Genomic DNA, 70,865 nt, shown 5'->3' with positions numbered 1-70,865 from the left:
GTTATTCACTCCAAAGCTGAAGCACTTACATATTCTCAAACAAAAGGGTTAAGATTGAAACTGCATTACAACTAAGTCCAGTAGCATCCAAAACTTGTATACTTTCCCTACAAAACTTCTACATCTAAAAATACCAACCACAAATGATAGAAAACCAGGAAATGAACAGTGAAAGGAATCCAGCTAGTTCCTCAGTTCTTTACAATACTGGAGTGCTCATTGGCACATACTACTTTTTCCACAGGATAGCTGCCTCATTTAATGCACATGATTGTCAGTGCTCGGGAGATGAATCAGACAGATTATGTAGTGAAGGCAGCTGTAGTCTGTAGGGCCCCTGCCTCATTTGTTGCAGAATTTGGAAGGAGGCAAGGCAGGAAGAGAAGGGATGGCCTTGTGGTTAGGCAGTTGCACGACATCCTGGAGAATTGGATTCTGTCGCTGCCTCTGCCATGGAGTTCCTGTGTAATGCTGGAGAGGTCACTTAAATTAAAATGTTCACTGTTGCCATGAACAGTGTGCTCCTCGTTCTCTGGATACCTAACTTGAGGCACCGGGAACCAGATTTGTGAAAGGGTTGAGCAATGGGAGCTAGGTTTGAAACATACTGTTGCCCCTTTTTGACCCGAGAGAACAGAATTGATGCAGAATTATGATTATTAGGCCTATACATTTACCCTAACTGTAGTCTTAAATGTAAAAGTATCTAAACATTCGTAAGATGTAACAATAACCTATAAGTTTTTACTTGCTTGGGAATTAACCAAGGAAAATAGGTCAATTTGTTTTCAATAATGAATATTATGAAAAAGTGCAAGAAAACGAGACAGAGAGACCAAATTCAAACAAAAAAGGGCCTATGGATATGATTCAAGTACTGTGCTGAGGTTGGACTTATTAAACAAGAAGATACGGGTCCGGAAATTAATGGGCCAGAATCAGTGTTGTGGATATTAGGCCTAATTGGTGGACAAAATAATAAGGGTGTGAACTATGCTGCCCACTTTCCCCCTTTTTTGGAATTCTTAAAAAGAGGCTCAGCCCAATGAATCCCAGCTCATGTCAACTCATCTCATTTTCCCTGACCCCAAGACAGAAGGAGAAAATCAGATTAAAGGATTTTCTTCCTGAGAGGAAGGGCATCAGGCCTGGCTCTTGTTTAAATATCTGGGGCCACACACTGAATGAAGATTAAGAGAAATATTTAATAACTACCTATTAAGTGAGCACTTTCCACTCTGTGTATTGAATGAGGCAGGGATCCTGTGGAAAAAATAGTATGTGATCACAAAATTAAAAACTGTTTCATAATACATACCATACGTTCTGCACATTTCATGACAGCAGCTGGATTGGTCATTCCCATTTTATTCATAAAAATATTCTTCCACTCTGCCATGCCATTCCACTCTGAGAAAACTTCTTCTGCTACTGCTCTAACATAACTTAGTGCACCCTGGGAACACAATTCTTTCAAAAGCTTTACTACACATTGTGGCCAGATGTTTGACTTCACATGTGTTCTTTCAGCGTGCTCATCTCAGCTCTATGCAGAGAACAGAGATAGCAGACTTTGACTGAACTGCCCAATAAACACAGACTCGGTTCGTAGCGAAGGAACTTGGTCAGGTTTATTGTTGATGAAGCATAGGTATTGGTGCACAAGGTATGGAAAAAGTCCTATCCCCAGAGATGATGCATGTCCAGCCAGAGATGCACAATGTAATAAATGCACAACATATGGACATTTTGAAACTGTTTGCCTCATCAAAGCAGTCAGATAATTGACTCATAAATTGCAGACAATCAAGAGCCATTGTTTCTGGGATCTATCACATGTGATGACAGAGCCTGCCTGGAGAGTGAAACTTAATATTTATGGAATGACTATGGACTTTAAAATTGACTCAGGAGCAGATGTCACAGTCATCTCAGAAGGGACTTCCAATCACCTTTAACCCCGCCCAGAGCTGAAGTCACTTGACAGAACTTTGACTAGCCCTGGAGGTATTCTGAACTGCAGGGGCCAGTTCAGCACAGAAACAACTTACAAAGACAAGAGCTTTGCATTCAGAGTGCATGTGATCAAAGCCCAACAACATGGCAGCCGGGATGGGTCCAGTGAGAAAGGTGGAAGAACTTGGCAGAGGATTTGATGAAAGGAGATCCTGGCCCCGCACCATTCTCGGAAGTGGCTGGCACGTCCCTGCAGCCTCGGGGGTGTGGGGGGTGTGGCAGGGGTCTCTGTGTGCTGCCCATGCCCCAAGCGCTGATTCCACAGCTCCCATTGGCTGGGAACTGCAGCCAATGGGAGCTATGGGGGCGGTGCCTGCAGACAGGAGCAGTGCGCGGAGCTCCCTGACCCCCCCAGGGGCTGCAGGGACTCAAAGACTCATAGACTTTAAGGTCAGAAGGGACCATTATGATCATCTAGTCTGACCTCTTGCACAACGCAGGCCACAGAATCCCACCCACCCACGCCTGTAACAAACCCCTAACCTATGTCTGAGTTATTGAAGTCCTCAAATCGTGGTTTAAAGACCTCAAGGTGCAGAGAATCCTCCAGCAAGTGACCTGTGCCCCATGCTGCAGAGGAAGGTGAAAATCCTCCAGGGCCTCTGCCAATCTGCCCCGGAGGAAAATTCCTTCCCGACCCCAAATATGGCGATCAGTTAAACTCTGAGCATGTGGGCAAGACTCACCAGCCAGCACCCAGGAAAGAATTCGCTGTAGTAACTCAGATCCCACCCCATCTAACACCCCATCACAGACCACTGGGCATGCTTACCTGCTAATAATCAAAGATCAATTGCCAAATTAATTGCCAAAGTTAGGTTATCCCATCATACCATCCCCTCCATAAACTTATCAAGCTTAGTCTTGAAGCCAGATTTTTTTTTCCCCACTACTCCCCTTGGAAGGCTGTTCCAGAACTTCACTCCTCTAATGGTTAGAAACCTTCGTCTAATTTCAAGTCTAAACTTCCTAGCGTCCAGTTTATATCCATTTGTTCTTGTGTCCACATTAGTACTGAGCTTAAATAATTCATCTCCCTCCCCGATATTTATCCCTTGGATATATTTATAGAGAGCAATCATATCTCCCCTCAGCCTTCTTTTGGTTAGGCCAAACAAGCCAAGCTCTTTGAGTCTCCTTTCATAAGACAGGTTTTCCGTTCCTCGGATCATCCTAGTAGCCCTTCTCTGTATCTGTTCCAGTTTGAATTAATCCTTCTTAAACATGGGAGTCCAGAACTGCACACAGTATTCCAGATGAGGTCTCACAGTTCCTTGTATAATGGTACTAACACCTCCTTATCTTTACTGGAAATACCTCGCCTGATGGATCCTAAAACTGCATTCACTTTTTTAACGGCCATATCACATTGGCGGCTCATAGTCATCCTGTGATCAATCAATATTCCAAGGTCCTTCTCCTCCTCTGTTACTTCCAACTGATGCATCCCCAATTTATAACCAAAATTATTGTTATTAATGACCTTGCACTTTTCACTATTAGGGCATGGCTACACTTACAGATGTGCAGCGCTGGGAGTTAAAGCTGTCTTTGTACAGCTGTGTAGGGAAAGTGCTGGTGTGTGGCCACACTCACAGCTACCAGCGCTGGTGTGTGGCCACATTTGCAGCATTTGCAGCGCTGTTGTGAGTGGTGCATTATGGGCAGCTATCCCAGCATTCAAGTGGCAGCAACGTGCTTTTCAAAAGAAGGGGGTGGGGTGGAATGTGACAGAGAGCGGGGGAGAGAGAGAGAGTGGATTTTTGGAGCCGACACTGTGTGTCAGCTCCCTGCCTTGCAAAATCTGAACATTTCCTCAACCCCTCATTCACTCTTAACTGCAAATAGCCTGCAGACCAGATAAGCAGCTGCTCCAACGGACTCCCTTTCTCCCCCTTCCCCCACCCCCTGTTTCTCTCCTCAAGCAAACAGCATTCATCCCCCTGCCTGCCTCATTCACAGCAAGGTACTGGGTTATCTCAATTGGTTGTTTACAGTCAGTTACAGATTGATCACAGCAAACAAGAGCTGTGTTTGTTTTTTAGATAAGCAGCTCCCGGAGCCCCGAGTTCACAACAAAACAAAGAGATTAATTTAGTTAAAAGCATTCTGGGATATCTCCTAATACCCTGGAGGCCAATAACAGTGCTGGTGTGTGGCCACACTTGACGAGCAGTGCTGCATCACCAGAGCTGCACTCGTTGTACCCCAAGCAGGCCATCCTATTACTATTACTCCAGTTTACAAGGTCATCCAGATCTTCCTGTATGATATCCTGGTCCTTCTCTGTGTTAGCGATACCTCCCAGCTTTGTGTCATCCGCAAACTTTATTAGCACATTCCCACTTTTTGTGCCAAGGTCAGTAATAAAAAGATTAAATAAGATTGGTCCCAAAACCGATCCCTCAGGAACTCCACTAGTAACCTTCTTCCAGCCTGACAGTTCACCTTTCAGTATGACCCGTTGTAGTCTCCCCTTTAACCAGTTCCTTATCCATCTTTCAATTTTCATATTGATCCCCATCTTTTCCAATTTAACTAATAATTCCCTATGTGGAACTGTATCAAATGCCTTACTGAAATCGAGGTAAATTAGATCCACTGTGTTTCCTTTGTATAAAAAATCTGTTACCTTCTCAAAGAAGGAGATCAGGTTGGTTTGGCACGATCTACCTTTTGTAAAACCATGTTGTATTTTGTCCCAATTACCATTGACCTCAATGTCCTTAACTACTTTCTCCTTCAAAATTTTTTTCCAAGACCTTGCATACTACAGATGTCAAACTAACAGGCCTATAGTTACTCGGATCACCTTTTTCCCTTTCTTAAAAATAGGAACTATGTTAGCAATTCTCCAGTCGTATGGTACAACCCCCGAGTTTACTGATTCATTAAAAATTCTTGCTAATGGGCTTGCAATTTCATGTGCCAGTTCCTTTAATATTCTTGTATGAAGATTATCTGGGCCCCCCGATTTTGTCCCATTAAGTTGTTTGAGTTTGGCTTCTACCTTGGATGTGGTAATATCTACCGCCATATCCTCATTCCCATTTGTCATCCTACCATTATCCCTAGCTCCTCATTAGCCTAATTAAAGACTGAGGCAAAGTATTTGTTTAGATATTGGGCCATGCCTAGATTATCCTTAACCTCCACTCCAGCCTCAGTGTTTAGCAGTCCCACTTTTTCTTTCTTTGTTTTCTTCTTATTTATATGGCTATAGAACCTTTTACTATTGGTTTTAATTCCCTTTGCAAGGTCCAACTCTACATGGCTTTTGGCCTTTCTCACTTTATCCCTAAATGTTCTGACCTCAATGAGGCAGCTTTCCTTTCTGATCTCTCCCATCTTCCACTCCTTGTAGGCTTTCTGGTTTTTCTTAATCACCTCTCTGAGATGCTTGCTCATCCAGCTTGGTCTACAATTCCTATGAATTTTTTCTCCTTTCTTGGGATGCAGGCTTCTGATAGTTTCTGCAACTTTGACTTGAAGTAATTCCAGGCCTCCTCCACCTTTAGATCCACAAGTTCTCCAGTCCAATCCACTTCCCTAACTAATTTCCTTAATTCTTTAAAGTTAGCCCTTTTGAAATCAAAAAGCCTAGTCACAGATCTATTTTTGTTTATCCTTCCATCTAGTTTAAACTGAATTAGCTCATGATCGCTCGAACCAGGGTTGTCCCCTACAACCATTTCTTCTATGAGGTCCTCACTACTCACCAAAACCAAATCTAAAATGGCATCTCCTCTTGTTGGTTCTTCAACTACTTGGTGAAGGAATCCATCAGCTATCGCATCCAGAAAAATCTGAGCCCTATTATTATTACGCCCATGATCACACAATTCCCATTAGTATTTACTTCATTAAAAACATTAAAGAGGTCTCTATCCATATCCAAATCAGATCCCGGCGGTCTGTAGCACACCCCAAGCACTATCTCAGGGGAGGCTCTAGCAGCTTTCTTCCCCAATGTGATTTTTGCCCAGACAGACTCTGTCTTATCCATTCCATCCCTTCTTATTTCTTTACAGTTAACCTCATCATTGATATACAGTGCTACTCCACCACCTTTGCCTTTATTTCTGTCTTTCCCAAACAGCACATACCCTTCATTACCTGTACTCCAGTCATGACTACTATTCCACCAAGTTTCTGTTATCCCCAGGGCTGGCTCTAGGTTTTTTGCCGCCCCAAGCAAAAATTTTGTTGGCTGCCCCCAACCCCAGCCCTGGGCTCTCCCCCACCCACCCGCACCCCCTACTGCCCCAGCCCTGGGCTCTCCCCCCCTCACCAGTGCCCTCCCCAACCCGTACTCCCTGCTGTCCCAGCCCTGGGCTCTCTCTTCCCCACCCCTGCACTCCTGCCGCCCCAGCCCTGGGCTCTCCCCCCACACCAGTGCCCTCCTCGACCCCTGCACCCCTGCTGCCTCAGCCCTTGGCTCTCTCTTCCCCGACCGCACTCCCTGCCACCCCAGCCCTGGGCTCTCTCCACCACACCTGCACCCACTGCTGCCCCAGCCCTGGGCTCTCTCCACCACACCTGCACCCCCTGCTGCCCCAGCCCTGGGCTCTCTCCACCACACCTGCACCCCCTGCTGCCCCAGCCCTGGGCTCTCTCCACCACACCTGCACCCCCTGCTGCCCCAGCCCTGGGCTCCCCCCTGCAAAGTGACCTCCTTGTTCACCACAGCAATCCCCGTTTACACTTGCAGTGTGGATCAAACCGTCTCTCCTATTTTTATTTCACTTTAGTATAAATCTCGCCCCCCCATCCCCTGCAACCCCGTCTTTAGTGCTCCAAATGCACATGGAAAGCATAGGGACTAACCCTCAAACCTTGAAAGGGATGGGGATCTAGGAAAGAGGGTTCGGGCAGAGAAGCGGGTGTGGGGGTGCTTGGGGGCTCTACACTGGCAGAGAAGCAGGGTGTGATGTGCTCACGGGGGAGGATGGAGGAGGAGAGGGGGGATCAGGAGAAGAGGGGCAGGGGAAGGGGGAGGTGCAGGAGCAGAGGACTGGGGGAGGGTACGAGGGGAGAGGTGCAGGGGAAGGGGGTGGTGCGGGAGCAGAGGGCTGGGGGAGGGTACGAGGGGAGAGGTGCAGGGAAGGGGAGGTGCGGGAGCAGAGGGCTGGGGAGGGTACGAGGGGAGAGGTGCGGGGAAGGGGGAGGTGTGGGAGGAGAGGGCTGGGGAGGGTACAAGGGGAGAGGTGCGGGGAAGGGGAGGTGCGGGAGCAGAGGGCTGGGGAGGGTACAAGGGAGAGGTGCGGGGAAGGGGAGGTGCGGGAGCAGAGGGCTGGGGAGGGTACAAGGAGAGGTGCGGGGGAAGGGAGGGTACAAGGGGAGAGGTGCGGGGGAAGGGAGGGTACAAGGGGAAGGGGTGTGGGGGACGGGAGAGTACAAGGGGAAGGGGTGCAGTGAAGGAGCGATGGGGGGAGGTACAAATGAAGAGGCTGCGAGCAGGATGGGGGGGTGCAAGTGCTGAGAGGGGCAGGTGCTGACAGCTGCTTCCCCAGCCCTGTGCAGGCAGAGCCGGGAGGATGGACACTGACCCCCAGGTGCCCGAGCCGCGGGGGTTCCCCGGCGGGGCAGTATCCCCAGCTGCCCTGCTCAGAGCCGGGCTCTGCCTCTCCCCACCCCTGGTGCTGTGGGGGCCTGGGGCAAGCAGCGTGGGGCTGAGGTGGGGGAGGTGCGCAGCAGGCTGGGTCTGGGGGCAGGAGGGGGCAGCTCCCTGGCAGCTTGGACTGCCCAGCCACTTGCCCTGTCAGTGCGCGAGCCGGGATCCGTGCCCCCTGCACAGCCCGGCAGCGCCCTGCACAGCCCACTCGGGTGGGGAAACGCTGTGCCGCCCTGGGGAGACAGCTGTGGTGGCAGCAGGACCCCTCCTCCGTCCCTGCATCCCAGGTCCTGCTTCCCTCCCTCTCAGGCTCCTCCCACACTCCGGGAGCCCCTCTTGCCGCCGCAGAATGCCTCCCAGTGGCCATACATACCAAAGCCCTCCTTATAGCACCACTGCCTGAGCCATCTGTTGATTGTCATAATCTTGTCACACCTTTGTTGCCCTTCTCTAGGAAGAGGCAGAATCCCACTAAAGATCACCTGAGCCTCGATTTCCTTAAGCATCTTCCCCAGCCTGGCATAGTCTCCCTTGATAGGTTCCAGCGAGAGTCTAGCCGTATCATTTGTTCCTACATGAAGAACAATCAGCAGATTCCTTCCCTCTCCTGTTAGGATCTTCTTCAGTCTCAGGTCCACATCCTGTATCTTAGCACCTGGCAGACAGCTCACCCTTCTGTTCTCTGGATCAGCTCTGGTTACAGGCCTGTCTGTTCTTCTCAGTAAGGAGTCCCCAGTCACGTAGACCTGCCTTTTCCTGGTGATGGTGCGATTCTCTGGTCTATCCTCTGTTCCCTCTGGCTGCAAGTCCTCTCGATTCCTATTCTCCCTTGCAATCCTCCACAACCCATCCTGTATCCTCCTGGGGCTCATATTTGGTGTTATCTCCATTGACTCTTCCTCTCTTCCTATAGGACTAGCAGCTCTTCTCTTTTTCCTTGCCCTCTCACCTTCAGCGACCACCTGCTGTGCCCCTTCTTCATTTTCCAACTCTGCAAACCTGTTCCTGAGCTCTATTTCTCCTTCACTGGCCCGTCTTTTCCTCTGCCTGGTTCTCTTAGGCCTGGTCTACACTAAAAAGGGGGTTCGAATTAGGGTACGTAAATTCAGCTACGTGAATAGCGTAGCTGAATTCGAAGTACCCTAATTCGAACTACTCACCCGTCCAGACGCGGCGGGGTCGAACTCCGCGGCTCTTCCGTCGACTCCACCACCACCGTTTGCAGTGGTGGAGTATCGGAGTCGAACGCGGTGCTTCCGGAGTTTGAACTATCGCGTCTAGATCAGACGCGATAGTTCGAACTCCAAGAAGTCGAACTCACCGCGTCGACCGAGACGGTAAGTGTAGACTAGCCCTTAGTCACATGCCTCCACCGTCCACTTTCCTCACCCAGCAGTCTCCCCTCAGAATTCTTTGGTCCTGCTTCCATCTGCAAGTCTGAGCTTTTCCCTTCAGACTCCTCATGTCTTTGCTCCATCAACCACTGGAACCCCCTTCTAAACTCGACCAGAGTTTCCACCTGCATCTCCAATCCTCGGATCTTTTCTTCCATCAGCTCTATCAGGCGGCACTTCATGCAGATGAAACTCTTTTCAGGTACCCCCTCCAGGATCATGTACATGCCGCAGCTTCCACATCCAGTCATCCTCATTGTGTCTTCCACTGCTTGGGTCACTACCACTGCTGCCTCTGTATCTGTCATAGGCTCCCCACCTAAATCCTGTAAATCTGGGAAACACAAACCAAACCACACCACCACCCCCCACAGCAAAAGAAACCCCCAACAAGCACCAAAACACTGACAGAACACCACACACTCCCTTCAGTAGCCTGTCTGTTCCTCTGCCTACCTCTTAGTCTTCCCCCCAAACGCCCCTTGCAAACTCCCTGTTTACAGCTCTGTTTGCTGGCTCCTGTGCCGCTGCAGCTGTCTGTGCCGCTGCCTGACTGGCTGGCTACCACAGGAGTCTGTAAATCACTTGTATTATGGGAAGCCAGTTGCACATTTAATTATGGAGCAGCTAATGATGTTCCATGATACTTTAAAACATGTCAGTACATTAGCACATTTGAGCAGAGCACTTTTGGTGCATTACATTGGCTTTGCAGGCCACAAACTCCATGGGCTTTTTCTTTGACAAGTTCCTGCAGCACTTCATAAGTAGGCTACAGGTTCATCTTGTGTCAGAACACATGTGCTCCCATCTATGTATATGTGTGTGTGTCTGTGGGGGTGCTTTCATGCTCTATGGCAATGGTTCTCAACCTATTTACCATTGTGGGCAGCATACCTGTATGGCCCCAAGAATGTCACACGGGCCACAGCTGTGTGCTGATTGGGCCGCAAGCGCAGGTTGAGAACCACTGCTCTGTGGGATACTCTGCAATCTCTGTTTATGTGTCCAGTAGTAAAGAGAACTGGAGTCCCAGCAGTTTCATGGCTTCAGAGCTAAGCTAGTGACCCACTATTCTCAGGACACTCAGTCACTTCACAGTTTTATGGTTGAGAGGCTCATCTTTGACCAGCCGTGTGCTTTTGCTACATTTCTTCTCAAACAGAACTATCTCCGCCCTCTCAGGAGAGAGCACTACACAGCAAGTCTGGCACATCCGTGATGGTGCCAGTTCAGTGCTTTCCACTCAACAGATGTGCTATTTGTACACGCGTGAAATCTGCTGACTTTTATGACAACATGAATTTGTACAGCTATTAGCCCTGCAGAGCCACCTCAGGTAAGAAGGAAGGATCTGGGTTCTATTGCTTCTTGTGCATCATCAGTACAGTTGTTTCCTAAATTCTAGTCACACGCTGGGGTTACACAGGTGTCACTGAGGGCATAATCTAAACGCTGGGGTTGCACAGGTGTCACTAAGAGCCTGATTTGACCAACTGAACTCTTATTCTTGGCTATGATGCATGGAGAAAAAGGGACCAAACTTGACTCTCAGATCTGAAGGGCAGTTGGCAGGCCAGGCAGTTAGAGAAAATGAGTGATATCCTCACCCCATTTCCAGCCCTTTTACACCACGTAATAGGCCAGAGATGCATAAAGGATCCTTAAAAGACCTGTTCCAGTTGCGAGAGGATTCCCTTGCTACAGGAACTGCAGAGATAGACAGAGGTGGCCCCCACTGCAAGTCCTAGTCTAGGGCTTGTGTCAGGGACAGTTGATATGGAGCTGCAGCATGTAGCAGTGCTGAGATTTGGGATTGTGCTGGAACTGGACAATCTAGGTGGGCTACCATAACTTAGGGTGCAGAAGTGGTTTAAAGTCTCCCTAGCCATGGGCTGTAGTGTGGCCTCCACACTGAATCTCATCCAACATCATTTTAGCTCTGAACTCAGCACAGTTGATCTGAAGTAATTGCCAAATGATAGTCATGGGACTCCACAATGCCATGTTTGCAGATCCACCTTTAAACAACTATCAGTTATGTACTTTGGCTTTGTGGTGTTGCCTCGAATTTTGCTAGCAGGATACTCCCTTGGAGCCTTCTCCACCACTTCTTTAAACTAGAGCCAGTTTTTATCTACGGGCCAAATACAGGCCTGGAGTAAGCTGGTGCAACTCTGTTGATGTCCGTGGCTTTGTGCATTCTTACACCATTCTGAGTCTGGGTGTGTGTTTGCTATCACATGCTATCTACACCTATCTGTTTTCCACCAGTGGGACAGAGGTTTGGCAACTCTCTGGAGAAGGGCGTAGGCAAGCTTTAAAGCTGCAATAGAACTCAAGAGCAATTTGATGCTGTTAACCCAGTGTCAGATTATCCAGTTCAGTAATAACTCTGGTCCTAATCAAGCCATACGTGACTAAGGCCTGGTCTACACTAGGACTTTAATTCGAATTTATCAGCGTTAATTCGAACTAACCGCTCAACCGTCCACACCAGGAAGCCATTTAATTCGAACTAGAGGGCTCTTTAGTTCGAATTTGGTACTCCACCCCGGCAGGTGGAGTAACGCTAAATTCGACATGGCTAGCTCGAATTAGGCTTGGTGTGGATGCTAATCGAACTTAGCAGCTCCGGGAGCTATCCCACAGTGCACCACTCTGTTGACGCTCTGGACAGCAGTCCGAGCTTGGATTCTCTGGCCAGCCACACAGGAAATGACCCGCGAAAATTTGAATTCATTTTCCTGTCTGGGTGGTTTGAATCTGACGTTCTGGTTGCACATCGGGGCGAGCTCCGCAGCACCTGCAACGATGCAGAGCTCTCCAGCAGAGGAGTCCGGGCAATCCCAGAATAGAAAGAGGTCCCCAGCATGGACTGACAGGGAAGTCATGGATCTGATCGCTGTGTGGGGCGAGGAGTCTGTGCTCTCGGAGCTGCGCTCCAGCAAGCGGAACGCGAAGACCTTCGAGAAGGTCTCTAAAGCCATGAAAGAGAAAGGATACAGCCGGGATGCGATGCAGTGCCGCGTGAAAGTCAAGGACCTAAGACAAGGGTATCAAAAAGTCAGAGCGGCAAACGGACGCTCCGGAGCCCAGCCCCAGACATGCCGCTTCTACGAGGCACTGCATGCCATTCTAGGTGGGTCTGCCACCACTGCCCCACCAGTGACGGTGGACTCCGAGGACGGAATAGTGTACCGGGACAGTTCCTCCTCCATGTTCGCCGATGGGGAAGATGAGGAAGGGTCTTTTGAGGACAGCGCAGGCGACATCGAACCCACTCCCTCTTTCCCTGACAGCCAGGATCTCTTCATCACCCTCACAGAGTTCCCCTACCAACCGTCCCCGCCCGTTAACCCGGACTCGGAATCAGGGGAAGGATCAGGCGGTAAGTGCTACAAACAGGGAAACATTTATTTTTTAAGAAACAGGTATATATATAAAACAGGTATAAAACAGGTATATATATAAAAAATAGAAATACTATATAAATAGAAATACTATATAAACATTTTTAAATATCAAACTATACAAAAAGTAGGTCTACACATATAGGAATCGAGCAATAATCCTCTGGGGACAGTTCAAAAAAGCTCTCAGAGAGCAGCTGGAAAAGCCTCAGCAGGAGGTTCCTTGGGAGAGGTGCCTTATTGGGTGCTCCGTGGAAGCACACTCTTCCGCGCCAGGCCATCCTAAGGTAAAGGGGAAGCATCGCCTCTACGAGCATGGCAGCGTATGGTCCTGGTCTGTGCAGGGCTTCTGTTAGCATCCGCTCTCTCTGAGTCCGCCTGACACGCCTCAGGGTAATGTCGTTCTGGAAGTGCTGCATCTAATTAGGGGAATTAGTGTACTGTTACTATTGTGAATGGTAGACTTTTACTTTGCATAAGAATGACCCTCGCTTAACAGACTTTTACTTTGCATAAGAATGACCCTCGCTTAACAGACTTTTACTTTGCATAAGAATGACCCTCGCTTAACAGACTTTTACTTTGCATAAGAATGACCCTCGCTTAACAGCCACGTGTTGGAGGCCACAGAGGAAAAGCATACAGTGATCTTTCCCGTGCACTGGCGGGAGGGGCTGCAAAAGGGTCATCTTTTCTGCTTTGCACATTGCCTTTAGCAGGAGAGCACAGCTAACCACTAACTGATAAGCAGTATGTACTGTAAGGCTTACCAGGACTTTGTGCAAGAGGGATGCAGCTGTCTCTCCTCGCTTGTGCGCTATCCAGTGCAATGGCGCCGCCAATGAGCGTATTCCGAAATCTCGGACTAGTTCTGAGATCTCCTGAGACTTGGTTCCCTCTTTGGTCTTGTTAACTGAAACTGACTAGACTGTGTTTACTGTTGGCAAACATGTATGTGTTCAAGGAAATCACCTACTTTTTCGCATCACACAGCTTCGGCTCCTTCCCGGACTGCCCCGGCATCCCCCTCGCAGAGGCTGGCTCAGATTAGACGCCGAAAGAAAAAGACTAGGGACGACATGTTCCAGGAACTGATGGCCTGCTCCAGAGCGGAGGCGGCAGAGCAGAGACAGTGGAGGGAGACCCTGTGTCAGCAGCATCGCACACACCTGGAACGGGAGGATAGGTGGCGGCAGGAAGACCAGCAGGCGACTCAAACGCTGCTTGGTCTAATGAGGGAGCAAACGGACACGCTCCGGCGCCTTGTAGATGTTCTGCAAGACCGCAGGCAGGAGGAGAGAGCCCCCCTGCAGTGCATCTGCAACCGCCCTCCAACGCCAAGAAGTCCTGTCCCCCCCTCACCCAAAGTTACAAGAAGGAGGGGCGGTAGGGGCCGTGAGAACTGTCCCTGCACCGCAGCAGACCGATAATGTTCGAGACAACTCTCGCGCTGTAAATTTGTACAAGCTCTTTCCTTACAGCATCAACCAGTCCCAACTCCAAGTTTAAACCCCCCACTGTGTACTACATTATTAAAAGCGGTTTGGTGTTACTCACTGTTTCCGTCACGTTTCTGGTGTCAGAAGACTTTCTGTGGGTGTGTGTGTGGGGGGGGAATTGTAATTTCAGTGCATAGCCCACAGTGCCATGGTACAGACTTGGGTGCAGGGTCAACTGCAGGGCACACACAGACTGCAGTCACTAGGCACCAGGGACAGTCTGTGTGGTGTATGCTGCCCCGGGTCTTTCCTTGATGTGTATGCTTGTCCAGGGTCCTGGTGCCTGCCATCCCCGAATGTAAAGGCAGGCTTCCCTTCACATGCACTTGGACCGTAGCCACGATCCTCCCCGGTGCCCTGAGCCCCAAAGAGCCCTCATCCAGGGGCAGATACTCACCCTTTCCCCACACCCTTCACCCCTTCCAACGCCCAAACCCACAGCCGTCATGTTAACCCCTATCCAAAGACAGCACCCCTCGCCCCTTCCTGCAAACCCACCCATTCCTGCAACCCTCCCCCTACATGCACAACCACCGTAAACCGTCCCCCACCCCGCAGACCTATGTAGGAGCAGGAGGCTGTCCGTCCTCTTTTGGACAAGCGGTCTGTACATCAGTGCACACCTTACCCAGCACAGAATGCTTCCATGTTTCAACCAAGAAACAGAAATGCAAAGTCAACGAAAGATTTATTATTAATTACTGAAACATGTCCTTAGTTTTAAAACGTCCTTTGGAAGTGGGGGAAACTTGGTTTGTGATCAGGCTCTCTTAAAATCAAGTGGACAGTCACAGGTTACCCTGCTCTGCGAGGAAACTCGCTTTCAAAGCCTCCCTGATGCACATCGCTTCCACTGGGATATTCTCTCGGCACGGGTGTCTGGCTGATCGTAAACAGCAGCCAGGCGATTTGCCTCAACCTCCCAAGCGGCCAAAAAGGTCTCGCCCTTGCTCTCACAGAGATTGTGGAGCACACAGCAAGCAGCAATAACTACGGGGATATTCTTTTCGCTGATGTCCGAGCAAGTCAGTAAGCTCCGCCATCTCCCCTTGAGACGTCCGAAAGCACACTCCACCACCATTCTGCACTTGCTCAGCCGGTAGTTGAAGAGTTCCTTCTCACTGTCCAAGGCGCCTGTATAGGGCTTCATGAGCCAGGGCATTAGCGGGTAGGCCGGGTCCCCGAGGATCACTGTAGGCATCTGCACATCCCCAACCGTTATTTTGTGGTCCGGGAAGAAAGTACCTGCCTGGAGGCGTCTAAACAGACCAGAGTTCCTGAACACACGCGCGTCATGAACCTTGCCCACCCACCCGACGTTGATGTTGGTAAAACGTCCCCTATGGTCCACCACAGCTTGCAGCACCATTTAAAAGTAGCCCTTTCGGTTAATGTACTCGCTGGCCTGGTGGGCTGGTGCCAGGATAGGGATGTGAGTCCCATCTATAGCCCCACCGCAGTTTGGGAATCCCATCGCGGCGAAGCCATCTATGATGACCTGGACATTTCCGAGAGTCACTACCTTTGAGAGCAGTTGCTCAACGATTGCGTGGGCTACTTGAATGACAGCAATCCCCACGGTAGATTTGCCCACGCCAAAGTGGTTCGCTACTGACCGGTAGCTGTCTGGCGTGGCAAGTTTCCAGAGGGCTATGGCCACTCGCTTCTGCACACTCAGGGCTGCTCGCATCCTTGTGTCCTGGCGCTTCAGGGCAGGGGACAGCAAGTCACACAGTTCAAGGAAAGTGCCCTTACGCATCCTGAAGTTTCGCAGCCACTCTGTGTCATCCCAGACCTGCAGCACTATGCAGTCCCACCAGTCTGTGCTTGTTTCCCGGGCCCAGAATCGCCGTTCCACACCATGAACGTGACCCATTGCCACCATGATCTCCACTGCCCGGCGTACCCTGGTTTCTGAGAGGTCTGTGCCACTCTCCTCACCGCACTGCCGGAGCCTCCTCGCCCGGTTTCTCAGTAGCTGACTGTGGAAGAGGTGGACGATAAGATGCGAGGAGTTGACAACGGCCATAAGTGCAGCGATGATCGCAGCGGGCTCCATGCTCGCAGTGCTGTGGCGTCCGCGCTGTAACCGACCAGACAAGGGCGCAAACAGATTTCCCGCCGGCGCTTTCAAGGAAGAGAGGGAGGCCGTGATTGACGGTTCAATGACGACACTAACCCAAAACCACCCTCGACACATTTTTTCCCCCCAGCATGCATTGGAAATTCCAATGGGCAGCGGGGAGTGCGGGAACTGTGATAGCTTCCCACAGTGCACCGCTTCCAAAGTCGAAGCTGGCCCCGTGAATGTGGACTCAGAAGTTCGAATTTGTGTATTTAGTATGGATACACAAATTCGACTTATTAAGGTCGAATCCACAAATTCGACTTAAGTAGATTCGAAATAGTCCTGTAGTGTAGACAAGGCCTAAGGCAAAAATCCTGTGTCTCTTTTACCAGAACTGTCCACTAGATGGTAGCGTTGATCAGTAAAAGAGCAATGGGGAGTGGAAAAAGCTAAAGCAACAAGCAGGTCACCATGTGATAGTGCCATCTAGGCAGATCTTTCTGATTGGTTTCCAGCAAGGAGAAGTGCCGTGACACACCCCCTACAAATGTTAGATGGGATTTGCAGATAGTGCCCTTCTAAATGTGGATCTGATATTGCACAGTAGAGACCATCAGAGGTTTCCATCTGTATTGTAGAGGCTGTGAAGCTGTGACCCTTCCTTGCAGGTCCTGTTCCTTTCAGTGGGATCTCTTCATCTGCAAGGCTCCTCCTACCTATTTTTTTTCTTTCTCCATGGAGAGAAAGAATCTGCTCTCTCTCGTTGCTGGTGCAGTCAAGAAGGAGGCAGGGAATGAGGCTGCCAGAGAGTGCCAGAGAGACCAAAAGTGGTAGCAGATAGGAGGTAGGAGAACATCTATAACCCGATGGGAGGGTAAGATGAGGGGGCTGGGAACAGAGCAGAGTAGTACAATACAAAGGGAGGGATAGGAGGAAAAATTGCTGTTATAGTTCTGAAGGCAGCATGGGCCAGTGACTAGTCCTCAGGAGGGCTGGGTTCTAGACCTAGACAAATTAGAGGACTGGGCCAAAAGAAATCTGATGAGGTTCAACAAGGACAAGTGCAAAGTCTTGCACTTAGGACGGAAGAATCCCATGCACCACTACAGGCTGGGGACTGACTGGCTAAGCAGCAGTTCTGCAGAAAAGGACCTGGGGATTACAGTGGATGAGAACCTGGATATGAGTCAGCAGTGTGCCCTAGTTGCCAAGAAGGCTAACAGCATACTGGGCTACATTAGTCAGAGCATTGCCAGCAGATCGAGGGATGTGATGCAAAGGAAAGATAGGAACAATAGTAAAGGCCAATATGGCTCCATCAAGAGCTCTTTAATGATCTGCAAATAAAAAATGGAACCCTACAAAAAGTGGAGAAAAAGGACAGATTGTTAAAGATGAATAGCACAAGCAGGCAGGGACAAAATCAGAAAGGCTGAGGGATAAAATGAGTTACACCTAGCAAGGGATAGAAAAAGGCAATATGAAGAGGCTTTATAAATGCATAAGGAGCAAGAGAAAGACAAAGGCAAGTGTAGGTCCACTGCTTAGTGGTCAAGGAGAGCTAATAATGGACCACATCTAGAAGGCTGAGGTGTTTAATGTCTATTTTGTGTACAACTTCACTCAAATGGTAAATGGTGAGCAGACACCTAACACAATTAATGTTAACAAAAAGGGGGGAAGGAGCACCAGCCAAAATAGGGTTAAAGAATATTTAGATAAATTAGAGAGATGAGGTGGGGGAAGGAATATCTTTTATTGGACCAACTTCTGTTGGTGAGAGAGGCAAGCTTTCGGCCACACACATCTCTTCATCAGGTCTGGGAAAGGAACTCCCAGCTTCAGAGCAAAATGCAATGTGGGACAGATTGTTTAGCAATCTCTCACCAACAGAAGTTGGTCCAATAAAAGATATTACCTCACCCACCTTGTCTCTCTAATATCCTAGGACCAACACGGCTACAACTGCACTGCATGGATAACTTGGACATATTCAAGTCAATAAGGCTAGGGTATTTAAGGAACTAGCTGAAGCAATCTCAGAACCATTAGTGATTATCTTTGAGAATTCATGGAGGACGGTGAGGTCCCAAAGAACTGGAGAAGGGCAAACATAGTATCTATCATTAAAAGGGGGAACAAAGAGGACCCAGGAACTATAGACCAGTTAGCCTAACTTTGCTTTCTGGAAAGATACTGGAACAAATTATTAAACAATCAATTTGTAAGCACCTAGAGGATAACAGGCTTATTAGGAATAGCTGACATGGATTTTTCAAGAACAAATCATGCCAAATCAACCTAATTTCCTTTTTTGACAGGGTTACTGGCCTAATGAATAGGAGGGAAGCAATAGATGTGATAGATGTTGATTTTAGTAAGGCTCTTGACACAGTCCTACATGACATTCTCATAAGCAAACTAGGGAAATGTGATCTAAATGAAATTACAATAAAGTGGGTACAAAATTGGTTGAAAGACCGTACTGATAGAGTAGTTATCAATGGTTCACTGTCAGACTGGGAGGGCACATCTAGTGGTTTCCCACAAGCATATGGCCTGGGTCTAGTACCATTCAATATTTTCATTAATGATTTGGATAATGGAGTGCTTATAAAAGCACATCAGTCTTCTTGATGTCGTCCATTATTAGCTTTCTTTCCCCACATATGCTTATAAAATGTGTGGGTGACACCAAGCTGGGAGGGGTTGCAGGCACTTTGCAGGACAGGATTAACATTGAAAATGCCCTTCACAAATTGGAGAAATGGTCTGAACTCAACAAGATGAAATTCAATAAAGACAAGCACAAAGTACTACACTTATGAAGGCAAAATCAAATGCACAATTACAAAATGGGAAATAACTGGCTAGGTGTTAGTAGTGCTGAAAAGGATCTGGGGGTTATAGTGGATCACAAATATGAGTCCAAAAAGTGAGGAGTTACAAAAAAGGCTGATATTCAGGGGTGTATTAACAGGAGTGCCCTATGAAAGACACCGGAGGCAATTGTCCCACTCTACTTGACAACGCCAAGGCCTCATAGAATCATAGAATCTAAGGGTTGGAAGGGACCTCAGGAGGTCATCTAGTCCAACCCCCTGCTCAAAGCAGGACCAATTCCCAACTAAATCATCCCAGCCAGGGCTATGTCAAGCTGGGCCTTAAAAACCTCTAAGGATGGAGATTCCACCACCTCCCTAGGTAACCCATTCCAGTGCTTCACCACCCTACTAGTGAAAAAGTTTTTCCTAAACCTCCCCCTAAACCTCCCCCTCTGCAACTTGAGACCATTACTCCTTGTTCTGTCATCTTCTACCACTGAGAACAGTCTAGATCCATCCTCTTTGGAACCCCCTTTCAGGTAGTTGAAAGCAGCTATCAAATCCCCACTCATTCTTCTCTTCTCTTCTTCAGGCTAAACAATCTCAGTTGTAGTATTGTGCCCAGTCAGGGTGACAGACTCTAAGGAAGATGCGAACAAATTGGAAAAAGTCCACAGATAATCTACAAAAATTAGAAAGGGTTTAGAAAAGCTGACTTCTGAGGAAAGTTTTAAAAAACTGGGCAGGTTTAGTCTTGAGAAAATTTGCCTGGGATGGACAGATAAGATGTCTCCAGATATGTTAAGGGCTCTTATAAAGAGAATGGTGATCAATTGTTCTCCATTTCCACTAAAGGGAGCACAAGAAGTAATGGGCTTAATCTGAAGCGAGGGAGATTTAGGTTAGAGATTAGAAAAGACTTTCTGATGTAAGGGTAGTCAAAATCTGGAACAGGCTTCCAAGGGGGGTTGTGGAATCCCCATCACTGGACATTTTTAAGAACAGGTTGGACAAATGCCTGCCAGGGATGGTCTAGGTTTACTAGAGCCTGCCTCAGTGCAGGGGGTTGGACTAGGTGACCTCTCGAGGTCCCTTCCAGCCCCACATTTCTATGACGTACAGACAAAAAGTGTTATAGAAGAGCTAGATATTGTTGTTATGATTAGTGGCTCTGCCACCATCTCGTGTGTAACCTCCAGCAAGTAACCTCATCTCTTTGTGCTCTTGTTTCCTCAGCAGTACAGTGAGGATAATAACACTTACCTTTCAGTGAACCGCTTCGAGATCTACAGCTAGAATGCGCTCTGTAAGAGTCGGCCATTGCTATTGAGTGTGATTTCCTGACCACTGACTGTGCGGCATGGTGCAGGTCATTGAGGAGGATCTGGTCCTTTCCCCAAAGTGCTTACGGTCTGTGCAACACAGCTCGGGCACATCTAACAACCACGAGACGTGCCAAGGGCAGACAACATGCTGGTCTCTTCCCTCTTTTAACGAAACATCATTTCCTTCATTGGTGGGTCACTGCTGAGGGGCTTAGCAAGGGACATGTGATTTGAGACACTGGAAAGAAGGTTGGATGTTTTAGGGGAGGCTACAGCCCACCCCTCCCTGTTCCCTTTCAGGCAATGTGTTTCTCATGGGAAGCGGGGGGTGAGCTGGCTCTGCACCCCAAAGGTGAAGCGACTGCTCTCGGGAGGCCCTAGCACAGTTGTGCAAGGGGAGAAAGAAGGCTTTGTGTGCCCCTCCCTGTCTGGATGACTGTGTGAGATCCACCACAGTCTGACCCAGCCAGGGTAGCATGGTCCAATTAGTGTTTGTATGAGAACCATTAGGATTTCATTCCCTATGAACATAGAGTTCCAGAGTGGATAAGCCCAGCGTCCCTCCACCCCAGGAAGCTGACTCTGACAGACAATAGCCAGTACCATCTGCTCCATGGGAAGGTGCAAGAACGCTGTAGTGAGCAATTCTGAAACAACCAACCTGTGGGGTAAGCACCTTCCTAAGCTCAGGTAATAAGTGGCTGGCTTTTGCCCTGAATTGTAAGTAGGGTGACCAGATGTCCGATTTTATAGGGACAGTCCCGATTTTTGGGTCTTTTTCTTATATAGGCTCCTATTACCCCCCACCCCTGTCCTGATTTTTCACACTTGCTGTCTCATCACCCTAATTGTAAGGTCCCTTATATTTTATCCTATCCTATTGAGGAATGCCATCATTTGGAACATTTATATTGGTCTCTTTAATGCTGTCTATTGATCATAGGCATTTCTCTGGTGCCTGGCAGTCAGGTGTCTAAGCACCGTTAAACTAGCATACGTTTTTGTGTTTTTATGTTTAACTTAAATTTTCCCTACTGTTGGGCAAAGTCCATTAACTTCTTCTCTTCTCATTGACCAATGAGAATAATTGCTCCCTGTCCTCTTTATTGTAATGAAATGCAATCATTGTAAAAATATCTCATAGAACGGCTTAGCAGATACTACGGATGCCACCACTGATTTTTGAATGGGGCTTGGTTCACAGAGGACAAAGGGCAAGGTGAATAGCTGTGTAGGTGACATAGCATGAGGATTTCACCCTGGGCATATTAGCAGGTTCTGCCAGCAAACACCAACCATCTGTCATTATCTGTCTGTAATGTGTTGGTTGGTGTTATTATGTATTTGTATTGCAGTAGCAGCCGGAGACCCAATCCAGATCAAGGCCCACTGAGCTAGTTGCCAGGTGTCTGGTTTTCGACCAGAAAATCCGGTTCAAAAGGGAATCTGGCAGCATCCGGTCAGATCTACTGACTGGACACTAAAAGTCTGGTTACTGTGGGCAGAGGGGGAAGTGGCAGCCTATTGCCCAGCCCTGATGCAGCGGCGCCCGTGGAAGCATGCATGCACCGCTGTGGGCCACCCCTTTGAGGAGCACGGTTTGCAAGGCTGCAGTGGAGGGCAGCGTGTGAGGGACCATGGCGAGTGGGGTAAGGGGCTCCCAGCGGGCATGGGATGTTCCCTGGGGAAGGAACGCAAGCTGCCCTGCCAGCCAGCACTTCGCCCTGCTGCGCTCTCAGGCAGTGCCACTTCTGGGGCAGGGAGTTCTCAAGTGGACAGAGAATGGGGCTGCTGGCAGACAGCTCAGAGGGAGATGGGAGGCTGCTGTGCAGGAGGGCTGCATCCTAGCTCACCAGCAGGGCTGCCTCGCTGCTCCCGTGCAGCCGCAGCGCTCTTCTGACCTGCACTGCCAGGCAGCCTGCTGGAGCTGGGGTTTGCAAGTCCCTTAGGGCTGCTCGGGCTGGAGTTGAGTGGGGAGAGCAGCGAACGACAGGGGGTGGAGGGGAGAGGAGTGAGTTAGGGGCAGGGCCTTGAGGGAAGAGGCAGGGCAGGAGGGGTCCATTTTACAGACATTAGAAAGTTCACCACCCTTTGGCCACAGGAGTAAGGACAGTCCCTGCCCAAACCAGCTTATGTTCTAAACAGACAAGACAGACAAAGGCTGGGAGAAACAGAGACTTCTTACCCCATTTTACGGATGGGGACTGAGTCACAGAGATACAAGTAATTCGCCAAAGGTTGTTGCACAAGAACTGTGGCAGAGGCAGAAAGTGAATTCAGATCTCCTGAGTCCTTGTGAGTGGCATAAACCACACATAAGAGCATCATTGCTCTGCCAAGAACAGGTGCCTCCATGTATCAGGCTCCCCAGAGGCCCCTGTCCCCAGGTGTCTTCTGATTTTAAAAAAATGTAACATTCCTTTCTGCACTGCAGAAACTAAGCATGTGCCTCAATCAGCCAGCAGCATGCACAGCAGTGAGAACCCTGGACTGCAGGTGCACTTGGCTAAGGAATGAAGGGCATAGCATGGCACTGGTAAGAGGAGCTTGGCACAGACATATACAGATCTCACTGACAATGCAGAGTGGGTGAGTGTGACGGGTTGAATCACAGAAACCCCCTTGGGGCTGCCAACTGATGTGCCAAGACTACTTCTGCCCCTGCTTTCCCTGCCAGCTTGCAACCCCTGCACCCTGTCTTGCTGGGCCAGACACTCCTGTCTGCTCCAACAAAGACCCAGGATCTGAACCACGAGCCCCAAAGCTGCAGACTTAACTGAAAGCAGCTTAAGAAGTGTTCCTGTCTTTAACACTCATATGCCCAACTCCCAATGGGGTCCAAACCCCAAATAAATCCGTTTTACCCTGTATAAAGCTTATGCAGGGTAAACTCATAAAGTGTCCGCCCTCTATAACACTGATAGAGAGATATGCACAGCTGTTTGACCCCCCCAGGTATTAATACACACTCTGGGTTAATTAATAAGTAAAAAGTGATTTTATTACATACAGAATGTAGGATTTAAGTGGTTCCAAGTAGTAATAGACAGAACAAAGTGAATTACCAAGTAAAATAAAATAAAACATGCAAGTCTAAGCCTAATACAGTAATAAAACTGAATACAGATAAAATCTCACCATCAGAGATGTTTCAATAAGCTTCTATGATAGACTGGACGCTTTCCTAGTCTGGGCACAATCCTCTCCCCTGGTCCAGCCCTTGTTCCAGCTCAGGTGGTAGCTTGGGGATTTCTCATGACTGCAGCCTCCTTTGTTCTGTTCCACCCCCTTATATAGCTTTGGCACAAGGCGGGAATCTTTTGTCTCTCTGGGTCCCCTCCCCCTTTCTCAATGGAAAGACATCAGGTTAAAGATGGATTCCAGTTCAGGTGACATGATCACTTGTCACTGCAGGACTTCATTGCCCACTTGCCTGCACACACGTATACAGGAAGACTTACAGGTAAAACAGACCTAACTGCAGACAATTGTCCTGGTTAATGGGAGCCATCAAGATTCCAAACCACCATTAATGGCCCACACTTTGCACAATAACAATAGGCCCTCAGAGTTATATTTCATATTTCTAGTTTCAGATACAAGAATGATACATTCATACAAATAGGGTGAACACACTCAGTAGATTATAAGTTTTGTCCTTCACTCTCTCCGGGTCTTTGGCGGCACTTCGGCAACAGGACCTTCAGTGCCAGCGAAGACCCGGAGCAAGTGAAGGACCCACCGCCGAAGTGCTGCCGAAGACTCAGAGCGCCGCCCGGTGAGTACAAGCCCCATGTGGTTTTTTACGTGTTTTTTTTTTAGTCATCCCTGCCAGGGCCCCGTCAAAACTGTTCGAATTGGGCCCCGCACTTCCGAAAGCCGGCCCTGCCTGTACCATCACTCCCTGCAGCTCCACTGGTGCTGTATCTGGCCGTGGCAAGCAGTACAGCTCACTGGACATGTACCCCACGATTCGTAGCACCACCACTCGCTGCGTTGCTCAGTGCTTGGTAGCAGAGATTGTTCTGCTGCTTCAAACCCTACAGGTGGGTGAAGTGGGCGAAACTGCAATCGGGACACTGAGCAGACTCCTTAGTGGGCCATCAAGCAGGCTAGGCAGAACTGACACCAACTTGTCTGGGGTGTTCCCCGGTAGCATAACACAAGTTTGAAATACAGACAGTATAAAGCCAATATTCATAACATCAATGACAAAAATGATACACATAGCGTAATTATAATCAGCTAATCATAACCTCTCCATAGACCCCTTCCACAACAACCTTTCTACAATATTGGCTGCAAATATAGAATAGTGGTCACAACGGTGATCTATACAGTTACAGTTTATGTCAATAACGTCAGAGGAGGTAACACGGCATCAGTGAGACTGATATTGGAATACAGCCTCCAGTTTTAGTGTCCTCGTTTGAAAAAGATGTTGTGAAATTGGAGCTGGGGCAGCAAAGAGCCACCAAATGTTCTGAGGGCTGGAGAAAAATGCCTTCTAGTGAGTTATTGAAAGAGCTCAACTTGTTTAACTTATCAAAAGAAGATTGAAAGGTGACTTCATTGAAGTGTTGAAGTGCTTTAATGGAGAGAAAATATTGGGTATTAAAGGGCTCTTTAATCTAGCAGAGAAAGGCATAACAAGACTCAATGGCTGGAAGGTGAAAAGAGAAAAATTCATATTACAAATAAGGCACAAATATTCAACAGCGAGGATGATTCACCACAGGAACAAGCTACCAAGGAAAGTGGTGGATTCGCCATCTCCTGATGTTATTTCATGAAGACTAGATGCCTTTCTGGAATGTGTTTGCCCCAAAAGAAGCTATTGTGTCATACAGGAGGCCTGTGATATGCAGGGGGTCAGATTAGATGCTCTAATGGTCTCTTCTGGCCATCAAGTTGACTAATTTCTGAAAAACTGAGTGGAGCATTGGGAGCAGCGTCTGATGTTTTCCTGTCTAGCCGGCTTGCTGCCTAGAATGAACACTCCTTGAGTGGGGTGATCCACAGGGAGTAGCTCAAACCTCCAAAGTGCCTGGCCAGGGGCAGGACATTAGCACAGCAAGGGAGGGGTGTGGCAGTGACATCACAAAGGCCTTTGCAGGACCTCGGGCTATTGGTCAAAGGTGGTGGGGAGGTGGTGACCTCACAGAGAGATGCTGACATCAGCCAGGCAGGACAGGGGCGAGGGGCCAGGGAAACCTCAGAGACTCCCGTGGCTTTGTTTCAGCGAGTCTCCTTCTCCAGGTCTCTCTTTGAGGACTGAAAGAGCATTCGGGTTCACGTACAGGAGCGCCAGGAGGAACCTCTTTCGAGTTTTCTCCTTCCCCGTAGTGATTTTACTAGAAAACAGACGTCCCTGTTTAGAAGGTAAGAGCCTCCTTGAGGTCTGAAACCTGTTCAGTCTGATCCATCTGGTGACAGTTGAATTCTAGGCAAGGAAAACACGAGCTTAAGGAGGCAGAATTTTATTCCGCACCTGAGATTTTGTCCCTTAGAATCACTGGGGACATTAGGGTTTGTCCTTTTTGTTTCACCTTTTCCTCTGTCCATCCCTCCCTCCCTCCTTTCTCTTTGTCTCTTGCTTCGTTTGTCCTTTCTCCTGTTCCCCTCCCAACACCAGGAGAGTGGTGTGCGTGTGTGTGTGTGTGTTGCGGGGGAGTGCCCTGCAGCTCCCACTGTGGGAGGTCCACCCAAAAATGTGGGGCTGAAATTGTGCTCGGGCAATGATCCCACCAGTGACCTGGGCCATCCTTTGGGCTCTCTGGGGAGAACCCTCAGCCCCCCGTCCTCAGTCTCTACCCTGATTGGCTGAGCAGGGGGTTATTGACAGGGAGGAGACTCAGATCCTTGTTGTTCTCTTTTAAGACCAAGTAAATAAGTCATAACCAGTCATATGTTTGACAAATTTTGCTGCTTTGCTGCATTAATGGTCTCTGAGCAGTTCATGATTCTCTCTAATGTTGCAATTCTCCTAAAATACTTGCTGAATAATTACTGTGCACTGTTGTTGGTCTGGAGCTCATCCGAGAGCACTTTATTCAGGTCATTCAATGTATGAAATTCAAGATCCAATGATTACTTTGAAAATCAGGGCTCTTGGGTCCTCTTCCCAACTCTGCCACTGACTGGCAGTGTGACCTAAGACAAGTCAATTCTCCTTTCTCAGCCTTAACTTCTCCCTCTTTCAAGTAGAGATAATAATGATCCGCTCCTACCTACCTCACGGTGGGTGGAGGATGGGAATCCATTGGAGAGTGTCACTAGGAGCAGTGCATAACATGAGGTGTCCTATCACATTTACTCAGAGCAGATTATGACATAATAGAATAGCTGAAATAGTCTATTTTCTTTGTATTTTTTTATTTTGAAATTAAGAGCAGCAACTACTTAGCTCAGACTGAAGCATCTTATCTAATTTTTGAGATCTAAGTGTCTCCTCTTTGTGTGCAACGAGACAATTTAACACAATGTGACAAATTTGGTTCTTAGGACTAGTGAGCATGGATTTGTCAAGAACAAATCATTCCAAACCAATCCTCTTTCCTTCTTTGGCAGGGTTCTGGGCCTAGTGCAGGTGGGTAAACAGTAGATGGGATCTATCTTGGGGTTGCTAAGGCTTTTGACACAGCCCCATAGGACATTCTCACAAGCAAACGAGGGAAATGCGGGCTAGATGCAATCAGTGTGATGTGGGTGCAGAGCTGGTTGAAAGCCCAGACTCCAAGAGCCCTTCTCCATGTCTGGCTGTCCAATGGAGAAGGTGCACCTGGTGTGTCCGGCAGGGATCAGTCCGGGGTCTGGTGTATTCAATATTTTCATGAATGATTTGGAAGATGGAGTGGAGAGCATGCTGCTAAAATGTGCAAATGACACCAAGCACTCTGGAGCACAGGACTGGAATTCAAAACGCCCTTAACGAATTGGAGGTGGTCTTCTTGAGCCACACTCCATGGCTGGGCCCCTCTCTCTAGACTGGGCTGAAGTGAAACCCCAGAGCCAAACACTCCTCCTGGGCAGTGCGCCCCGACCTCGAATGCTCAGATGCTGCTTAGCACTGTCAGAGCAGCTTTTGCTGGGGGATTCTCCCAGCACTTTCCAATAGCAGGAAAGTATTAAATCCCCCTTTGACTGCTGGGGACAGAGCCCTAGAGGGGGGAGCAACTTGCCCAGAGTCCCCAGGAAAAGGAAAACAACCAGCTGTGGAACCAATAGGAAACCCAGCAATGGAACTCAGGAGTCCTGACTCCCAATCCCCTGGCCCGGTCACTCCAGCGGAGCACACTCCCTCTCAAAGGCAGGGGGAGCAGCCATGAGGGCTGCTTGTAACTGCCAGCTGTGGGAGGGAGTGTGCAGCAGTGGTTAGCGAAGGGGCCTGGAGAGAAGGACTGCTGGGTCCCATCCCTACTTCTGACCCTTGGTGTGACCCTGAGCCAGTAGCTTCCCCTCCCCAGGCCTGTTTCTCATCAGTAAGGTTGGGGGCGCAGTCCCGACAGCCCAGGGGGGTTGGGAGGCTTCAGGAAGGTGTGTAAAGTGCTGGGATGTCAGGATCCCGGAGCGCTGTCACCCCCGCACTAGGGTGATGTTCTGCACCCCCTGCTGCTGGCCGAGTTTCTCCGTCCCTTGGCAATAAGACAGACTCTTGTTTTCACAGCCAGCCGATCGCCCAGTGCCATCACCCTGCCTGCTGGCTGGGCAGGGTAACTCCTCAGGTCACCACCCCCGTCATCCAGCCTGCCTTGGGCTTGGGGAGTGAGGAGAAGGGCGAGGGACGACCCTGAACATCCTCCATCCATCGCTCCGTCACCAGAGCAAGTGAGTGGCATTAGGGTTCTCTGGTGGTGTCCCCTGTCTGTCTGGGGAGAGGCAGAAAGAGGGGGAGAGAATCTCTCCCAAAGGAGATTGGATTTGCAAACATCCCCCAGGAGCCCCTCGCTCTCAGACTGGGGAGGGGCTTCTCCAGAGCCGTCTCCACTGTGCTTGGAAAGGTCCCAGCAATGGGGCTCCCAGCCCTTCCCTTGTGGGAGACTGTTGCCCAGGCTGAGAGTCTCTGAGCTGGGCCAGACCCGGTGAGCTGCTGAGCATGGAAATCAATGGGAACCGAGGGGGCCCTGGCCTTGCTATGCCGAGGGACTTTGAAGGGGGGGGATTGTTTCCCAGGAGAAGTCCGGACTCCTGGGTTCTCTTCCTTCTCTAGCCTGGGCGGGGGAGTGTGGCCTGGGCTGGCAGGAGGAAGCTGCTTGTCCAAAGTGACTGATGGTCTTTGTGACTGACCCCAGTGCTCGAAAAGGACGAGACTCCCCGGTTCTTGCAGCCCCAGGGATGAGGAGGGGGAGCGTTGAGGGGGAGCAGATCATGCAATGAACTCCTGCCAGTGTGTGTAGCCTGCACTCCCTGCACCCCCGTGGGGGAAGGAGGAGCTGCTCTGGCTGGGGCAGGGATGGAGAGGGACCAAACAGGCTGGTTAGTGAGAGGCTGCCCTGACCCCAGACTCACGCCTGCTCCCCGCTTGGTTCCAGGATGGCTGGGCTCCTGAGGATGTTCAGGAAGAAGGCTCTGAAGGTGGCCCCAGAGCCTGAGGGGAGCAGCTGCCATCTTCCCCAGGAGCAGAGCGGCCCCTCTGTCCCTGCTGGCGGGGAAGGAGCTCCCGGCCGGACCAGAAGGTGGAAGTTCCCAGCCTTCTGGAAGAGGAAACCTGTTCCCGGCGCAGGCGCCGAGGTGGGAGAGGCACCGGCCAGGCCGAAATGGAACTGGGCCAGGATGCGGCAGGGCAGGCGGGACCCAGCCCAGGAGCGCAACCGGGCAGGGTGGCTCCGGGGCTTGTTATGTGGGCAGCAGCGGCCCCAGGAGCCCAGCCCCGATTTCCATCAGGAGGCATCGCCCTGCCTGGTCAGTGGGGACCTTCCAGCCTTCCCAGGGCAGGAGGTGGAGGATCCCTCTCCCAGCCCCAGCAGCTCGGCCCGCTCCCCATGGGACAGCAGCAGCAGCGCCTGCGACTCGGACAGCAGCTTGGCCCGCTCCCGATGGGACAGCAGCAGCGCCTGCGACTCGGACAGCAGCTCGGCCCGCTCCCCATGGGACAGCAGCAGCGCCTGCGACTCGGACGGCAGCTTGGCCGATGGACGCTTCTGCTTCGTTCAAGGTGAGGAGCCAGGCTGGGCTCAGGGAGGGGCGAGGAGGGGGCTGTGAACACCCTGGGCCCAGGCCCTCGAGCAATGCTCTGGGGGCGGGTCCCCAGCCCAGGGGTCTGGCCTGAGCCACGTGAACCCCACTGACACTAGATGCTGCCACATTGGTCCTTGGTGCCATTGGGTGGGGGGGAGGCACCTCCCAGGGAGTCCAGGACTGAGGGGGTGTCGCTTTGCTCTGGGCTCCTGCAGGAGTCGCGGGCTGATGCCCTCACTGCGGGGGGGAGTGTGGGGCCTGAGCTGCCCTATGTCCCGGAGGTGGGAAGGGGGCACATTGTCCCGCCATGCCCCTGTCCTTCCCCCGAGTGGCAGCAGGAGTCACCCTGTCCCCTTCTCTCCCTGGTGCAGGGTCCGCCAGGGCCTCTGAGGATGAGCAGGAGCAGGAGGAGGAGGAGGAGGAGGAGGAATGGGTCGACGTGGTAACAGAGGAGGCTGCTCTCAAAAACATCCGAGAGCAGCTCCAGGGCCGAGAAAAGGTACAAACATTCCCCAGCTGTGCTGGAACCGAGATTGTCCTGCTCCTTCCCAGCATCCCGACCCGCTGCAGAGGGTCTTGGCCCTCATGAGCCACCACCCATAATGGGGACCTTTCTCCTCCATGATCCGGGACCCCCAAGCTGGGGGTGTTTGTCACACACCGGCCGGGGTCTCCTCCCCCCACAGGCACTGTCCTAGTTCCTGACCCTGCTTGTGTAGGAGTCGTGGGTGATTTGGACACTAGGCGGGTCCCCGCTATCCCCCATTCGGGCCTATCCTGCAGCTGGTGTGGCTGGGGCAGGGAGGTCCCTGGCTAACTGGCTCTCTCTCCCCTAACCCCACTCCTGGTGGGCGCAGGACGAGGCGCAGCAGCTCGTGTTCCTGCACGCCATCCACCCCGCGTGTCTCGCTGCACAGCAGAGAGGGCAGGACACATTGGAGCCGCACTGCTTCAAGGCAGCCGTGGTGGAGAGGATTGTGGTGAGCGAGACACGGTGCCCGGCAGCTGGAGGGTGGACAGAGACACGGGAGGGGCAGGGGTCTCCCCAGGCCGATGGTTGGGGAATGGCTGGTGGTGGAGGGGCAGCTGAGGGCAGGGATTGCTGGGGCTGCAGATTGGGGAGAAGAGACGGGAGAACTAGTGGGCAGGAATCGGAAGAGCGGGAGGCAGCTGGGGGGATCCTGCTGGTTGTGTGGGGCCCTGGCTGTGTAATCTCCTCCTTGGGAAGTGTCAGTGAGGCCCAAATCTCACCTGCTCCTTTGTCTCCTTTGTCTCTCCCAGGAGCTCATTGAGGAGCTTCCTGATGACTCTCCGCCCGGCGCCGTCCTGGCCAACTGCCTGATCGCTGTGGCCAACCTGAGGTACCGAGACCCTCTTGCCCGGTTCCCCTAACCCTGGTGCTGCTCAGGCCCATGGCTGGGAGTCACTGCCCCTCCCACTCCCAGGTCACCTCCCAAGGGTGGCTCCTCTGGCAGAGGTGGCAGGAAGGGTCACTCCCTCTCCTGGCTGCTCTGTTCTTTTCACTCCAGTAACATTGCAATGGCTTTGGGGAGAGGCTGACTCCCAGGATCAGATACAGGAGGGGCAGCAGGGTTCAGGGAACAGGCACCATTCCTGCCTTGCCATTGCCTGTCTGGGAAACCTTGGCCTTATCGTTCCCTGGTTCGGTGCCTCAGTTTCCGTTCTCGCCAGCCTCTGCCTATTTCCCTGAAGTTTCACGTCCATGTCGGTGCCAGTCCCACCCCCGCACTGCACAGTCTAATACCGGCTCCTCTCTCTTGCCAGCACCATGACACCTGCCTTGGAGCCGGAGCTGGAGACCCACCTCCTCCGAGCTGCCCTGCATGCCGTTTTCACCCTGGACACGCGGACGGACACCACCCAAGTCCAGGTAGATCAGCTAAATCATGGATTGAGGAGCCAGCTCTTATCCTGCCACGAATCCTTGCTAATTGCCTGCAGTGGGATGAGAATGAGAGAGGCCAGGATATGTGTTTGGGGGTCTCACCAGTGCTTCCCAGAGACCCCTCTTCCCATCCTGCATCATGTGTAGCCCCACTTTCCCTAAGTCTGACCCATGGCTCTCCCTTGCTTTGCAGGATCTGCATAGGGTCATGCCAGACCTCCTGGACGCCATGCTGGGGAACCTGCTGGCAAAGTCCCCAGATACCAACAAGCTCCACTACATCTTGGAGGTGAGCCTGATGAGAGGGGTGGGGGCAATTTTACCTTAACTCTTCCATCCATTTTGCAGTCTGTCCTCCTAGCTGCGCCCCCAGTGGGGCGTCTTTGCTCAAAAATGTGTGTGTTCATAGCATGGTGCAAACAAACAATGCCAGGTTCAGCACACTACAGCAACACACATTACTGCAGGGCAGTCAGTGCAGTGCGGTGTCAGGCCCTTCCTCCTTGAAGGACAGAGGAAGGAGCTGGGACTTCAAGCCAGAGCTCTGCCTGGCTCTGTTGAGCACTAACCAGGGGGCCCCTGGCTGGCTTGGGGAGTGAGAGTCTGAACCCCTCCTGTGAGATCCAGAAGATGGTCCTCAGAGAAGAGTCACAGGCTCGTTCCTAGAGAAACAGGAGGGCCCCAGAGAATCAGCCCTTGTCTCTGTCTGACAGGCCCCGAGATTCCTGGGGGGATTGTGCTCCCACTCAGTCCCTTCACCCAACCAAGGACTTGAGAGCCAGGGAGGGGTGAGGGGTCTGTCTCCTTCCTGGTGAGCTGTTCAGGAATCAGGAGTTCAGGGAGGATGGGACCAGCCCCGCCACTGAGCATTGTCCCAATCTAGAGAGACAATGACAAGTTGTGACCTGCAGGATACAAGCATCGTCCTGAGGGCAACAATCCCCTTCTAAAGCTCTGCGATCAATGAATCAGATATTCCACCCGCATACAATGTCTCAGCCCCCGGGGATGGGGAGGGGCTCATTAGCACAACACATGCACCCGCCCATTCATGCTGAGCTGCCTCCTTTCCCCACAGCACATTAACTACTGGATGGTGTCCAGGGTGTCGCGCGAGAGAGCCAGGGCCATTAGGAGCAGCGCAACCCTGCTCACCTCCATCATCACCCTCCCTGACTTCGACGTAAGTGGCCTCTGACCCCAGCTTCCTGACTCCAGGCGGGGGTGGGCTGGCTCCAAGGGGCTGTAGGATCTGCTGCTGCAGGGGCTGTGGGTTAGGAGTGATCCTCTTGGGGAGGCAGAGTCAGAGCAGAGAATGAGCCTGGCTTGAGTCAAGTTCTGGTCACCCTATGGCGAAGTGGCGACTCTCGCTTTTAAGGGGAGCCTGCTTCAGGTTCATGCCTTCCTGTCATCCTGGAGCAGCTGGGGAAGCAAATCCTCATGGAGGGCCCTGCCCACATCCCTGTGCTCCAGGCTTGCTTGCAGGCAGAGAAAATTAAGAGTCTAGCTCTAGCTCCTATCCTCTAGCATCTCCTGCCGAGGGGCTGAGGGGAAGGAGTCCTGGCCCAGGCGGGGACTGGGAGCTGACAGGAAAATGCTGATGGAGTCCCCTCTCTCTCTTCTGTCCATTAGAACTCAGCCGAATTCCCCGAGATGGGTCACCACGTGGCACAGCTGGCTCTGTCCATCGGTGACCCAGACAAGGACATCAGCCGGCAGGCCAGGGAGGTTTTCCGGCTCTACCAACTGTTGCTGCACCAGAGGGGTAAGGAACCCAGCTGGGAAATGGCCCCCGCTAGATGAGTGAGACCCCCGCAGTCAATTTGTCTCCAAGTGACCCCGGCTGGAGGACGAGTCTCTCTCTCTCTTTCTGTGTTCTACACCAGCCCCTGCAATTCTGTTGGGCCGGGCACACAGCGAGGACTCTGCCCACTGTGCAGCCACCAATGGGATTGGAAGGACACAAGCCCTGCAACCAGAATGACAAATGTGTGTGTGTCTCTTTCCCAGACCTGACCATCCACGAGGCCGAAGAGCTGTGGCTCCGAGACTGGCATGAGGACAGCAGGCTCCTCGGCTATAAAAACACAGCCAGGGTCGGGGAGGTAAGGCTGCTGTGCCAGGGCATGGCACAGCTCGGGCAGTGCGGGTGGCTGCCTCCTGGAGCCACTAGACCGAGTTGCCGTTCTAGTCCAGGATTTGGAGCCTGCTTCTGGGCAATTTGCTGAAGCCTCACGTCCGTTTGGTTTCAGGTCTTTGGAAAGTTATTCTCGGAGGGCAGAGGCGCTTCTTCCTGCGGACGGCAGTGCTGGCCATGCACAACCCCCGGCTGCGTGTCAGCCAGGCTGGGCTGCTCCTCACTTACTCCCTGCTGGGGCAAGCCCAGCAGCTGCTGGGGGACAAGGTGAGCAGCTGCATTAGTCTCCGGAGATTGGGGCGGGGCCCAGGCCTCATTCCCATCCTCCGGCCATTGGCCGGCATGGCAGCAAGGCGACTGGTGGGGAATGAAAGCGAGCAGGTGCTACTGGGAAGGGAGATGAATTCACCTCTATGGGCAGGAGGAGCAAGCTTGTCCCCGGAGCAGCTCCAGCCCAGCTCGTTACCAAGTATTGCCTCATCATGGACTTATGTTCTTGGGAAGGGCAGCAGAGTCCTCTAAGTGCCCTCTGCCAGCCTCTCCTGTCACCCGAGCCACCACCTGCGGCTTCAGCATTAGTGGCTGGGATGACTTGGGGAATGATCTCAACCTCCCCACATCCCACTTCACTGCTGCCAGAATCCCTCCTCCCGGCCGCGCTAGAGCCCTTCCCTGCCCAACCGGGGTGGGAGTGGAGGAGAGGGGTCTGAGAACTTGAGCCGTGGATTGGAGGTGGAACAGCTGTCAGGGGCACTGGGGGGAAGGTGGCAGGAGCTCATCCTACAAGCAGGGGAGTTGGCACTGGAGGTCACTAGAAAGGACAACAAGACTCCATTCTGGGGGTCAGGAGTGGGACTCCATCCCTCAGAGGTGGGCGGGTGCTGGGTGGAAATGCTGCTGGTCCCAGATGCCCTTAATCCCCGGATTCCGCAGCGGTGTCTGAGTCTCTGACGGGTCCTCGTTCCCTTGCAGCAGGAGGAGGTCACCTATAAGGTGACGCAACAACTGCACATCATCCACAACTTGCACCAAGTGCCTGAGGCGGTGCAGGAGCTCTGCCTTCGAGGCCACCAGCTACTCCCACTCCCTGTAAACGGGGAGTGTAGTGAGACTGAGTGGTCTCCCTCCGACTGGGAGAGCGAGAGACCCCCTACACGCCTCTTGGAGGCTGGGGCCTATATTGCCCCGCCCCCCTCGCCCTAAGAACTGGAGCGTGGCCGGAAGTATAAAAGGCCTGCCGTGCTGCACAGTTGGGGGAGAGCCTGCAAGAGAGGAGGACGCTCGGCCTGTTCTCCAGAGGCCCAGAGAGGATCCCGCTCCTGGCTGTTCCCGATCCCCAGGCGTGGACGAGGACTGGCCCGGAGTCCCCGCTGCGGTTTACCCCAAGGAGCCGGAAGAGGCCTGGAGGCCGCAGGTACCAAACCCTGGGGAGGCAGGAAGTAGCCCAGGGGCAGCCCTGGAGCAGCCGGCTGCAGAGCCCAGCACAGCTCAGTCGGCATGTTGCGGCCGGATCCCCGCCGACGCAGGGGCAGCCAAGGGCCCGCTTCCCCCTGCCACCCCATCCCAGGTGGCTGACCCCCTACGTGGTGCAAGGAGGCTCTAGCCCAGGACAGGAGCTCCCTTATCACTGACCTGGAGGGTGTTTGTTGGCTGGCCACCGGGGCCCCACCCAGGCTAGAGCCAGCCCTGTCAAGACTGTTTGCTCGCTGGCTGCTTGGTTCCACCCAGGCCGGAGCCACTCTGGCAGACTGTGCTGGGGGCTGACCACTTGAGCGACCCCAGCCCGGCAGGGCCGGCTCTACCATTTTTACCACCACAAGGAAAAACAAAAAGGCGGCTCGGACTGCTGCTGCCCAAACTGCTGAAGCTGCCCGGACTCTGCTGCCCCAGGAATGGCCGGATTGCCGCCCCTTAGCATGTGCCGCCCCAGGCACGTGCTGGCTCCGCTGGTGCCTGGAGCCGGCCCTGCAGCCCAGGCCGCAGCCTGGTAACGACAGTTGATGACTGTGGTGGGGTGACTGCCCCATGCCCATGCAAGAGGGCGCTTGAGTAGGCCAGAGCGGCTGTGAAGGCCGGCAGCCAATCAGAGAAGGGCCTACTGAAAGCTAATCAGGGCCGAGATTAGAGCCAGCCAATCAGGGCTAGGATAGGCCCTATATAAAGGCTGCCCAGGAGCACAGTAGGCAGTCTGTCCCAGAACTTCATGGAGGAAGGTGTGTCTCCAGAGCAGGAGACCAGCACCTCAGACTGAGCAGTACTGCACCTGGGCATGTGGTGGCCGAGACAAATTGCAACCAGCTCTTGAGACAAGGGGCTAGACTTTGGGGTTGTGGTTGGCCACTGAGGCAGGTGCAAGGACTGTTGCTAACCGCCCCCGCCGCCGCCCTTCACCCTCAAAAGGGGATGAGGATGAAGGACGCTGTCAAGCAGGGAGCAACACGGGTCCAGCCACCAACGGAGGACAAGAGATGGACAGGACACTGCCAGCAGAGGGCGCTCCCCATGGACTTGGACAGAGCAGTGCTGGGCAGACTCATGGGGAGCATAGTAGGGCTCCGGCCCAAGACCTGCCAGACTCCGGGCCCTGATAGAAAGGGCCTAGAGAGTGCGAGGGGCCGGAGGGGAAGTGGCCCAGGGACAGTTGGACAAAGGGAGAGCAGGGGGGCTGCCACTAGATGGTCCCTGGGTTGGGACCCAGAGTACTGGGCAGGCGTGGGTCCCCCCCTTCCCTCTTGTACTGCACCTGGCCATGTGGTGGCTGAGACAACTTCCAACGAGCCCTTGAGACAATGGGTTAGACTTTGGGGGCTGTGGTTGGCCACTGAGGCAGGTGCAAGGACTGTTGGTAATCCCTCCGGAAGGGGGTGAGCATGGACTAAGGGGCACTGCCAGAGAGCAGTGGCCTGTAGAAGGACACCGTCAAGTGGGGAGCAATGCGGGTCCAGACGCCAAGGGAGGACAAGAGACGGACAGGACACCGCCAGCAGAGCGCGCTTCCCATAGACTGAGCTAATTACCAGAGCGCCCAGTGGGAGGCGCCATGGTGATGAGCTCCAACCCCGTCACATGTGGTGGAGAATGCAGTCACGGGCGGACCGCCCTGATACTAGGGGCAAGAGCGAGGACTAAACAGATTGTGTCACATTGAGAGACTGAGACAAAATGGTGGAGAAAAGAGACTTCTATTGGAGGGCCTGGGTGGCTCAGCTCGCCGAGCAGCAGAGGGAGTTGTTCTGGCTGCTGCGGGGGTCGGCACCCAGGCCAAACGAGATCCGGCCCCATGGGCGAGAGGCCAGGGCTGGGAACTCTGAACTGCTTCGCCTGTAGGTGACGGGGACGCTACAGGAGGGAGTGTCCCTACTGGGAGGGGGCAGAGAGGCCCCACCCAGAAAAGGCACCCTCTGCTTGTTGGGTCTGAGGGGAGCCAGGGCACCTGAAGAGAGAGTGCCCCTACAGGACTGCCAAGGCCCGGGCCAGCCCAGAAGGAAGGGCCAGGGCCCAAACAAGCAGGAGTAGGGACGTGGCAGGTGGAAGACCCAGAAAGTGCTTCCACTGCCACAAAGAGGGACATTTAAAGAGGCACTGCCCCCTGAGGCAGAAAGGGGGAGTGTCTGAGACAAGGGCTCGGTCTGAGACCCCACCCAGGGAAGGGGTGGTGAAGACCGAGGCCCCTAGAGAGAAAGGGGCTGGGTAGAGAGGCCCCACCGAAATGAGGGAACCCACATAGGAGCCAGGAGGGCCAATGTGGGAACCCAAACAGAAGTAGGAACCGCGTAGGACCAGGGCGGTCCACAATGGGAACCCAGACCCTAGAGGTGCGGAGCAGGTTGCTCCAGACTGTGGAGGGTCTGCGAGAGGAAAGGGATGCCCTGCGGGCCCAGCTGTGAGGGAAGCTGGGGCGATAGGGACGCCCTTCCTTCCCCCCGTGAGCATTCTTAAGGGGGGGGGTGGTGGGGTGGCTGCCCCACCCCCATGTGAGAGGGGGCTAGAGTAGCCCAGAACGGCTGCATAGGCCGGCAGCCAATCAAGGAAGGGCCTACTGAGAGCCAATCAGGGCCGAGATTAGAGCCAGCCAATCAGGGTTAGGCTAGGTACTATATAATGGCTGCCCAGGAGCACAGCAGTCAGTCTGTCCCAGAACTTCATGGAGGAAGGTGTGTCTCCAGAGCAGGAGACCAGCACCTCAGACTGAGCAGTACTGCACCTGGGCATGTGGTGGCCGAGACAAATTGCAACCAGCTCTTGAGACAAGGGGCTAGACTTTGGGGTTGTGGTTGGCCACTGAGGCAGGTGCAAGGACTGTTGCTAACCGCCCCCGCCGCCGCCCTTCACCCTCAAAAGGGGATGAGGATGAAGGACGCTGTCAAGCAGGGAGCAACACGGGTCCAGCCACCAACGGAGGACAAGAGATGGACAGGACACTGCCAGCAGAGGGCGCTCCCCATGGACTGAGCTAATTCCCGGAGCGACCAGCGGGAGGTGCTGTGGTGGTGAGTTCCAACCCGGTCACAACCGTCCAGCCCTATTGTGGGCCCCTGGCTACCCTGCAGACTCTAGTCTGGACCGGAGTGGCCTCCCTCTGAGCGGGAGTGCGAGGGACCCCTACAGGGAACTAGTGGAAGGGGAAATGGAGCCCCCTGGCACTTACAGAAACTCGCTCCCCTCTCTGTGGAGCCGGGTCCTTCCCTCTGCTCCCCAAATTCCTTCATCTGAGGCTGGAGCTCTTTCCCTCACACCCACTCCCCACCCCCCTTTCCTTGGTCTACACCCCCTCCCATTCCCCCTGTGCCCAGGCAGAGCTCTCCCAGCCCCATATGATGCAGAAAGGCCCCTGTGTCAGGGCCACAGCCCCAGCCCCACTGGAGCCTGGAAAGCTCCACTTTTGAGGAGGTGGGAGTGGGACAGAGGCTCAGGGCTAGCTTCACCTCCTGCCCTTTATTGTCCCCTTGGCCCTTCTATGGGGTCTCTGGGTGTGAAAGGAATAGGAACCTCCTTCCCAACTATCTTCCAGGCCCTGGGATCTGGCACAGCTTCCCAGATGGGCGCATCCTGTACCGGAGCCACGTCAGGGGGCAGTGGGGACAGGTCACCTGGTCCTAGCAAAGCAAGCAATGCTGGCTCTCAAAGAGGCTTAGATGGAAGACCCCATTCCCTCATGGAGGTAAGAGCCATTTACTCCTTGGAGCCTGTGGGTCTCTTGGGGGAGAAATGGCATCCCCAGTGCATAGCCTGGCTGGGAGCTTCCCCCTTCTCTGGCTCCCAGCTCTGGGACAGAGACTTGTCCATCATCGTACCACCCTGGTTTTGTTCCTAGGAAGGGGCTCCCCAGAGACTTCCTTGAACCTGGACTCCTGAGAGCATTTCTGGCAGGAGACTCCAGCCCCTCGGGCACGAAGAGAGCATCGGGTAGTCTCGGTCGCCAGTTCCACTTCCCACAGCAGGGAAAACGAACCCATCAGCTCCCAGAATCCCAACTCTTTGACTTCCTTCCACTCAGCAGTGAGGTTTCTCCAGCCCCCTCACCACACCTGTCAGCCTCTGAATGTCAGAGTCACCAGAACGAGCAAACTCCAGTTCCAGGCAGTGGGGCCTGTGTGTATTCAGCCCCTCTGGAAACCAGGTCTGAAATGAGGAGCAAGGACCCCAGGCCAATAACAGTAGGAGTGGGCAGAGCAGGCCTGTAAGAGGGTGCTTTCCCCTGGGCTGCACAGCTTGGGACCTAGCCAAGTTGAGGATAGAACGAGCCCTAACTGAGAGGCAAAAGAGAGGCCAGGCCCTCCCCCTCGAGCGTCGCTTATTATAAATTTTCAAAACTGAATACAGTGGAGTCACATCTTACGCAGGGGTTAGGTTATAAGGTCAGGGGGTGTCAGGGTTGAATAGTTCTCCCATGGTCTCTCAGGAAGGGGACATACAAGGCCATAGAAAAGGCTACCAAGGCCAGCAAGGGCAAGGCCGAGCCAAAGTCAGGCTGAGGAAAAGCCCCGAAGGGACGGAGGAGCTTGTTTCGGTTAAAGACATTTTTGGACTTTTCGTTTGGGGTGATCGCGACCCAGGAAGGAGTGGAATAAAAGACGGTCACCTGGCTGAAGGGCTGAGTTCCCAGGCAAAAAGCTGCCAGAGTACCCTAGCGACTCTCAGCGGGGGCGCTAGCCCAGCAAGAAAGCTGTGAGACCAGCCTTGCCAGGAAGGGGCACCTCTCGGTGAGTGAACTCTGTTACAAGCCTGTTTCCATTATGGAAACAGCCTGGTATTGGAGAGTGCTGGGGATGGCCTATGGGAGAGGATGGCTGGAGGGGTCATACAGAAGGGGCAGCAGGGTGCAGTGATGAGAGCAGGGAACAGGTTATACAGCAGCACTGCCACTGAGTGGTAACGTGATCCTGGCCAGGTCACTCTCCCATCTGGTGCCTCACTTTCTCTATCTTTGAAATGAGGATCATCCTGTCCCACATGGAGAAAGTGTTTGATCCTCTGCTCTTGATTCCCAAATTCCTGCCCTCCTTTCCCCACACAGGCCTCTGCCCATGTTAGTGCCTGGGTCACCCTGCAACTGCAGGGTCTCATGTACAGTCTCCTGCCAGCAAACTGAAACCGCCCCTAGCTCCAGAATAGGAATTGCAGTTCCTGTGCGCTGCCCTGAATGGAGTCTAGACCATGGGCATGGGGAAGGCCAACGCTCACCTCCAGTTAGATCATCAACCTGCTCCTCTGTCCCAGGAGCAGGAAGGCCTCTGGTTCTTGCTCTCTTGGTAGCTGGAGCTGCTAAGTTAGGGGTGCGGTGGGCCATTGGGCCACCAGTGGTCAGGGCGGAGCAGTGTTTAACCAGTTACCAATCCATGAGAGGACCTTATGATGGACCTTATGATTGTACAGTTGATTCAATTGCTTATTCTTTGGGATTCAGAACCTCTGTTCTCCCTCAGAGGTGCCAGAACCCTGACTGTCAAATCTGTCTTTCAGGCTCTGTCCCAGCCTCTCACACAGATCCTGCAGCCAGCCCAGCTCATCCTGTCAAACCAAGCAACATGGGTCCCATTGAAGCTCAGGTAGAAGATCCCAGGCACCTCCTGGAGGTCAGAACCGTTCACTCGTCCTGCCACTTGGGGCTCTTGCAACAAACAGGGGATTCCTGCTACATATCCTGGTTGTAACCTCCCTGGCCACACAATAGCAGATCTTAAGGTGGCCATCCTGCAGCAAAAAAACTTCAGGACCAGACTTCAAAGAGAAACTGCTGAGCTCCAGTTCATCTGCAAATTTGACACCATCAGCTCAGGATTAAACAAAGACTGTGAATGGCTTGCCAACTACAGAAACAGTTTCTCCTCTCTTGGTTTTCACTCAACTGCTAGAACAGGGCCTCATCCTCCCTGATTGAACTAACCTCGTTATCTCTAGCTTGCTTCTTGCTTGCATATATAAACCTGCCCCTGGAAATTTCCACTACTTGCATCCGAAGAAGTGGGTATTCACCCAAAGCTCATGCTGCAAAACGTCTGTTAGTCTATAAGGTGCCACAGGATTCTTTGCTGCTTCTACAGAACCAGACTAACACGGCTACCCCTCTGACACTTAATATCCTGGTTGGGAGCTTTCCCTGTCCCCAGATCCCAGCCCTGGTACAGAGACCTCTTTCTCATCATGAAATCCTCATTTTATTCTCAGAGGAGGTGTCCAGGATCCTAGAGACTGTTTTCCGCTGCAGGAGGTTTGAGCGGGGAGAGATCACTCACTGTCAAGACCCAGGGGTCTTCAGCCCGGGTCTGCAGGGTTCATGGGAGCAGCCACACTCCAACCCTCCACCTGGAAACCTGTTGACAATTGCTTACCTAGGACCCATGAGGTTCAGCCCCAGTTTGAGGCTCCACTCCTGAGGTCCTATTGGAGGAGTCCCAGGAAAGCTCATTGGCCCCCGGCCCTGCTTAAGACAGCAGCAGGAACTGGAAGCTGACTGAACGCCAGGGCTGCTCCCTGTTCTGGACCATGTGCTGCCTGGTTCTGCTGCTGCTCCCCTGGCTTGATTTCCTGGCATCTGATTTGTGGTTGTGATCGCAAGTTTCTTTTGCTGATGATCTTTCAGTATCCTGACTCAGCTGACTCTCGACTCCTGTCATGTGAGTGTGGACTCTGGCTCTGACCAGTAGGTCTGGCTGCCCTTGACCCAGCCGTGACATTGACTTTTTTGTACAATTTCTCCAATGCCCTTTTCTGCTCTCCAGCAAGATGCACCAGTCCCTTGGCTCCCAAAGTCCTAGTTGCTGCTCAAGGGCTGAGGGGTAGTGCTTGCAGGAGTCTTAATAAAATGAGAGAAAAGTCTCCCCGACACAGTTTAATTGTGTTCTTATTTTCATGTTTGCAGAAGGTTACCAGATAGCAATTGTGAAAAAACAGGATGGGGTGAGGGTAATAGGCACCTATATAAGAAAAAGTCCCCACCCCAGCTGCTTTTCCGATGGGAATCTCCCTAGAGCAGAGGAGAAATCTGCTCTTCTCTTAGGATCAGTCTCCGCAGTAATTCCACCCACCCTGGCCGCAGCCCAGCTACTTTGTTCACCTAGGGTCAGGGACCACTTTGGAAGCCCTTAGCGTGTGGGTGGAGGTGGGAGCAGAGGCTGAAGCTGTAGCATTTTCCACCAAAGAACACCACCGTGTCTTTCTATGGTCCGGCTAGGGCTCGCCATCCGTCTTGGAGCTGAACCCCAGATGGGAGCTGATAGATTGTCCTTGGTGAGCCATGTTCTTGTGTGGGATGGAGCTGAGGGCCAGAGAGGGCCAGGAGCAGATGCATCACGCCTGGCCAGGACCGGGATAAACAGCCTGTAACACTAGGTGAGTCAAACTATGGCCACAATACAGCACCCTGGATATCCATGGGGACTTAATTTGGGCCCTTCACTACCAAGAGCACAACTCATTCCAACTTGAGTCATGATGGTGGTTACCCCTGCCAACCCTTCTGAGGTGGGTCAGTTTTATCCCTGTTAGCTGGGGCATCGCGATAGAAAGCAACTGGCTGTGAGGTCACACACAATGTCACTGACAGAGGCAGGAAGGAAGCGTGGTACTGATCCCAGTCCAGCTCCAACCACTAGACTCCACCCACTTCCAAAGTCAGAGAACCCAGGAGCCCTGACTCTGACAGCTCGGCCTTAAATGACATGACCAACCTCCCTCCCACTCAGGAAGCCATAGAAGGGACCATCTGCTGAGCTCCCCTTTGCAATGCCGCTGTCAGAGACTATCGCTGGTGGGTGCCAAGTGACTGAGCAGGGAACTCCTTGAGAGCCTCCTAGAGACTCACAGGTGTTTGACTGTGACCCTCAGGGAGCCGTGGGAAGAGACTCTCCTGCTCTAACAAAGGGTTTCTGTTCTCCTAGACAGGCAGCCCGTGAGTCCAGTTTGCAGAATGTGGAAGAGCCCTTTGGTGATGTTTTGGAGGATTCCCCACGTAGGTGGCAGCAGCTGCAGTGCCTGGGGTCCCCATGGGCCAAGCCTCCACTCCTGACACTCCAGGCTAATCTCCCCTGCTCTCAGCGGGGCTTGGCTTTAGCTGCTGGGCCTGCGTGCCTAGACAGAGGACTCAGGTATTTCCATCAGGCTGCTCAATGGCAAATGCAGCCACCCAAAGAGGTGAAGAAGAATGGAAGCGAAAGCACAAAGCTGGACCATCCGCTGAGCTGTTGCAATCAAGTGAGCAGAGCCGGGGAGAGAAGAGGGAGAACTCGAAGGTGGCTGGCGGCAGTAGGGAGGAGAAGCAGTTTGGGAGCCAAGAGAGTAGAAATAAATAGCTCATGACAAATACTGTGGCTTTGTCTTGTGTGGTGAAGGGTTGGAAAGGGGTCTCTTTACTGTCACGCTAAACTTTACAATAGCTGGATTCAGAGTAGCAGCCGTGTTAGTCTGTATCCACAAAAAGAACAGGAATCCTTGTGGCACCTTAGAGACTAACACATTTATTTGAGCATAAGTGCATTAGGGTTCACATACGTGAGCACGAGGAGGAACCTTTTGAGTTTTCTCCTTTCCTTACACTGATTTTACTAGAAAACAGACATCCTCACACCTTGTCAAACTGTCTATATAGGGCTATCTTGAGTATCACTACAAACATTTTTTCTCCTAATTAATTAGCCTCTTGGAGTTGGTAGGACAAGTGTGTGTGTGTGTGTGTGTGTACAAAAGCTTATGCTCAAATAAATGTTAGTCTCTCTAAGGTGCCGCAAGTTCGCCTGTTCTTTTTACTTCTTGTCCCCTTCACTTAAGGTGTGAGCATAAGTGCCTTAGTTGGTCAACTCCTGAACTGAAGTCTCTGCTTCTTCCCAGGGGTGGCTCTAGGCACCAGCAAAGCAAGCAGCTGCTTGGGGCAGCCCATTTGCAGGGGCGGCAGCTAGCAGGGATCGAGCCTGGGAGCTGAGAACCAACAGGGGGCCCTGGGAGCTGTAGTTCCTTGGTTAGCTCCCTGCCTATAGAACCAGCCCTGGAGCAGGGAAAGAACTACATTTCCCAGGATTCCCTTAGCCACTACCAACAGGAAAGCAGGGGAGGGAGTATGGTAGCTGAAACCTCATGCTGCAGCTTGAACTCACTGCTAGAGCGGGGTGGCACTGTGAATGGGGAACAAGTGTGCCCAAGAGGTAGAAGGCTTTGGCCCAGATATCCCCTTCAGAAGACATCCCCAGACTGGCTTAGGGATACTGGTGTGACCCCACCTTGCAGCCCCCAAAGAAGGAATTGGGGGATTAAATGGACAGTGCCCCCCTCTATCTGAAGCCTAGCAAGGGAGGTACGTGGATCCCACCAGAATTTAAAATGAAAAGTAAGGGAGGGGAGGCTCTACTGGACCTGGGCAGCTTCAGATACAGTACCAGGCACGTAGGAGGATTTCCACTTCTGAACCTTGGAAGCAGAAATTGACTTTTCCTTTCCAGTTTTAGCTAATATTCAGAAAAGGAATCTAGCACCTGCCTTCCAGATTTGAACATCTCAAAAGTCAGGAGTGCTCAAGCTCAGTTTGGGCAGCTGTTACTTCATTTCTCCCAAATCAAATATACTGACCCACTGTAACTTGCTGTAGATAAAATTGAGCAAGAAATGCTTCCCAGTGGTTTTTAGGACTGGAATTGCTATTTTCAACAGCCATTGCTTTTTTTTTTTTTAGTTGTTTAAAAGGAAGACAGTGATATTGCATTGGCAAATTCCCCATAGAAACAAAGAGTGGAACAAAAGAATAATAAAGGCACCTTGACTTTTCCTCATTTATGGAGGACAGTCTTATAATATGCATCCAGATATCCTGCAATCACACAAGCTGAAAATTGTTGCACTTTACAGAGGTTCTGTAACCATATGGGAACCAATCCTGTCTGTGTTCTGTGCACATCCAAAATTCCTGCTGAATGACCCGCCCTGGGGACAAGTCACCAGTGACCCAGGGCTGGGGCAGAAGGAGGGTGCCGGTGGGGGAGGGGGAGGAAGAGCCCAGGGCTGGTGTGGCAGGGGGTGCGGGTAGAGGGGGCAGAGCCCAGGGCTGGGGTGGCAGGGGGTGGGGGGGCACTGGTGGGTGGGAAGGGGGGTGCCCAGAGCTGGTGCAGCACAGGGTGTGTGTGAGCCCAGGGCTGGGGTGACAGGGGGGTGCGGAAAGGGGGAGGCCCAGAGCTGGGGCAGCAGGGGGTGCAGGTGTGTGGGGGGGAGAGCCCAGGGCTGGGGCAGCAAGGGGGTGCAGGGGGGGGAGCCCAGGGCTGGGGTGAGGGCAGCCAAATTTTATTTTGCTTGGGGCGGCAAAAAACCTAGAGCCGGCCCTGCTTCTTCCAGTATGTTTCAATGGATCTCTCTCCGATTGATCCAAGTGATAATCAGGTCTATGTTCTTAGACCTGCTACAGGACAGCATTTCTGTGGAAGACGCTGCTGGCCCAGCCTGCACTCAGTGTGAGGTTCCCCCACTGAGAGCTGAAATCACTGAGAGCTGGTGAAACCTCAGGAGACCAACTGAGAGGTCACAGGGGCTGGTGGCAGCAGAAGGTGATGGCACAAGGCCATCGGCCATGGAGTGGTGGAGTGAATGGTGGCACGACAAACAGCGGCCAGAGTGAGCAGCCGGAGAGCAGCCGCCAGTGGTGAACAGCTGGAGGAATGAGCGAGGTACCTTCTCCCCCACAGGCTGGGAGGTCATTTCAGCTCCAGTGGTCACTTAACAAACCAAAAGATTCTCTCTGGAGCCTAATCAGCTCTATCTGTAAACAGGATCTAAAGGCGGAAGACGCCTGGGGTTATTTCAGGTTGAAGTTGCAGGAGCTGTCAGAGTCATGTATCCCGAGAAAGGGAAAACGGTTCGTAGGTAGCAGTTTTAGACCGAGCTGGATGAGCAAGCGTTTTAGAGGAGTGATTAAGAAAAAACAGAAAGCGTACAAGGAGTGGAAAATGGGAGGGATCAGCAAAGAAACCTACCTTATTGAGGTCAGAGGGTGTAGGGAAGCAGTGAGAAAGGCAAAGAGCCGGGTGGAGATGGACCTAGCGAAGGGGATTAAAACCAATAGCAAAAGGTTTTTTAGCCATATAAATAGGAAGAAAACCAAGAAGGAAGAAGTGGGACCGCTTAAAACTTTGAACGGAGTGGAGATTAGGGATAATCTTGGCATGGCACAATATCTGAACAAATATTTTGCCTCGGTCTTTAATGAAGCTAATGAAGGGCTAAGGAATAGTGATAGAGGGACTGATGGGAATGAAGATATGGGGGTAGACATTACGGTATCTGAGGTGGAAGCCAAACTTGAACAGCTTAACGGAAGTAAATCGGGGGGCCCGGATAATCTTCATCCTAGAATATTAAGGGAATTGGCGAGTGAAATTGCAAGCCTGTTAGCGATGATTTTTAATAAATCTGTAAACTCGGGGGTTGTACCGTTTGACTGGAGATTAGCTAATATAGTTCCTATATTCAAGAAGGGGAAAAAAAGTGACCCGGGTAACTACAGGCCTGTTAGTTTAACATCTGTAGTATGCAAAGTCATGGAAAAAATTTTAAAGGAGAGAGTGGTTACGGACCTTGAGGCCGATGGCAACTTGGACAAATTACAGCATGGTTTTACGAAAGGTAGATCGTGCCAAACCAACCTGATCTCCTTCTTTGAGAAAGTAACAGATTTTTTTAGACAAGGGAAATGCGGTGGATCTAATGTATCTTGATTTCAGTAAGGCGTTTGATACGGTACCGCATGAGGAATTACTGGTTAAATTGGAAAAGATGGGGATCGAAATGAAAATCCAGAGGTGGATAAGGAGCTGGTTAAAGGGGAGACTGCAGAGGGTCATATTGAAGGGTGATCTGTCGGGTTGGAGGAGGGTTACCAGTGGAGTTCCTCAAGGTTCGGTTTTGGGTCCGATTTTATTCAATCTATTTATCGCTGACCTCGGAACCAAAAGTAGGAGTGGGCTGATAAAGTTTGCGGATGACACAAAGTTGAGAGGTATTGCCAATTCGGAAAAGGATCGGGATATCCTCCAGGGAGATTTGGATGACCTTGTAAACTGGAGTATTAGTAACAGGATGAAATACAATAGTGAAAAGTGTAAGGTTATGCATTTAGGGATGACTAACAAGAATTTTAGTTATAAGCTGGGGACGCACCAGTTGGAAGTAACGGAGGAGGAGAAGGATCTAGGAGTCCTGGTTGATCGTAGGATGACTATGAGTAGGCAATGTGATGTGGCCGCTAAAAAAGCTAATGCGGTCTTGGGATGCATTAGGCGAGGTATTTCCAGTAGAGATAAGGAGGTGCTAGTCCCGTTATATAAGGCGTTGGTGAGACCTCATTTGGAGTATTGTGTGCAGTTTTGGTCTCCCATGTTTAAGAAGGATGAATTCAAACTGGAACGGGTACAAAGAAGGGCCACTAGAATGATCCGAGGAATGGAAAGCCTGTCGTATGAAAGGAGACTTGAGGAGCTCGGTTTGTTTTCCTTAACCAAAAGAAGGATAAGAGGAGATATGATTGCACTCTTTAAATATATCAGAGGGATAAATACCAGGGAAGGAGAGGAATTATTTCAGCTCAGTGCTAATGTGGACATGAGGACAAATGGATATAAATTGTCAGTCAGGAAATTTAGGCTTGAAATTAGACGAAGGTTTCTAACCATCAGAGGAGTGCAATTCTGGAACAGCCTAACGAGGGAAACAGTGGGGGTGAAGGACCTCCATGACTTTAAGATTAAGCTAGATAAGTTTATGGAGGGGATGGTATGATAGGATAACGGGTTTAGTCAATAGGTCAATAACATGCCACAATGGTAATTAGTACAAAGGGTCAATGATAGGATATTGTTAGCCTTTTTCCAGAGGGTCTGGCTGGAGAGTCTTGCCCGCATGCTCGGGGTTCAGCTGATCGCCATATTTGGGGTCGGGAAGGAATTTTCCTCCAGGGTAGATTGGCAGTGGCCCTGGAGGTTTTTCACCTTCCTCCGAAGCATGGGGCAGGGGTCGCTTGCTGGTGGATTATCTGCTACTAGAAGTCTTTAAATCATGATTTCGAGCATTCAACAGCAGAGTCAAGGGAGAGAATTATTTCAGAAGTGGGTGGATTGGCTTATGTGGCTGCATCTTGCAGGAGGTCAGACTAGATGATCATAATGGTCCCTTCTGATCTTGAATTCTATGATTCTAGGAGAGAGGGGCAGGTCAAATAGTGCCTGTGACTTTTAGGCAGAGCCCACAGCACCAAGCAAACCCCCTGTCTCCCCCCTCCCTCTCCACCGGGATCTGCCATTCAAACCTCTTGCTTAGCCAGCACAGTCCAGTTGAGGGTGACCAGTGCTTAATTCTAATGAAAGAGGTGCCGGGGCTCAAGGACGTTTTTTACTTTCATAACTAATGGGGCAAACCCGGAGGTCCTGAGGCTATGAACTGCCAAGCCTAGATGTGCCAGGGCTCAGGCCTGGCACAAAATTAAGCCCTGAGGGTGACCCCCTCACTCAGGACAGGCTCAGGACAGTTCTTCTGCCCTTTACTCATACAACAGGAATAACAACATTTCATTCCCCCTCATTCAAACCTCTGGGCATCTCTGCCCTCGGCTTTGCACCTCCTTTCACACCACTTCCCATGGGCTAAGCCTTCCCTTCCCTTCAAAGCCAGGCCAGGTCTACCCAGCTAGACAGACACAGGGTTATACGGCAACAGCTCTGCCTGCGGTGCCTCCTAGTGGAGATGCAGCGTGTAGGGGCAAGAGAGCGCTTTGGCCAGTGTAACTGCCTACACTAGGCTTTTGCTGGAATAAAAGTGTCATGAGAACTCCCACCCCTAGGCAACATTATTATACCGACCCGAGGTTTTAGTGGTGGCCAGGCACAACTGTTCTCGGAAGCCGCCTCTGCCCATCTGCTCACACTGCCTCACCCCACATGTTGGAGGTCCCTGGCAATGCTGCGGGGCAGGGCTCTTTCCTCATCCCAAGCCTGGGAAAGCATCGCTCTGTAGTTAAATGCAGACTCAGCAGAGAGGCCCATGTAGGGTTGGCAACTTTCTAATCACACAAAACCAAACACCCTCCCTTGCCCTGCCCCTGCCCTGAGGCCCCACCCCCTGCTCACTCCATCCCCCCTCTCTTGGTCGCTCACTCTCTCTCATCCTCACTCACTTGCTCATTTTCACAGCGCTAGGGGGGCGTTGGGGTGCAGGAGGGGGTGAGGGCTCCAGCTCGGGGTACAGGCTCTGGCATGGGGCCATAAGTGATGGGTTCAGGGTGCAGGAGGGGGCTCCAGGCCAGGGCAGGGGTTTGAAGTGTGGGGAGTTGTGGGGGCTGTGAGTGCAGGCTCTGATGTGGGGCTGGGGATGAGGAGTTTGGGATGCAGGAGGGGGCTCTGGGCTGGAGCCGAGGGGTTTAGACTGTGGGAGGGGGTTCCAGACTGCGGCAGGGGGTTGGGGTGTGGGAGCAGGTTTTGGGTGTGGGCTCCAGGAGGGAGTTTGGCTATGGAAGGGGGCTTGGGGATGGGGCAGGAGGCTGAGGTACAGGAGGGGATGAGGGGTGCAGGCTCCAGGCAGTGCTTGGACAGCTCCATGGAAGCGGCGGCATGTCCTTTGGTTCCTAGGTGCAGGGGTGGCCAAGCAGCTCTGTGGCAGTGGCTCCCCGGAGCTCCTATTGGGGCAGAGCTCTTCCTGACCTGCTGCTCACAACCAGGGAAGAATTAGTAGGGGAAGCAAAAGTGGATGGGAACCTGGGAGGCAGTGACCATGAGATGGTCGAGTTCAGGATCCTGACACAAGGAAGAAAGGAGAGCAGCAGAATACAGACCCTGGACTTCAGAAAAGCAGACTTTGACTCCCTCAGGGAACTGATGGGCAGGATCCCCTTGGAGAATAACATGAGGGGGAAAGGAGTCCAGGAGACCTGGCTGTATTTTAAAGGATCTTTAGTGAGGTTGCAGGAAAAAACCATCCCAATGTGTGGAAAGAATAGTAAATATGGCAGGCAATCAGCTTGGCTTAACAGTGAAATCCTTGCTGATCTTAAACACAAAAAAGAAGCTTACAAGAAGTGGAAGCTTGGACAAATGACCAGGGAGGAGTATAAAAATATTGCTCAGGCACGCAGGAGTGAAATCAGGAAGGCCAAATCACACTTGGAGTTGCAGCTAGCAAGGGATGTTAAGAGTAATAAGAAGGGTTTCTACAGGTATGTTAGCAACAAGAAGGAGGTCAAGGAAAGTGCGGGCCCCTTACTGAATGAGGGAGGTAACTTAGGCCTGGTCTACACTAGGACTTTAAATCGAATTTAGCAGCGTTAATTCGAATTAACCGCTCAACCGTCCACACCAGGAAGCCGTTTAATTCGACCTAGAGGGCCCTTTAGTTCGAATTCGGTACTCCACCCCGACGAGGGGAGTAGCGCTAAATTCGACATGGCTATCTCGAATTAGGCTAGGTGTGGATGCAAATCGAACTTAGTAGCTCCGGGAGCTATCCCACAGTGCACCACTCTGTTGACGCTCTGAACAGCAGTCCAAGCTTGGATTCTCTGACCAGCCACACAGGAAACGACCCGGGAAAATTTGAATTCCTTTTCCTGTCTGGGCACTTTGAATCTGATGTCCTGGTTGGACATCGGGGCTAGCTCAGCAGCACCTGCAACGATGCAGAGCTCTCCAGCAGAGGAGTCCATGCAATCCCAAAATAGAAAGAGGTCCCCAGCATGGACAGACCGGGAAGTCCTGGATCTGATCACTGTGTGGGGCGATGAGTCTGTGGTTTCGGAGCTGCGCTCCAACAAACGGAATGCAAAGACCTACGAGAAGGTCTCCAAAGCCATGGCACTCAGAGGATACAGCCGGGATACAACACAGTGCCACGTGAAAATCAAGGACCTGAGACAAGGCTACCAAAAAGTCAGAGCGGCAAACGGACGCTCCGGAGCCCAGCCCCAGACATGCCGCTTCTACGAGGCACTGCATGCCATTCTAGGTGGGTCTGCCACCACTGCCCCACCAGTGACCGTGGACTCTGAGGATGGCATAGTGTCGACGGGCAGTTCCTCGGCGATGTTCGCCGATGGGGAAGATGAGGAAGGGTTTGTGAAGGACGACGCAGGCGACAGCGCTTACAATACCGCTTTCCCCGACAGCCAGGATCTCTTCTTCACCCTCACAGAGATCCCCTACCAACCCTCCCCGGCTGTTAACACGGACTCAGAATCAGGGGAAGGATCAGTCGGTAAGTGCTATAAACATGGAAACTTTTATTTCTTAAATTACAGGAATAAAAAATATATATAACTATATAAATTGTTTTCCATATAAAACTATATAAAAAGAAGGTCCACACATATAGGGATGGAACAGAAATCCTCTTGGGACACTTCCACGAAACTCTCGTAGAGGTGCTCGAAAAGCCTCCGCAGGAGGTTCCTGGGAGAGGTGCCTTATTTGGTGCTCCGTGGAAGCACACTCTTCCGCGCCAGGCCATCCGAACGTACAGCGGAATCATTGCCTCGACCAGCATGGCAGCATACGGTCCTGGTCTGTGCAGGGATTCTCACAGCATCCTCTCTCTCTCCGAGTGACCCGCCTCAGGGTAATGTCGTTCGGCGACTGCTGCATCTAATTAGGGCAATTAGTGTACTGTTACTATTGTGAATGCTTGACTTTTACTTTGCATAGCAATGACCTTCGTTTAACAGCCACGTGTTGGAGGCCGCAGAGGAAAAGCATACAGTGATCTTTCCCGGGCACAGCCGCGAGGGGCTGGAACAGGGTCAGACTTTATGCTTTCCAGATTGCCTTCAGCGGGAGGGCACAGCTATCCATTAACTGTTAAGCAGCCTATAGTGTAGGGCTTACCAGGCCTGGCTGATAAACGGATTCAGCTGTACCGCCCCACTTGTCCGATCTCCGGTGCAAGACCGCAGCCACTGAAAGCGTATTCCGAAATCTCGAACTTGTCCTGAGAGCTCGTGAGACTAGGTGCCCCGTATGGTCTTGTTCACAGAAACTGAGTAGACTGTGTTCAGTGTTCGCAAACATGTATCTTTTCAAGGAAATCACTTCCTTTTTCCCATCACACAGCTGCGGCACTTTCACGAACTGCCCCGCCATCCCCCTCACAGAGGCTGGCGCAGATTAGGCGGCGAAAGAAAAAGACTAGGGACGACATGTTCTCGGAACTGATGGCATGCTCCAGAGCCGAGGCGGCCGAGCAGAGACAGTGGAGGGAGACCCTATGTCAGCACCAGCGCTCACACATCGAACGGGAGGACAGGTGGCGGCAGGAAGACCAGCAGGCGACTCAAACGCTGCTTGGTCTAATGAGGAGCAACGGACACGCCCGGCGCCTTGTAGATGTTCTGCAGGACCGCAGGCAGGAGGAGAGAGCCCCCCTGCACTGTATCTGCAACCGCCATCCCCCGCCACAAAGTCCTGTCCCCCCCTCACCCAAAATAACAAGAAGGAGGGGCGCTAGGGGCCGTGAAAACTGTCACTGCACCCCAGCAGAGCGCTCATGTACCACACAGCTCTCATGCCATAAATTTTGAGAAGTGCTTCCCTTCCTGGATCACCCAGTCCCAAATCCAAGTTTCATCCCCCCACTGTGTAGTTGAGTATTAAAAGTAGTTTGTTGTTATTCACTGTTTCCGTCATGTTTTTCTTGTCAGAAGACTGTGTGAAGGGGGGGGAGGGGTTTTTTAATTGCATAGGACAGCCTCCATTACCAGGGTACAGACTTGGGGGCAGGATCAACAGCAGGACACACACAGACTGCAGTCACTAGGCACCAGGGTCAGTCTGGGAGGTGTATGCTGCCCCGGGTCAGTCTGTGAGCTGTATGCTGCCCCAGGGTCCTAGCGCCTGCCATCCACAAATGGCAAGGCAGGCTGCCCTTACCATGCCCTTCCACCCTAGCCACGAGCCTCTCCGATGCCCTGAGCCCCAGCAAGAGCCCTCATCCACGGACACATACTCACCCTTCCCACACACCCCTCACCCCTTCCTATGCCCCAACCCCCAGCCCAGAGCCTGCATCCAAACTCCGTCCCAAAGAAGGCACCCCTCACCCCTTCCTGCAAACCCACCCCTTCCTGCACACCCACCCGCAACCGTCCTCCCCCCAGAGACCGCTGTAGGAGCAGGAGCCTGTCATTCCTCTAGTGTAGAAGCGGTCTGTACATCAGTGCACACCATACCCACCACAGTCTGCGTCCATGTTTCAACCCTAGAACAGGAATTCATAATTAAAGAAAACTTTGTTAATAATCAGTGTTCCATTAAATTTATTTTAAAACGTGTGTTGGAAGGGGGGAAACCTGGAGAACGGGGTATGTAACCGCAGATCGAAGTCAACAGTCACTGAAACAGGCTCAGGTTCAGCTTCTCTGTAAATCAAGTGGACAGTCATAGGTTACCCTGCTCTCCGAGGAACCTAGCTTTCAAAGCCTCCCGGATGCACAGCGCTTCCCGCTGTGATCTTCTATCGGCACGGCTGTCTGGCTGAGCGTAATCAGCAGCCAGGCGATTTGCCTCAACCTCCCATCCCGCCATAAAGGTCTCCCCCTTGCTCTCACAGAGATTGTGGAGCACACAGCAAGCAGCAATAACAACGGGGATATTTTTTTCGCTGAGGTCCGAGCGAGTGAGTAAGCTCCGCCATCTCCCCTTGAGACGTCCGAAAGCGCACTCCACCACCATTCTGCACTTGCTCAGCCGGTAGTTGAAGAGTTCCTTCTCACTGTCCAAGGCGCCTGTATAGGGCTTCATGAGCCAGGGCATTAGCGGGTAGGCTGGGTCCCCGAGGATCACTGTAGGCATCTGCACATCCCCAACCGTTATTTTGTGGTCCGGGAAGAAACTACCTGCCTGGAGGCGTTTAAACAGACCAGAGTTCCTGAACACACGTGCGTCATGAACCTTGCCCGGCCACCCGATGTAGATGTTGGTAAAACGTCCCCTATGGTCCACCAGTGCTTGCAGCACCATAGAAAAGTAGCCCTTTCGGTTAATGTATTGGCTGGCCTGGTGGGCTGGTCCCAGGAAAGGGATGTGAGTCCCATCTATAGCCCCACTGCAGTTTGGGAATCCCATTGTGGCGAAGCCATCTCTGACGACCTGGACGTTTCCTAGAGTCACTACCTTTGAGAGCAGTTGCTCAACGATTGCGTGGGCTACTTGAATCACAGCAAGCCCTACGGTAGATTTGCCCACGCCAAAGTGGTTCGCTACTGACCGGTAGCTGTCTGGCGTGGCAAGTTTCCAGAGGGCTATGGCCACTCGCTTCTGCACAGTCAGGGCTGCTCGCATCCGGGTGTCCTGGCGCTTCAGGGCAGGGGACAGCAAGTCACAGAGTTCAAGGAAAGTGCCCTTACGCATCCTGAAGTTTCGCAGCCACTGTGATTCATCCCAGACCTGCAGCACTATGCGGTCCCACCACTCCGTGCTTGTTTCCCGGGCCCAGAATCGCCGTTCCACACCATGAACTTGACCCATTGCCACCATGATCTCCACTGCGCGGCGTACCCTGCTTTGTGAGAGGTCTGCGCCACTCTGTGACTTCCTGTCCTCACCGCGCTGACGGAGCCCCCTCGCCCGATTTCTCAGCAGCTGACTGTGGAAGAGGTGGATGATAAGGTGCGAGGAGTTGACAACGGCCATAAGTGCAGCGATGATCGCAGCGGGCTCTATGCTCGCAGTGCTGTGGCGTCCGCGCTGTAACCGACCAGAGAAGGGCGCGAACAGATTTCCTGCCGGCGCTTTCAGGGAGGGAGGGCGTGATTGACGGCTCAATGACGACAGTTACCCAAAACCGCCCTCGACACATTTTTTCCCCCAGCAGGCATTGGGGGCTCTACCCAGTATTCCAATGGGCAGCGGGGACTGCGGGAACTGTGGGATAGCTTCCCACAGTGCACCGCTTCCAAAGTCGACGCTGGCCCCGTTACTGTGGACTCAGACAGTCGAATTAGTGTATTTAGTGTGGAGACACAAATTCGACTTCATAAGGTCGATTCCACAAATTCGAGTTAAGTAGATTCGAAATAGTCTTGTAGTGTAGACGTACCCTTAGTGACAGAGGATGTGAAAAAAGCTAATATACTCAATGCTTTTTTTGCCTCTGTCTTCACAAACAAGGTCAGCTTCTCAGACTGCTGCACTGGGCAGCACAGCATGGGGAGAAGGTGTCCAGCTCTCTGTGGAGAAAGAAGTGGTTCAGGACTATTTAGAAAAGCTGGATGAGCACAAGTCCATGGAGCCAGATGCCCTGCATCCAAAGATGCTAAAGGAGTTGGCAGATGTGATTGCAGAGCCATTGGCCATTATCTTTGAAAACTCATGGCGAACGGGGGAGGTCCCGGATGACTGGAAAAAGGCTACTGTAGTGCCCGTCCTTAAAAAAGAGGAGGAGGATGATCTGGGGAACTACAGACCAGGCAGCCTCACCTCAGTGCCTGGAAAAATCATGGAGCAGGTCCTCAAGGAATCAATTTTGAAGCACTTTGAGGAGAGGAAAGTGATCAGGAAAAGTCAGCATGGATTCACCAAGGGCAAGTCATGCCTGACTAAACTAATTGCCTTCTATGAGGAGATAACGGGGTCTGTGGATGAGGGGAAAGCAGTGGATGTGTTATTCCTTGACTTTAGCAAAGCTTTTGATATTGTCTCCCACAGTATTCTTGCCAGCAAGTTAAAGAGGCATGGCTGGATGAATGGACTATAACATGGATAGAAAGCTGGCTAGATCATCAGGATCAACGGGTAGTGATCAACGGCTCCATGTCTAGTTGGCAGCCGGTTTCAAGTGGAGTATCCCAAGGGTCGGTCCTGGGGCCAGTTTTGTTCAATATCTTCATTAATGATCTGGAGGATGGCATGGACTGCACCCTCAGCAAGTTTGCAGATGACACTAAACTGGGAGGAGTGGTAGATACGCTGGAGGGTAGGGATAGGATACAGAGGGACCTAGACAAATTAGAGAATTGGGCCAAAAGAAACCTGATGAGGTTCAACAAGGAGAAGTGCAGAGTCCTGCCTTTAGAATGGAAGAATCTCATTCACTCTTACAGACTAGGGACCGAATGGCTAGGCTACAGAAGCAGCAAAGAGTCCTGTGGCACCTTATAGACTAACAGACTTATTGGAGCATGAGCTTTTGTGGGTGAATACCCACTTCATCAGATGCATGTAGTGGAAATTTCCAGAGGCAGGTATATATATGCAAGCAAGAAGCATGCTGGAGATAACGAGGTTAGTTCCAGGGGTGAGCTGCAGACGGTTCGCAATGGTTCGCGCGAACCGTTTGCTAAAATTAGACGCCGGACAGCGAACCGGATGCTAAAGTTCTCTGTCCGTTCTAATTTTAGCAAACGGTTCGCGCGAACCGTTGCGAATTCTGCCTCCACCTCCTGCCATGAAGCTCCTCCTTGCTTCTCCTCCCCCACGGCTTCCCGCGAATCAGCTGTTCGCGCGGGAAGCCTGGGAGGGCTGAGAAGCAAGCAGGCTTCCCCGGCCCAGGAAGAGGACGCTGAGGTAGGAAACTAGGGGAGGGGGCGTGTGCCCCGGCCGGTCCCTGGCCGCGGCCCGTCCCCGCCTCCCCAGCCGCGACCCTGCCCGGCCACCCGGCCCCCCCCGTCCCCGGGTCCCCGCTCGACCCTCCTGGCGCGCCCCCGCGTTCGGCCCCGTGTTCCCGGCCGCGACCCTGCCCGCCCCGTCCCGGGTCCCCGCCCGACCCTCACCGGCTGCGGCACTGCCCGCGTCCCGACCCCACCCGAACCCCTCCCGGCCGCCCGGCTCCGCCGCACCTCCCGGGTCCCCGCCCGACCCTCCTGGCCGCGCCCCGCATTCCCGGCCGCGACCCTGCCCGGCCCCCGCCCGGCCCGGGTCCCCGCCCGACCCTCACCGGCTGCGGCACGGCGCATCGCATCCCCAACCCCTCCCGGCTGCCCGACTCCGGCCGCACCGCCCGGCCCTGCCGTGCCCCACCTACCGGGATGCTCGGCTCTGACACGGCCCCACCTCCAGCCCGGCCTGGCCCGTGGCTCCAGCCGCCCCTGCTGTTTTGCCAGGGGCCGGGCCCGGCAGCGGGTCTGGGTGTGGCGGCGGCCCGGCTGCCCGGCTCCAGCTCTGGCCGCAGCCCTCCCTGGCTCCACCCGGCCAGCCACCTGGCTCCGGCCGCTGGGCTCCCGCCGCATCCTCCGGCTCCGGCCGCGCGACTCCTGTCCCGGCCCAGCCACGTCCAGGCAGCGCGGTAAGGGGGCAGGGAGGGGGTGTTGGAGAGAGGGTAGGGGAGTTTGGGGTGGGGGGTCAGAGGGCAGGGACCAGGGGGATTTAACGGGGGCCTGGGTCCTGGTGGGGCAGACAGAATGGATCTGGGGTGGGTTGGGGGGGTGGGAGGCTGTCTGGGGCATGGGTTCCTGGGGCAGTCAGGGGACAGAGAGAAGGGGTGGTTGGATGGGGCAGGGGTCCTGGGGGTCCATCAGGAATGAGAGGAGGGGTTGGATGGGGCGGCGGAGGGTACTCAGGGTACAGGGAAGGGGGTGGATGGGGCAGGGGTCCCTGGGGGCGGCTGGGCCCGGTGCCGGCCCGGGGAGTCGGGCCGAGCGGCTGCCGCCGAGCGGTGCCTGCTCTGGTCCGGCCAGGCTCAGGGAGTTGGGCCCCGGGGTGCCGGTCGTGGTCCTGGCAGAGTGGACCCAGTCCCCAGGCAGTGTGGTAAGGGGGCAGGGAGGGGTGGGTTGTGGGGGGGTGGATAGGGGTCAGGGCAGTCAGAGGGCAGGGAAGAGGGGGATTGAATGGGGGCAAGGGTCCTGGGGAGCAGTCAGGAAAGAGCAGGGTTGGATGAGGTGGTGGGGGCACTCAGGGACAGAGAGAAGGGGTAGTTGTATGGGGTAGGGGTTCTGGGGGGCCATTGAGAATGAGAGGAGGGGTTGGGTGGGGCAGCAAGGGGCAGTCAGGGGACAGGGAAGGGGGGGATGGGTCAGGGGTCTCGGAGTGTGTGTGTCAAGGAACATGAGGGGTTGGATGGGGCACGACCCCCCCCCCCAGGAGGGGGGGGGAAGGAGGGAACCCGTTGTTAAAATTTTGGAGGGAGGAGGGAACCCCTTGTTAAAAATTTGGCAGCTCATCACTGGTTAGTTCAATCAGGGAGGATGAGGCCCTCTTCTAGCAGTTGAGGTGTGAAAACCAAGGGCTTTCACCCACGAAAGCTCATGCTCCAATACGTCTGTTAGTCTATAAGGTGCCACAGGACTCTTTGCTGCTTTTACAGATCCAGACTAACACGGCTACCCCTCTGATATTTGACACCATGCAAGTTCTGTAGACAAGGACCTAGGGGTTACAGTGGACGAGAAGCTGGATATGAGTCAGCACTGTGCCCTTGTTGCCAAGACGGCTAACGGCATTTTGGGCTGTATAAGTAGGAGCATTGCCAGCAGATCGAGCAGCGCCGTAACAAGGGCGAGGCGAGTGAGGCACTGTCCTCAGGCACACAAAGCCAGGGGGTGCAGAAAGCGGTGGAGAGAAAAGGGGAAAAAAAGCTGCTAACACAGAGCTATTTATAACCCAGGTGATCTCCCCCCCCGGCCCCACCTACTTCCCCCCCACATGCCTCCCCGAGTGTCTCCCGGCCCCGAATTGCTCCCCGCAGCCCCCTTCCCCAGCCCCGGAGCAGAGTCTCTCTTTCCCCTGCAGCAACTGCTGCCACAGGGTCCTAGTGCTCCCTATGCGACTGCCAGGGCAGACTGACTCTGACCCTGTCCTTCCCCTTCAGACCCTTTCATTTTCCAATGGGACCCTCCAGCAGCACAACCCCTTCCCCTCCCCCCCCCCGCAGTCACCGCTCCTGCCCCACGCTGGGCAAGGAGGCAGCCCCATCCCTCACTCCCAGTGAAGCTACAGTCAGGGGCAACAGCAGGGAAGGCGGCGCATGCAGCACCCCCGGCACCCACCACGGGGGAGGCGAGGGAGATTCCTGGGCCTGAGAGGGGCCCTAGGAGCACATGCAGTGACAGTGGTTGGGGTGAGTGTGCTGCTGGGGGGGGCAGGAAACGGGGGGTCCTCCCCCAGAGCTTGCTGCTGCCGGCAGGGAAAGGGCTGGGGGAGTCCTCCTCTCTGGCCCCTGTCCCGGAGCAGCCTGCCTGCACCCCAAACTCATCCCCAGCCCTGCCCCACCCCAGAGCCCGCACCCCCAATCAGAGCTTTCACCCCCCCACACCGCACCTTCAAACCTCTGCCCCGAGTCCTGAGCCCCTCCCACACCCCAAACCTCCCATTCCCAGCCCCAGCCAGAGCCCTCACCCCCACACTCCTACTCTCGCCCTGAGCCCCTCCCACACCACAAACCTCCCATTCCCAGCCCCAGACAGAGCCCTCACCCCTATTCTCGCCCTGAGCCCCTCCCACACTCCAAACCCCTCATCTGCAGCCACAACCCACGGCCCTCACCCCTGCAGCCCATCCCTCTGCACCCCTCCCATCCCCAAACTCCCTCCCAGAGTCTGCACCCCAATCCCCTGCCCCAGCCTAGGGCCTGCACCCCAGACCTCCTCCCTCACCCAAACTCCCTCCCAGAGCCTTGGGAAGGTGGGGGGGGGGGGCAGAGTTTGGGCAGGGGCGGGTTCTGGGCACAACCAAAATTTCTACAAACCTGCTACCCCTGATCCTGCCCTGCAAACCTGAACTCCCAGCATTCTCAGGACACATGCTGATCCCTAGTGGCCACTGCTGATATCCAGCACCATCCTCCTCTCTTAACCTGTGAGTCCCTCTCTGGACTGGAACTGGACTGGAACCAAAGACCATCTTCGAAGCAACATTACCAGCCCAAGCAGTCAAAAATCATGAGTTAGACCCCCCCCGCCCAATCACAGGCTCTACCGCCACCTCTTCATTCATTCTTCAGCGGCAATTTGGCGGCAGGCCCTTCCCTCCAAGAGGAACCGAATGGCCGCCATTGAATTGCCACCAAAGAGAGGGCCCTGGGAGAGGGTGCAATTTTATATTCTTGCCACGGGTGCAAAAATACCTAGTTACGGCTCTGAGATCAAGGGAAGTGATCATTCCCCTGTATTCGGCATTGATGAGGCCTCATCTGGAGTACTGTGTCCAGTTTTGGGCTCCACACTACAAGAAGGATGTGGAAAAATTGGAAAGAGTCCAGTGGAAGGCAACAAAAATGGTTAGGGGGCTGGAGCACATGACTTATGAGGAGAAACTGAGGGAACTGGGATTATTTAGTGTGCAGAAGAAAAGAATAAGGGGTGATTTGATAGCTGCTTTCAACTACCTGAAGCGGGGTTCCAAAGAGGATGGATCTAGACTGTTCTCAGAGGTGAAGATGACAGAACAAGAAGCAATGGTCTCAAGTTGCAGTGGGGGAGGTTTAAGTTGGATATTAGGAAACACTATTTCACTAGGAGGGTGATGAAGCATTGGAATGGGTTCCCTAGGGAGGTGGTGGAATCTCCATCCTTAGAGGTTTTTAAGGCCCAGCTTGACAAAGCCCTGGCTGGGATGATTTAGTTGGTGTTGGTCCTGCTTTGAGCAGGGGGTTGGACTAGCAGTGGCATAGCCAGGTTTAGCAAACAGGGGGAGCGATCACAAAAAAAGGCGCCACCCACTGCGGTGCTTTTACTAACGGGGCAGCGTGCCGGGTCTTCGGTGGCATTTCAGCGGCAGCTCCTATGGTGCCACCAAACACACCTGGAGCGAGTGAAGGACCCGCTGCTGAACTGCCGCCGAAGACCCGGAGCGCCACCCCGTCAGTAAAAGCACTGCCGGGTGAGTAAAAGTTAAAAAGGCGCCAAGAAATTGAAAAGGCGCCGCTTGTGCTTGGCGAGAGAGTGGCCGCTGCCCCGGTCCCACTCTAGCTACGCTACTGTGGACTGATGACCTCCTGAGGTCCCTCCCAACCCTGCGAGTCTATGATTGGCTGCTGTTCCTGGGCAATGGGAGCTGCGGAGTTGGTACTTGGGGTGGAGCAGCACATGGGAGCTCCTGGCCGTGCCTCCGCCTAGGAGCGAGGGGATGTGTCTCCGCATCCAGGAGCTGCACAGAATCCGGGCTGGCACAGAGCCTGCCTTAGTCCCACTACGCCATCAGCTGGAATTTTAACGGCCCAGTCAGTGGTGCTGACCGAAGCCACCAGGGTCCCTTTTCGACCGGGTGTTCCCTAGCCTGTCACCCTAGCAGGAATCCCTATGGGTCCGGTGTGAGGCATGGACACAGCGTGTACTGTACCTGCTTTGTGCACCCTCGGGGCTGTTGATCCGGCACCTTTCACCAGCACTGAATTCACTCAGATGAAAAACTAGCCCAGAAGCACAGCGCCCAGGTCCCCAGAAAAGCAGCTTGGCCCAGGACGAGGCCTCACACACCAGGAGCTCCGGTGTCCGCAGAGCTGCATCTGCTCCACTGGGTGCCCCTCTGGCTCGTGACTTGTTGCGAATGCTGCTTTCACCTGGGCAATGTCTGGCTGACCTTGCCTCCGCGAGCTCCGTTCCAGCGCTCCCCTGACTGCCAGCCTTTCAGAGACTAGCACAGGGCTCCTGCAGCTGAGCCGCCGCTGCCGCTGGGCTGTCCCCGACTGTGTGATTTCATGAGGAAGAGGCGCATTGTTCACATTTATTGGGGAGCTGCTGTGGGCTTCTCCCCGTTCCCAGGCTAATAAAACTCCATGGTGCTGCAACCCGCCCTTAGATTTCACCAGGATTAAATTCCCACCCAGGAGTGTGTAAAGGGGGGTGCAGCGTGACCATTCCTAAGGATACATTTGCTCTAGAAAATGGCCTCTCTTCCCCCTGCCTCCCTACCCCAATGATCACAGAGCAACTCCAGAAACAAACCCTGCCCTGAGAGCAGCATAGGGCTGAGCCTGGGCTAGTGCGGGGGTGGGGAGCGCCTGTGCAGTCCCTCTGTGTACCAGCCGCCCTATGGCGATAATACAGCCGCCTTTGGCTGGCTTGGCCAGCCAGACTTTAAGCTCTTGGGGGCAGGGACTGTCTCTCACGGTCTGTCCAGCACCTAGCACAGTGCTCCCGTAATGACCAACACATCGGAGTGAAGTTAGCACAGGGGCCTGTCTCCTCCCCACCCCCGGAGGTTACTTGTACCCTGCAAGGCACAGAATAAGGAGGCTTGAGATGGGTGATAGCTACAACTTGTGTCCATCATTCACAAGAGGAGGCCTGGCTTTGTCCACTCATGAATGTTTCACTGGTGCAAGAAACCACTGCTAGCCTGTGGATGGTGGGGAGCTGGCTGTGCACTCACAGCTTGGAGGCGGGCACCTGACTGCTAGGGGTTGGCATGAGACTCGCTACCTCTGCCAGTGACGGACCAGGACAGGGTTTGAACCTGGTTCCTTGAGGTGGAAGCCCCCATTTGCCCTGTGGCAGTTCTCAAGGGGGCAAGGGCAGTGAGAACAGCACAGCAGCTCATGCAGCTGGGTGCCCCTGTCACCCCAATTCCCTCCCCATGGCACCGCCTGCTCCCCCAGCAGAGATGCAGCAGTTGGACACATCTAGCAGAGGCCGTCGCTGCTGCTAAACTTCTCCCGGCATTCCTCTCTCGCAGCAGGGCTCGCCGTTCCCTCTGACAACCAGCTGGGGTGCGGTAGCTGTCTGCAGCGCAGGTACTGCTCCCATCAACCAGGACAGATCCACCCTAGACACGGCCAGTGAATCCCTCCCATTCCCCCCCACCCCCGCACGCAAAGCTTTCCCTAGTTTTAAAAGCCCAGAATCAAGGGAAGGACCAGAGGCTATAGAATAATTGCAAATACACAGTCCCTCCCAACAAGGAGCTCGTGGCATATAGCAAACATCCATGAAATTGCTCGAGGAAAGATTACTAGTTTCCCCACCTACAAATGGGGAAACGGAGGCAGGGAGACTTTAATTCCCCTGGCAGAGCTGGGAACAGGAGATGAGTGTGCCAGCTCCTACCCCCTAGACAGATGTGATAGCAGCAGCCCCATACTCAATCTGAGGTGGGTGCACACTGAGAGGGGCGATTCATTGCCAGGATAATAGAATGCAACTGCAGCGGTGGGGATCTGCGAGGGAGGCAGACGTCTCCCCTCGCCCCTGGCTCGCTGCGGCCCTGGGTGGCCCAGCCTTCTCTGTGGGGTTTATTCTTCTGCACTCACACATCCTGCTAAAGCATCCACAGTGGGTGGAGAAGAATGATAACGCCTGCTCTCTGCTCCCCCAGCACCTGCCCCAGGGACCTCTCCGCTCTGCAGCCTGGTTCACTGCAGTTGCAGGCTCTACCTTGCGCTCCTTAGCCCCAGCCCTTGCTGGGAAGCAGAGCCCCTGCGAGCTGACAGTCGCCTCTCCCAGAGCCGCAGGCGCGGGGAGCGGCAGGATTGCAGCGGGGGCTGAGCTCCAAGCTGGGCCAGCAATGCACAGGGGGGCGCGAGGACTCGACTCCTGTGTTGGACACAGACCTGATCATGAGGCACCTGGAGGCCTCAGTCCCTTCAGCGACTGTAATAGGCTCTGCCACAGTCAGCTTAGGCAGAGGTGGACTCTGTTCTAGGCAAGGGGCTTTTGGACAGAGCCTCAGATGTAGTTAGGTGCCTAACTCCCCGTTAAACCAATAGGAGTTAGGTGCCTAAATACCTTGGAGGATGGGGCCTACGTGCCCCGCAGAGGAGAGCAGAGGCAGAGGTGGCAGGGGCCTGGTTTAATGGAAGGGGGCTGCTCTCAGCAGTGGCTCCTTGCCTCTGGAAGTTCCTGGACTGGCTCCCAGCCTCTGTGGGTTTGTTGCCCTTGTGACCTGCAGATTCTCACAGCCCTGTGGGGTGCCCAAGGAACCCAGCACACACGGCAGGGCCCAGATCCCGGAGCCTCCCTCCAAGGGGACTGGGCCCCAGACATCGGGGTTGCAAAATTGTATCAGGGGCTGCGTAGGGAAGGCTGTGCCTCCCAAAACAGCCTGTCCCCCCCATACGACCCCCACCCATGTCCTGCCCCCAACTGCCCCCCTCAGAACCCCCAACCCATCAACCCCCCCTGCTCCTTGTCCCCTGACCACCCCTCCTGAGACTCCTCACCCTAAAGGCCCCCAGAACCCCACCCCTACCCAACTAACCTTGCTCCCTGTCCCCTGACTGCCCCGACCCCATCCACCCCCACCCTGACAGACCCCCGGAACTCCCAAGCCGACCCCACCCCTCTGTTCCCCATCCCCTGACCGTCCCCCCAGAACCTCCGCCCCCTCCAACCGCTCTCTGCCCCTTATCCAACCCCTCCTCCCAGACCTGGCCTGGACCCCTTACCATGCTGCTCAGGGCAGCGCATATGGACGCCATGCGGCCCGCTGGAGCTCGCAGCCCCACCCCCTTACCATGCCGCTCAAAGTGGCAGCAGCTGCTGAGCTGCCCAGGAGCGGTCCAGAGCACTGGCGCCGGTGGCATGACACGCTGAGGCTCTGCGAGAGGGAGGAAGGTGAGGGAGGTGCTGGGGGAGCCTCCCCAGCTGGGAGCTCAGGCCGGCCGGACAGGACGGTCCTGCAGGCCAGAGTTTGCCCACCCCTTCAACAACCGGTTCTAAACCGGCTTCTAAATTTAACAACCGGTTCACGTGAACCGGTGCGAACCAGCTCCAGCTCACCACTGGTTAAACTGGAAAAGATGGGGATTAATATGGGAACTGAAAGGTGGGCAAGGAACTGGTTAATGGGGAGACTACAACAGGTCATACTGAAAGGTGAAGCATCAGGCTGGAGGGAGGTTACTAGTGGAGTTCCTCAGGGATCAGTCTTGGGATCAATCTTATTTAACATTTTCATTAATGACCTTGGCACAAAAAGTGGGAGTGTGCTAATACAATTTGTGGATGACACAAAATTGGTATTTATTGTTGATACGGAGGAGGACTGGAATATTTTAGTGAAAATCCAGATGACCTTGAAAACTGGAGTAATAAAAACAGGATGAAATTTAGCAGTGCAAAGTGCAAGGTCATGCACTTAGGAACAAACAAGAAGAATTTTTGCTATTCCCTGGGACGTATCAGTTGGTAGTGACAGAGGAGGAGAAAGACCTGGATGTATTGATCACAAGATGACTCTGAGTCGCCGATGTTATATGGCCGTGAAAAAGGCTAATGCAGTCCTAGGATGCATCAGGTGAGGTATTTCCAGTAGAGACAGGGAAATGTTTTTGCCATTATACCAGGCACTAGCGTGACCTCATCTGGAATACTGTGTGCAATTCTCATCTCCCATGTTTAAGAAAGATGAATTCAGACTGGAACAGGTGCAGAGAAGGGCAACCAGGATGATCAGAAGAATGGAAAACCTACCTTATGAGAGGAGACTTAACAAGCTTGGCTTGTTTAGCCTAACCAAAAAAAGGCTGAGGGGAGATATGATTGCTCTCTATAAATACATCAGAGAGATAAAGACAAGGGAGGCAGAGGAGTTATTTAAATTAAGGGCCAATGTTGACACGAGAATAAATGGACATAAATTGTCCATCAACAAGTTTAGCTTGATATTAGACGAAGGTTTCTAACCATCAGAGGAGTGAAGTGCTGGAACAGCCTTCCAGGGGGAGTAATGGAGGCAAAAAATCCTAACTGGCTTCAAGACTGATCTTGATAAGTTTATGGAGGCGATAAAATTGTTGGTGTCCCTAGGCCTAAATAAACCAAAGTGGTAACCAAAGGTCTTCCATGCTGTGAACTTTAACCAGCCTAAGATGCTAACAGACAGCAAGCAAAATGTGTAACTGTCAGCTTTCTTAGATTGCAGCTGTAGGACAGTTTGAAACAGCAAAAAGCGGTGGGGAGGAGGGGGAGGAAAATCTGCATGCGTTTGTGCTGTGAAGGCCATAGATAAATATGTGAATGGGAACTTTTCTAACAGGCTGAAATGTAATGTTTAAAGTAACTGCTGTTGGGAAGGGAGGGGTGAGGGGGAAAACCTAACAAAAGGCTTACACAAACAAGGGGGGTATAAATGCTGGGACCCCGCCTGCACGCAGGTGTGCAGGATTTGAGAATGCTTTTTCTCCCTGGCACCTTATTTGGGCTCAAATAAACTTGGTTTGCTTCTCCACCCTGGTGTGTTAATTAGTGCGACGCACACCGGGCAATGAACCCTGCTGTTGCTCCTCCTTGGGTCTTGTGAGCCGGCAACAATATGATGAGACTGCCTACAATGGCATGTGGCCCATCTGTGACTACTAGCAGCAGATATCCCCAATTGCTAGAGATGGGGAAGTAAATTGGGAGGGCTCTGAGTTACTACAGAGAATTCTTTCTCAAGTGTCTGGCTGGTGGGTCTTGCTGACATGCTCAGGGTTCAACTGATTGCCATATTTGGGGTTGGGAAGGAATTCCCTCCCGATTTAGATTGCGACAGAGACCCTGGGGGTGGGGGTCGCCTTCCTTTGCAGCATGGGGCACAAGTCACTTGCAAGTTTAAACAAGTGTAAATGGTGGATTCTCTGTAACTTGAAGTCTTTAAAGCATTAATTGAACTCAGCCAGAGGTTATGGGTGTATTACGGGAGTGGGTGGGAGAGGTTCTGTGGCCTGCAATGTGCAAGAGGTCAGACTAGAAGATCATGATGGTCCCTTCCAGCCTTAATGTCTATGAGTCTATACATCTAAATACAAAGGTGGTTCCCAGAGCTGAAGAAAAGTTCTTAGTAAGATCAAAAGCTTGTCTCTCTCTCACCAACTGAAGTTGGTCCAATAAAAGATATTACTTCACCCACCTTGTCTCTCTGATTATGTTATGGTAACCAACAGAGTGTCCCAATTAAGTCCTTCTGGCCTATTATTTTGACTGCCTTGCCTTAGCAGATGTAGGATACGATCTACTGGACAAGGGCAGTTGATGCCACAACAGACTCCTTTGCTGTTTTTGAAGGAATGTGGAGATTATTCAGGATTAAAATTCCTTTGGTCCATTTGAATTGTTCTTGTGTAAACACAGTCAGGTTTGTAGCCCTGGGGTGATGGCAGAGAGAAAAGCGTCTCTTTAAGGTCTGCTACAGTGGTAGCTCTCGAACTTGTCTCTTACAACCATGCTTAGGCTTGTGCTGGAGAGTTCAAGAGAGTGAAATCAAGTCAAAAATTCAAACTGCTTCACTGCAGAGATAACAGGGCCAGAAATTTGTTTACAGAAAACACATGGATCACCGCACCTGAGCACCTGTGATTTGCAGAACTAGTCAGCACCCTATTCTTGCTAAAACAAGTACCAGCACAACATGAATGGAGCTCATTAGAGCGGAGTACAACCCATGTGTGCTGATGCAAGACATGCCACCTATCCTGCTCAAGTCTCTTCCTAGCACCTTGATTGAAATAAGCAGCTGATCTAACTATCCCTGTGAACTCAGGGTGTACATCACAGCTTGTATGGCGCATGATAGTTCTTCTAGTATCAATAAGGAGTCTCAGTAACATAGGATGTAGGTATTGTCCATGTTTTTATATCCTAGGTCTACTTTGAGCCCTTTATTCGTCTGTCTCCTGCACAGTTTATTAAGGGATTGATTTTTCTAACCTGCCCGTATGCAACTGTCTGCCTAATGGCACATGTTGGGTGGGATTTTCAAAAATGCCTGAGGGAGTGAGTTACAAGAAGCAATCCAATTGCAAGTCAATGGAACTGGTGCTCCTAAATCCCTTAGATATTCCTGAAAATCTTGCCCATAGTTACCCAATTTGTACAGGCAAGTGTGGCAAATTCATGCACAAATTAGTAGCACATTTTTTCACATGCAGTTGCCCACAGGCCTAAATGGCCAGTGAGTGAATTATCCATTAATAATACTCACCTAAATGTATGAGATTGTAAAGCAAGTAGTTTAGTTCCAAGAGTTTTGATCAAATTAAGCAGAAGATCAAATTAACCAGTGGTTGAATTAACTGGAAGGCCCTGTATTTTTCATATATTTCATAAAGATGAATAATCCAATCAGTTAAGATTTCAAAGTGTCCCTTGAGAAGCATTTTTGCAGCAGACAAGTGTATGTGAGCTATATGTGATATGTACTTTTATATGCATTTGGTTCTTTGAATTCCATGTTTGTGAATATATCAGTTTATCTGATCTTCTTAATTACCAACAGGTACTGGAAAATATTTAGCTGCCATATATTCAGAAAGCCACTGAAATCCCTTGATTTTCTGAATCTTCAAAATAGGGAAACTGAGGCACAGAGGAATGACAAGAGTCACTTAAGGTCACCCAGTGAGTCAGCAATAGAACCCCAAGAGTCCTAAGTCCCAGTCCATCTGCTCTAACCGGTTAATAACCGAGCCTCCTAACCAGGAAACTGACTGAAAATCAATTCAGATATAAATATATAAAAAGACTGTTTAGCTTCTTGTGTTGTTTAAACAAGTTTGCATTATGCAGCTGAACTCTGCATCCCAAAGGAAGAAGGAAGGGATAAGACAGTTACTCACCTTTGTAACTGTTGTTCTTCGAGATGTGTTGCTCATATCCATTCCAATTAGGTGTGCGCGCGCCGCGTGCACGTTCGTCGGAAGATTTTTACCCTAGCAACACTTGGTGGGTCGGCTGGGCGCCCCCTGGAGTGGCATCGATATGGCATCAGATATATATCCCTGCCGACCCATCCGCCCCTCAGTTCCTTCTTGCCGGCTACTCTGACAGTGGGGAAGGAGGGCGGGTTTGGAATGGATATGAGCAACACATCTCGAAGAACAACACTTACAAAGGTGAGTAACCGTCTTTTCTTCTTCGAGTGCTTGCTCATATCGATTCCAATTAGGTGATTCCCAAGCCTTACCTAGGCGGTGGGGTTGGAGTGAGATGTCACAGAATGCAAAACTGCTGAGCCAAAGGCTGCATCATCTCTGGACAGTTGGACCAGAGCATAATGTGAAGCAAAGGTGTGGACCGAAGACCAGGTAGCCGCACGACATATCTCCTGGATAGGTACACGAGCCAGGAAGGCGGCAGATGAAGCCTGAGCCCTGGTAGAATGTGCGGTGAGGTGACTCGAGGGTACATGAGCCAAGTCGTAAGAAGTACGGATACATGCCATTACCCACGATGAGATCCTCTGGGATGAGACAGGTAGACCCTTCATTTGGTCTGCCACTGCGACGAAGAGCTGGGGCATTTTACAAAATGATTTTGTCCGCTCAATATAAAATGCAAGCGTTCTATGGACGTCCAGGGAGTGCAATTGTTGCTCCCGTCGTGATGAGTGCGGCTTCGGAAGGAAGATATCCTGGTTGACATGGAATGCCGATACCACTTTAGGGAGGAATGCTGGGTGTGGACGTAACTGCACCTTTTCCTTGTGGAACACAGTATACGGTGGGTCCACCGTGAGAGCCCGAAGCTCGGAGACTCGCCTGGCCGATGTAATGGCTACGAGAAAAGCTGTCTTCCAGGACAGGTATAGCAACGAGCATGTTGCCAACGGCTCAAATGGGGGAGACATAAGTCTGGTTAGAACCAGGTTGAGGTCCCATGTTGGGGTGGGGCATCGTACTTGTGGGTATAGGCACTCCAGGCCCTTAAGAAATCTAGAGACCATAGGGTATGAGAACACGGAGAGGCCACTCCCCCATGGATGGAAGGTAGAGATGGCCGCCAAGTGTACCCGCAATGAAGATACCGCCAGGCCCTCCTGTTTGATAGACCAGAGGTAATCCAAAATGATTGGGATCGAGGCCTCAGTGGGGGTAACACTGTGTGACCTGCACCAGCAGGAGAAACGCTTCCATTTGGCCAGATACATTGACCGGGTGGAAGGCTTCCTGCTACCCAGGAGTACTTGTTGTACGCAAATCTGACTGCTTCAGCCATGCAGCAGCCACGCCTTGAGGTGGAGTGCCTGCAGGTCTGGGTGGCGAAGTCTGCCATGGTCCTGCGTTATGAGGTCTGGGTGGAGTGGCAGGGTAATTGGGTTGGCTAGTGACAGATCGAGTAGCGTGGTGTACCAGTGCTGCCTGGGCCACGCTGGAGCGATCAAGATTAGGTGCGCTCTGTCCCTGCGGAGTTTCAGCAGGACCTTGTGAACCAGCGGGAACGGCGGGAAGGCATAAAGCAGCCGGTTTGTCCATGGCATCAGGAATGCGTCCGAGATCGACCCCGGTGAGAGGCCTTGGAAGGAGCAGAACATCTGGCATTTCCTGTTCTCGTGGGAAGCAAACAGGTCTATGTGGGGAAATCCCCACCTCTGGAAAACTGAATGAATAACATCCGGGCGTATCGACCACTCGTGGCAGAGGAATGACCTGCTCAGTCGATCCGCCAGAATGTTCTGAACCCCCGGGAGAAAGGACGCTACCAGGTCTATCGAGTGGGCTATGCAAAAGTCCCAGAGTCTGATGGTCTCCTGACAAAGAGGGGAAGATCGAGTCCCTCCCTGTTTGTTTATATAGTACATGGCCGTTGTGTTGTCCGTAAACACTGAGACACTGCAGCCTTGTAAATGTTGCAGGAACGCCTGGCACGCTAGGCGGACTGCTCTCAGTTTTCAGACATTTATGTGAAGTGTCAGCTCCTGAGATGACCAGAGGCCTTGCGTACGAAGGCTCCCGAGGTGCGCGCCCCAGCCGAGAGAAGACGTGTCCGTCGTCAGGGACACTGAGGGCTGAGGCGGATGGAACAGTAGCCCTGCACACACCAGGGAGGGAGTCAGCCACCAGTCTAAAGAGCCTAGAGTGCTCGGGGGAATGGTGACTATTGTGTCTATTGAGTCCCTGCTCGGGCGGTACACCGAGTTGAGCCAAGTTTGTAACGGACCCAGGCGGAGCCTGGTGTGCTTGGTTACGAACGTCCATGCCGCCATGTGGCCCAAGAGACCGAGACAAGTGCGAACTGAGGTTGTTGGGAAATTCTGCAGACCGCGGATGATTGTTGCCATTGCTTGAAACCGTGGCTGTGGTAAGCAGGCCCTGGCGAGATTGGAGTCTAGGGTCGCTCCTATGAAGTCTAACCTCTGTGTGGGAACTAGAGAGGACGTCTCTATATTGATCACCAGGCCTATACGAGTGAATAGGTCC

General features: G+C 52.7%; 2 long non-coding RNA genes across 7 annotated transcripts; both read left to right on the top strand.

The window, feature by feature from the left end:
* Window positions 1-32,969: 32,969 nt before the first annotated feature.
* On the top strand, window positions 32,970-33,511 carry LOC120389018. The gene is made up of 3 exons (XR_005590718.1): window positions 32,970-33,002; window positions 33,248-33,342; window positions 33,490-33,511. It is a non-coding gene; the product is annotated as an uncharacterized LOC120389018 (long non-coding RNA).
* A 3-nt stretch (window positions 33,512-33,514) lies between these two features.
* LOC120389017 lies at window positions 33,515-43,431 on the top strand. Of its 6 annotated transcripts, none has more exons than XR_005590716.1 (6): window positions 33,515-33,641; window positions 34,347-37,864; window positions 38,386-38,535; window positions 38,689-39,577; window positions 42,049-42,206; window positions 42,759-43,431. It is a non-coding gene; the product is annotated as an uncharacterized LOC120389017 (long non-coding RNA). The 6 variants fall into 6 exon arrangements; XR_005590714.1 differs by having other exon boundaries at window positions 42,755-43,431; XR_005590717.1 differs by lacking the exons at window positions 42,049-42,206; window positions 42,759-43,431 and adding an exon at window positions 40,338-40,650 and having other exon boundaries at window positions 38,689-39,219; window positions 39,481-39,577.
* The last annotated feature ends 27,434 nt before the right edge of the window (window positions 43,432-70,865 follow it).

This window comes from Mauremys reevesii, linkage group 23, assembly GCF_016161935.1.
Source record: "Mauremys reevesii isolate NIE-2019 linkage group 23, ASM1616193v1, whole genome shotgun sequence".
NCBI classification, from domain to species: Eukaryota; Metazoa; Chordata; order Testudines; family Geoemydidae; genus Mauremys; species Mauremys reevesii.
Note: the sequence above shows the minus strand (reverse complement) of the source record. Positions and strands in the feature narration are given on the sequence as shown.